At 33.3% G+C, this 72,089-nt stretch overlaps 2 long non-coding RNA genes across 2 annotated transcripts; one reads left to right on the forward strand and one right to left on the reverse strand.

Moving 5' to 3' along the window:
- Positions 1–13,233: 13,233 nt before the first annotated feature.
- LOC127726073 (uncharacterized) lies at positions 13,234–15,927 on the reverse strand. The gene is made up of 2 exons (XR_007993316.1): positions 15,397–15,927; positions 13,234–13,867 (listed from the first exon to the last, which is right to left on the reverse strand). It is a non-coding gene; the product is annotated as an uncharacterized LOC127726073 (long non-coding RNA).
- A 14,207-nt stretch (positions 15,928–30,134) lies between these two features.
- Positions 30,135–36,349, forward strand: LOC127726074 (uncharacterized). The gene is made up of 2 exons (XR_007993317.1): positions 30,135–30,401; positions 35,944–36,349. It is a non-coding gene; the product is annotated as an uncharacterized LOC127726074 (long non-coding RNA).
- The last annotated feature ends 35,740 nt before the right edge of the window (positions 36,350–72,089 follow it).

A 72,089-nucleotide genomic window follows, 5' to 3' on the forward strand; every position in this document is an offset into this window, starting at 1 on the left:
GTTACAGCAGTTATGCGTAGGAACTATTTTGTTTAACATATGTACTACTTTCTTGTATGTTCTTTGTGACAGGGCCTGAATTAGTGATTCTATACCTTCTGGTAGTCAAGTCAAGCGCAAAGTTAAAGAATTTACACACAAACTATTTTCGTGAAATCATTGTTAAAACCTTGCACGCTCTGTGTAAGTCTTACTAATTTTCTGGAGACAAATTCAAATAAATAAAAACTAAATGAAGAGGAAAATGAAAAAAAAAAAATCTTCTTTGGCGATTACATGTTTTTATGTCAACAATAGTCATACTCTTTTTGAAATAATTTTGTGACCTTAAAAGAGCCGTTTTCGATATGCAATTGTCTTTGTTCTGTAATATTCTGTCTGGTTTTAATCACTTTAACTGCTTCTTCGGCAGTGTTAACTTTTGATTCTTCCTCTTACAATGCAGTGTAGACAGATTTCTCAGATCCTCTCCCTGTGTTTCCATTAGACGATCGATTAAATAGACTTCCTTTCTGCATGGTAAACTTAGTGGATTGTTTGTCCACAGTTTCGTTACATCTGGTACCATAGTGACTTCTTCAACATCGGCGTACGACTGTTTTCTCCCTCACGGAATGGTTATGCCAGTTTAACTTTGACTTCGACTGAAAACAGACGTTAGCAGTTTTAATCGTTTAATATGAAATTATGCTGTTTCTTCTTCTGTTGCAGATAGTATATATACTGTGATATAAAATGTACATCTACTCAGATTGACGGCACTGCACGACACTGTTACTCGTCTATTTTACGTAGGCTTGCGCTGAAGAAAGTCCCGCTCTAAAATTTTTAGTTTTTTGCTAATTTTCTTCCCTATAATGCCGTTATAATCAAAACTGCACCTCTTGCACGTGAAAAGTGGTGTATATTTAAACTGACATTCTAATAAAGTAAAAACAGCGAATTTCATGCCGTTCAGTTGTGTGTTGTTGGGTTGCTGTTTTATTGATGTATACCTTGCATCTTCGTCTATTCATATTTTATGATTTATGTGGTGACAAAAAGTTGTTGCCTATTTACTACACATTGAAAATATTTTTCTCAATTTATAGCTGATGTTTATCATTAAGAAAAATCGATTTCACAGCACCCCCTTTTTCTAAAAGAAAAATCAAAACACAAACCAATGCAAAAAGCAAAAATAATACAAAAACACAAAAAAAATGTTTTCCATACATAATACGAAACAAAACAAGCTATTTATTTCAGAGGTTAGCATACGATGTAAAGGGTTTGAAACCCTTATATAGTACACAATTTGCAAAATTTCCTCAGAGAAGGTATTGGCAAAAATCTGGATCGTTTGTATACGTATTATATACGTTTGTAGGGTTTTTTGGCATTTTTCGTATTTTTTAATGTTGTGATCTGCTCAGATTAAAATTAAATTGTGCCAAAAAATTTTAATCAACGACTCAAACATAAAATGAGTCTTTATCATGCTTTTTTCCTGATAACAAATACAAATTTTGCAAAAACTTTGAAATATTTCCGTATTGTTATACCTTTTTCATGAATCAATTTTTACATATAAGTTTGTCTTACAAATATTTTTATCTAACCGCAGTTTAGTAATTACAGTCTATTCTGTTGGGAACTTAGCCCTCGTTTGGACTGAGTAAAACCCGTACGTCCAATGAGGCGACGGGATTAAATCTTAGATGATACTCTTCCCTTTTCTCTCCTAATAATGATGTAAAATTTAAGGGGGATGGTTGAGATTTAAAAATCAAACTAGAGTTTAACCCCATTACATTTCATTTTCTTAAACGTGTCTGTGTTCCACGTCAGGGGAAACGTTGTCGTTTTTGGTCGTATGTCATATCGTCATGACCTCCCCCTTTTTTATTCTGATAACTGTTTGTTAATAGCAGATCTTTACTGTTTCTGTTGAATTTATATATATATATCTGTCATGGAATCGAGACAATTGAGAGCGAGACATATTTGTGTGGTCACCTATCTATTTGTCGAAGACTGTTTGTATGCATCTTGTTGTTTTTTTTTTTTTTAATTTATGTCTGTCGTCGGGCTGCTGTTCCATTGACGTATAAATCCCATCTGAATCTCCTTCTATTTCACACTTAATTTTCCGTGTACACTGATGGCTGAAAAAAATATATCGGTTATTTCTGTAGTTGGGTTAATGTCTCATTGACGTTCATCTCACATCTCCTTTTATTCGTGCATCAATTAATTTTCCGTGTGTACAGATGGCTGAAAAAAAAATTTATTATCTTATAAATCTGATAGCACTACCAGTTTTGCTTTGTATCAAATATAGTGGATTGATTTGAATGTTTTCTACTTAAAGTCCAGTAGCAAATATTTCATGCATATTAATGCCATAATGTCAGAAAATCAAATCGTAAAGCTAGTGAACATGTGTCGAGTCTACTTAGACACTTACTTGTTTTGGTATTTTCTGAGCGAAGAAAGAAAAAATGCTCCTGAAATGCACATGCAGACTTGCTTCAATTATGTTTTCTGGAATAAATCCGCTAATTCATAGCCCCATTGTTTTCTATGTTAAATTATGCACTTTTAAGCCTTTATAGCTATTCTGTCTTAAGTTCAAATAATGTGGCAATCACGTTATCCTGACTTGTGCATATCTTTATTTGCATATTAGAGCGTACTGGTTCCCGGAAGTTGAGTAATATTAAAACAGGTACTTCTGATCTGAGTAACAGGGCAAATGTGCTCTCTATCATAATTTCGTATATGTATTTCATTATTAATGAAAAACAATCATCAAGGTTCTGCAGTAATTCCAAGACCTTGAGCTTTCATTTGATACCAAAATTACCCATTGTTTTGTACTTTTTGGCAAAGTTACAGCAGTTATGCGTAGGAACTATTTTGTTTAACATATGTACTACTTTCTTGTATGTTCTTTGTGACAGGGCCTGAATTAGTGATTCTATACCTTCTGGTAGTCAAGTCAAGCGCAAAGTTAAAGAATTTACACACAAACTATTTTCGTGAAATCATTGTTAAAACCTTGCACGCTCTGTGTAAGTCTTACTAATTTTCTGGAGACAAATTCAAATAAATAAAAACTAAATGAAGAGGAAAATGAAAAAAAAAAAATCTTCTTTGGCGATTACATGTTTTTATGTCAACAATAGTCATACTCTTTTTGAAATAATTTTGTGACCTTAAAAGAGCCGTTTTCGATATGCAATTGTCTTTGTTCTGTAATATTCTGTCTGGTTTTAATCACTTTAACTGCTTCTTCGGCAGTGTTAACTTTTGATTCTTCCTCTTACAATGCAGTGTAGACAGATTTCTCAGATCCTCTCCCTGTGTTTCCATTAGACGATCGATTAAATAGACTTCCTTTCTGCATGGTAAACTTAGTGGATTGTTTGTCCACAGTTTCGTTACATCTGGTACCATAGTGACTTCTTCAACATCGGCGTACGACTGTTTTCTCCCTCACGGAATGGTTATGCCAGTTTAACTTTGACTTCGACTGAAAACAGACGTTAGCAGTTTTAATCGTTTAATATGAAATTATGCTGTTTCTTCTTCTGTTGCAGATAGTATATATACTGTGATATAAAATGTACATCTACTCAGATTGACGGCACTGCACGACACTGTTACTCGTCTATTTTACGTAGGCTTGCGCTGAAGAAAGTCCCGCTCTAAAATTTTTAGTTTTTTGCTAATTTTCTTCCCTATAATGCCGTTATAATCAAAACTGCACCTCTTGCACGTGAAAAGTGGTGTATATTTAAACTGACATTCTAATAAAGTAAAAACAGCGAATTTCATGCCGTTCAGTTGTGTGTTGTTGGGTTGCTGTTTTATTGATGTATACCTTGCATCTTCGTCTATTCATATTTTATGATTTATGTGGTGACAAAAAGTTGTTGCCTATTTACTACACATTGAAAATATTTTTCTCAATTTATAGCTGATGTTTATCATTAAGAAAAATCGATTTCACAGCACCCCCTTTTTCTAAAAGAAAAATCAAAACACAAACCAATGCAAAAAGCAAAAATAATACAAAAACACAAAAAAAATGTTTTCCATACATAATACGAAACAAAACAAGCTATTTATTTCAGAGGTTAGCATACGATGTAAAGGGTTTGAAACCCTTATATAGTACACAATTTGCAAAATTTCCTCAGAGAAGGTATTGGCAAAAATCTGGATCGTTTGTATACGTATTATATACGTTTGTAGGGTTTTTTGGCATTTTTCGTATTTTTTAATGTTGTGATCTGCTCAGATTAAAATTAAATTGTGCCAAAAAATTTTAAACAACGACTCAAACATAAAATGAGTCTTTATCATGCTTTTTTCCTGATAACAAATACAAATTTTGCAAAAACTTTGAAATATTTCCGTATTGTTATACCTTTTTCATGAATCAATTTTTACATATAAGTTTGCCTTACCATTTTTTTTATCTAACCGCAGTTTAGTAATTACAGTCTATTCTGTTGGGAACTTAGCCCTCGTTGGGACTGAGTAAAACCCGTACGTCCAATGAGGCGACGGGATTAAATCTTAGATGATACTCTTCCCTTTTCTCTCCTAATAATGATGTAAAATTTAAGGGGGATGGTTGAGATTTAAAAATCAAACTAGAGTTTAACCCCATTACATTTCATTTTCTTAAACGTGTCTGTGTTCCACGTCAGGGGAAACGTTGTCGTTTTTGGTCGTATGTCATATCGTCATGACCCCCCCCCCCCCTTTTTTATTCTGATAACTGTTTGTTAATAGCAGATCTTTACTGTTTCTGTTGAATTTATATATATATATCTGTCATGGAATCGAGACAATTGAGAGCGAGACATATTTGTGTGGTCACCTATCTATTTGTCGAAGACTGTATGTATGCATCTTGTTGTTTTTTTTTTTTAATTTATGTCTGTCGTCGGGCTGCTGTTCCATTGACGTATAAATCCCATCTGAATCTCCTTCTATTTCACACTTAATTTTCCGTGTACACTGATGGCTGAAAAAAATATATCGGTTATTTCTGTAGTTGGGTTAATGTCTCATTGACGTTCATCTCACATCTCCTTTTATTCGTGCATCAATTAATTTTCCGTGTGCACAGATGGCTGAAAAAAAAATTTATTATCTTATAAATCTGATAGCACTACCAGTTTTGCTTTGTATCAAATATAGTGGATTGATTTGAATGTTTTCTACTTAAAGTCCAGTAGCAAATATTTCATGCATATTAATGCCATAATGTCAGAAAATCAAATCGTAAAGCTAGTGAACATGTGTCTAGTCTACTTAGACACTTACTTGTTTTGGTATTTTCTGAGCGAAGAAAGAAAAAATGCTCCTGAAATGCACATGCAGACTTGCTTCAATTATGTTTTCTGGAATAAATCCGCTAATTCATAGCCCCATTGTTTTCTATGTTAAATTATGCACTTTTAAGCCTTTATAGCTATTCTGTCTTAAGTTCAAATAATGTGGCAATCACGTTATCCTGACTTGTGCATATCTTTATTTGCATATTAGAGCGTACTGGTTCCCGGAAGTTGAGTAATATTAAAACAGGTACTTCTGATCTGAGTAACAGGGCAAATGTGCTCTCTATCATAATTTCGTATATGTATTTCATTATTAATGAAAAACAATCATCAAGGTTCTGCAGTAATTCCAAGACCTTGAGCTTTCATTTGATACCAAAATTACCCATTGTTTTGTACTTTTTGGCAAAGTTACAGCAGTTATGCGTAGGAACTATTTTGTTTAACATATGTACTACTTTCTTGTATGTTCTTTGTGACAGGGCCTGAATTAGTGATTCTATACCTTCTGGTAGTCAAGTCAAGCGCAAAGTTAAAGAATTTACACACAAACTATTTTCGTGAAATCATTGTTAAAACCTTGCACGCTCTGTGTAAGTCTTACTAATTTTCTGGAGACAAATTCAAATAAATAAAAACTAAATGAAGAGGAAAATGAAAAAAAAAAATCTTCTTTGGCGATTACATGTTTTTATGTCAACAATAGTCATACTCTTTTTGAAATAATTTTGTGACCTTAAAAGAGCCGTTTTCGATATGCAATTGTCTTTGTTCTGTAATATTCTGTCTGGTTTTAATCACTTTAACTGCTTCTTCGGCAGTGTTAACTTTTGATTCTTCCTCTTACAATGCAGTGTAGACAGATTTCTCAGATCCTCTCCCTGTGTTTCCATTAGACGATCGATTAAATAGACTTCCTTTCTGCATGGTAAACTTAGTGGATTGTTTGTCCACAGTTTCGTTACATCTGGTACCATAGTGACTTCTTCAACATCGGCGTACGACTGTTTTCTCCCTCACGGAATGGTTATGCCAGTTTAACTTTGACTTCGACTGAAAACAGACGTTAGCAGTTTTAATCGTTTAATATGAAATTATGCTGTTTCTTCTTCTGTTGCAGATAGTATATATACTGTGATATAAAATGTACATCTACTCAGATTGACGGCACTGCACGACACTGTTACTCGTCTATTTTACGTAGGCTTGCGCTGAAGAAAGTCCCGCTCTAAAATTTTTAGTTTTTTGCTAATTTTCTTCCCTATAATGCCGTTATAATCAAAACTGCACCTCTTGCACGTGAAAAGTGGTGTATATTTAAACTGACATTCTAATAAAGTAAAAACAGCGAATTTCATGCCGTTCAGTTGTGTGTTGTTGGGTTGCTGTTTTATTGATGTATACCTTGCATCTTCGTCTATTCATATTTTATGATTTATGTGGTGACAAAAAGTTGTTGCCTATTTACTACACATTGAAAATATTTTTCTCAATTTATAGCTGATGTTTATCATTAAGAAAAATCGATTTCACAGCACCCCCTTTTTCTAAAAGAAAAATCAAAACACAAACCAATGCAAAAAGCAAAAATAATACAAAAACACAAAAAAAATGTTTTCCATACATAGGTTATACGAAACAAAACAAGCTATTTATTTCAGAGGTTAGCATACGATGTAAAGGGTTTGAAACCCTTATATAGTACACAATTTGCAAAATTTCCTCAGAGAAGGTATTGGCAAAAATCTGGATCGTTTGTATACGTATTATATACGTTTGTAGGGTTTTTTGGCATTTTTCGTATTTTTTAATGTTGTGATCTGCTCAGATTAAAATTAAATTGTGCCAAAAAATTTTAAACAACGACTCAAACATAAAATGAGTCTTTATCATGCTTTTTTCCTGATAACAAATACAAATTTTGCAAAAACTTTGAAATATTTCCGTATTGTTATACCTTTTTCATGAATCAATTTTTACATATAAGTTTGCCTTACAAATTTTTTTATCTAACCGCAGTTTAGTAATTACAGTCTATTCTGTTGGGAACTTAGCCCTCGTTGGGACTGAGTAAAACCCGTACGTCCAATGAGGCGACGGGATTAAATCTTAGATGATACTCTTCCCTTTTCTCTCCTAATAATGATGTAAAATTTAAGGGGGATGGTTGAGATTTAAAAATCAAACTAGAGTTTAACCCCATTACATTTCATTTTCTTAAACGTGTCTGTGTTCCACGTCAGGGGAAACGTTGTCGTTTTTGGTCGTATGTCATATCGTCATGACCCCCCCCCCTTTTTTATTCTGATAACTGTTTGTTAATAGCAGATCTTTACTGTTTCTGTTGAATTTATATATATATATCTGTCATGGAATCGAGACAATTGAGAGCGAGACATATTTGTGTGGTCACCTATCTATTTGTCGAAGACTGTATGTATGCATCTTGTTGTTGTTTTTTTTTTAATTTATGTCTGTCGTCGGGCTGCTGTTCCATTGACGTATAAATCCCATCTGAATCTCCTTCTATTTCACACTTAATTTTCCGTGTACACTGATGGCTGAAAAAAATATATCGGTTATTTCTGTAGTTGGGTTAATGTCTCATTGACGTTCATCTCACATCTCCTTTTATTCGTGCATCAATTAATTTTCCGTGTGCACAGATGGCTGAAAAAAAAATTTATTATCTTATAAATCTGATAGCACTACCAGTTTTGCTTTGTATCAAATATAGTGGATTGATTTGAATGTTTTCTACTTAAAGTCCAGTAGCAAATATTTCATGCATATTAATGCCATAATGTCAGAAAATCAAATCGTAAAGCTAGTGAACATGTGTCTAGTCTACTTAGACACTTACTTGTTTTGGTATTTTCTGAGCGAAGAAAGAAAAAATGCTCCTGAAATGCACATGCAGACTTGCTTCAATTATGTTTTCTGGAATAAATCCGCTAATTCATAGCCCCATTGTTTTCTATGTTAAATTATGCACTTTTAAGCCTTTATAGCTATTCTGTCTTAAGTTCAAATAATGTGGCAATCACGTTATCCTGACTTGTGCATATCTTTATTTGCATATTAGAGCGTACTGGTTCCCGGAAGTTGAGTAATATTAAAACAGGTACTTCTGATCTGAGTAACAGGGCAAATGTGCTCTCTATCATAATTTCGTATATGTATTTCATTATTAATGAAAAACAATCATCAAGGTTCTGCAGTAATTCCAAGACCTTGAGCTTTCATTTGATACCAAAATTACCCATTGTTTTGTACTTTTTGGCAAAGTTACAGCAGTTATGCGTAGGAACTATTTTGTTTAACATATGTACTACTTTCTTGTATGTTCTTTGTGACAGGGCCTGAATTAGTGATTCTATACCTTCTGGTAGTCAAGTCAAGCGCAAAGTTAAAGAATTTACACACAAACTATTTTCGTGAAATCATTGTTAAAACCTTGCACGCTCTGTGTAAGTCTTACTAATTTTCTGGAGACAAATTCAAATAAATAAAAACTAAATGAAGAGGAAAATGAAAAAAAAAAAATCTTCTTTGGCGATTACATGTTTTTATGTCAACAATAGTCATACTCTTTTTGAAATAATTTTGTGACCTTAAAAGAGCCGTTTTCGATATGCAATTGTCTTTGTTCTGTAATATTCTGTCTGGTTTTAATCACTTTAACTGCTTCTTCGGCAGTGTTAACTTTTGATTCTTCCTCTTACAATGCAGTGTAGACAGATTTCTCAGATCCTCTCCCTGTGTTTCCATTAGACGATCGATTAAATAGACTTCCTTTCTGCATGGTAAACTTAGTGGATTGTTTGTCCACAGTTTCGTTACATCTGGTACCATAGTGACTTCTTCAACATCGGCGTACGACTGTTTTCTCCCTCACGGAATGGTTATGCCAGTTTAACTTTGACTTCGACTGAAAACAGACGTTAGCAGTTTTAATCGTTTAATATGAAATTATGCTGTTTCTTCTTCTGTTGCAGATAGTATATATACTGTGATATAAAATGTACATCTACTCAGATTGACGGCACTGCACGACACTGTTACTCGTCTATTTTACGTAGGCTTGCGCTGAAGAAAGTCCCGCTCTAAAATTTTTAGTTTTTTGCTAATTTTCTTCCCTATAATGCCGTTATAATCAAAACTGCACCTCTTGCACGTGAAAAGTGGTGTACATTTAAACTGACATTCTAATAAAGTAAAAACAGCGAATTTCATGCCGTTCAGTTGTGTGTTGTTGGGTTGCTGTTTTATTGATGTATACCTTGCATCTTCGTCTATTCATATTTTATGATTTATGTGGTGACAAAAAGTTGTTGCCTATTTACTACACATTGAAAATATTTTTCTCAATTTATAGCTGATGTTTATCATTAAGAAAAATCGATTTCACAGCACCCCCTTTTTCTAAAAGAAAAATCAAAACACAAACCAATGCAAAAAGCAAAAATAATACAAAAACACAAAAAAAATGTTTTCCATACATAGGTTATACGAAACAAAACAAGCTATTTATTTCAGAGGTTAGCATACGATGTAAAGGGTTTGAAACCCTTATATAGTACACAATTTGCAAAATTTCCTCAGAGAAGGTATTGGCAAAAATCTGGATCGTTTGTATACGTATTATATACGTTTGTAGGGTTTTTTGGCATTTTTCGTATTTTTTAATGTTGTGATCTGCTCAGATTAAAATTAAATTGTGCCAAAAAATTTTAAACAACGACTCAAACATAAAATGAGTCTTTATCATGCTTTTTTCCTGATAACAAATACAAATTTTGCAAAAACTTTGAAATATTTCCGTATTGTTATACCTTTTTCATGAATCAATTTTTACATATAAGTTTGCCTTACAAATTTTTTTATCTAACCGCAGTTTAGTAATTACAGTCTATTCTGTTGGGAACTTAGCCCTCGTTGGGACTGAGTAAAACCCGTACGTCCAATGAGGCGACGGGATTAAATCTTAGATGATACTCTTCCCTTTTCTCTCCTAATAATGATGTAAAATTTAAGGGGGATGGTTGAGATTTAAAAATCAAACTAGAGTTTAACCCCATTACATTTCATTTTCTTAAACGTGTCTGTGTTCCACGTCAGGGGAAACGTTGTCGTTTTTGGTCGTATGTCATATCGTCATGACCCCCCCCCCCCCTTTTTTATTCTGATAACTGTTTGTTAATAGCAGATCTTTACTGTTTCTGTTGAATTTATATATATATATCTGTCATGGAATCGAGACAATTGAGAGCGAGACATATTTGTGTGGTCACCTATCTATTTGTCGAAGACTGTATGTATGCATCTTGTTGTTGTTTTTTTTTTAATTTATGTCTGTTGTCGGGCTGCTGTTCCATTGACGTATAAATCCCATCTGAATCTCCTTCTATTTCACACTTAATTTTCCGTGTACACTGATGGCTGAAAAAAATATATCGGTTATTTCTGTAGTTGGGTTAATGTCTCATTGACGTTCATCTCACATCTCCTTTTATTCGTGCATCAATTAATTTTCCGTGTGCACAGATGGCTGAAAAAAAAATTTATTATCTTATAAATCTGATAGCACTACCAGTTTTGCTTTGTATCAAATATAGTGGATTGATTTGAATGTTTTCTACTTAAAGTCCAGTAGCAAATATTTCATGCATATTAATGCCATAATGTCAGAAAATCAAATCGTAAAGCTAGTGAACATGTGTCTAGTCTACTTAGACACTTACTTGTTTTGGTATTTTCTGAGCGAAGAAAGAAAAAATGCTCCTGAAATGCACATGCAGACTTGCTTCAATTATGTTTTCTGGAATAAATCCGCTAATTCATAGCCCCATTGTTTTCTATGTTAAATTATGCACTTTTAAGCCTTTATAGCTATTCTGTCTTAAGTTCAAATAATGTGGCAATCACGTTATCCTGACTTGTGCATATCTTTATTTGCATATTAGAGCGTACTGGTTCCCGGAAGTTGAGTAATATTAAAACAGGTACTTCTGATCTGAGTAACAGGGCAAATGTGCTCTCTATCATAATTTCGTATATGTATTTCATTATTAATGAAAAACAATCATCAAGGTTCTGCAGTAATTCCAAGACCTTGAGCTTTCATTTGATACCAAAATTACCCATTGTTTTGTACTTTTTGGCAAAGTTACAGCAGTTATGCGTAGGAACTATTTTGTTTAACATATGTACTACTTTCTTGTATGTTCTTTGTGACAGGGCCTGAATTAGTGATTCTATACCTTCTGGTAGTCAAGTCAAGCGCAAAGTTAAAGAATTTACACACAAACTATTTTCGTGAAATCATTGTTAAAACCTTGCACGCTCTGTGTAAGTCTTACTAATTTTCTGGAGACAAATTCAAATAAATAAAAACTAAATGAAGAGGAAAATGAAAAAAAAAAAATCTTCTTTGGCGATTACATGTTTTTATGTCAACAATAGTCATACTCTTTTTGAAATAATTTTGTGACCTTAAAAGAGCCGTTTTCGATATGCAATTGTCTTTGTTCTGTAATATTCTGTCTGGTTTTAATCACTTTAACTGCTTCTTCGGCAGTGTTAACTTTTGATTCTTCCTCTTACAATGCAGTGTAGACAGATTTCTCAGATCCTCTCCCTGTGTTTCCATTAGACGATCGATTAAATAGACTTCCTTTCTGCATGGTAAACTTAGTGGATTGTTTGTCCACAGTTTCGTTACATCTGGTACCATAGTGACTTCTTCAACATCGGCGTACGACTGTTTTCTCCCTCACGGAATGGTTATGCCAGTTTAACTTTGACTTCGACTGAAAACAGACGTTAGCAGTTTTAATCGTTTAATATGAAATTATGCTGTTTCTTCTTCTGTTGCAGATAGTATATATACTGTGATATAAAATGTACATCTACTCAGATTGACGGCACTGCACGACACTGTTACTCGTCTATTTTACGTAGGCTTGCGCTGAAGAAAGTCCCGCTCTAAAATTTTTAGTTTTTTGCTAATTTTCTTCCCTATAATGCCGTTATAATCAAAACTGCACCTCTTGCACGTGAAAAGTGGTGTATATTTAAACTGACATTCTAATAAAGTAAAAACAGCGAATTTCATGCCGTTCAGTTGTGTGTTGTTGGGTTGCTGTTTTATTGATGTATAAACACTGGACACTTTTAATTTGCAAAACACTCATTTGCAAATCCGCCGCCGCCTCTCCTTAGACCTACAGTGTCGTGTATATAACCAAAATGTGCAGAATAACATGGGATTCAATAATTTCATTGCTTTTTTGCTGTTATTATTATATATATTTTGTAATTTGATTTAGAAAAACATGGGATTTTCAATATCCCATGGGATAATGCAAATCCCATGGGATTGACCATTATCCCATGGGATTTCGGTTAAATCCCATAGGATTTTTTTGGGTCCCATGGGATAATTGTAGTCCCATGGGATATTTGTTGTCCCATGGGACAAATAAAATCCCATGGGACTATAATTATCCCATGGGATATTTAATATCCCATGGGACAAAATAAAATCCTATTGAATTCAAATTATAAATATACAATAATGTGTATGTTACAATGAATTCTGTTTGGTAGTAAAAAGTTTATAATATATATATGAGTGTATTTTGGTTTTTTTCATTTTGTCACAAACATGTTTTTAATTTGTTTATATGACAATAAAGATTATTATTATTTTGGAAAGTATAATACTATTTAAAGTCAAAAAATAAAATCCTTTAACTGAAATAAAATTATGACATGTCTTAATAAAAGAAAAAAATATTGATTTGAAATCTTTGTCTTGTTTGTTTTATTATGAAAAATAGAACTGAAAAAAATATTTCATATTCTGACTGAATAAATTGACAAAGCACAGTTAATAGTTTACTCTTTTCATGAGTTAAAGTTTTCTTTGTTATAGTTCCATTGCAATACATGCAAACAATTTGAATCTTATACCTTTGTGGTGTTCATAATATTACGTTTATATTTGCAAATTTATAAAATAAATACTTTTCCTGTTAAGTTTTAGTTTTCTTGTTTCAGCTTGCTATGTACAATTATTCAGTCCACTATATAAGAGTCAAGTAAATAAATTATTTCATCCACTAGAATATTCCTACAATTCTTAGACAAAACATTTTTGCAATCTGTTCTTCAAAAATCTTCCTCCGTACATCTTTATTGGATGGAGTGATTTAAATGAGTGGACAAAGCAAGTTCATTTGGACAACAAAATTCTAATATATTTTTTCATTCCTCCCTTCTTTCAATTGATAATTATGTTGTTGCATTTACATGATTAAGTTCTTGTGCATCTAGGATGATGATGATATGACTCCTTTTTGTTTATAGTCATTATGATGAAATTTCCTCTTTCTTATGTAGGAAAAAAACACATTCCATTTCAAATTAATAAAAAAGTCACACTATGTAGAAAATATCAACTTTAAGTTTTCTGTTCAGTATTGACTTGTTGAATGATGATCATGAAAACCAAGATGTCTGACCTACAAATACACAAAACTCAAAAATTATATATGAAGAGAAATACAGCAATAAAATGGCTATTTTATCATGTTTATGTACATTTTGATAAAACTTTCATTTGAATATTTAGAATTGTAAGAACTCTTATTTCAGTGCTTTGTGTCTATGGTTTTCATATTAGTTGTTTTTTGTGCCTTGTTGCAGTCTTTTGAGTTAAGCCAATTGCAACAAATGTTTACAGTTTGTTCAAATGTTGTGCTGTTATTAAAACCACTGTCCCAGGTTAGGGGTGGGTTGGGTGCTCAAAAAATGTTTATTTTATTACTGTAAATTCAGAAATTATTGCGTGCATTTATTATTGCGATTTTGTCATTTTAGATTAAAATGCGATTTAAATTTTTGCGATATTTAGAAATATCCTGTTCATTTCCTATAAAAAAAATCAAAATGCGAGATTAAATTATTGCGATAATAAACTTGTCGCATTTTCTCAAAAATAAAAACATCGTAATAATTTCTGAATTTACAGTAGTTGATATTTGCTTTGAATTAGCTGTCAGTAACTGTGAGTACTAATAGATCTGTATGTTGAGTCTTTTTTGTTAAAGGGAATGAATAAATTTCCAGCCACTTCCGGTCTGTGTTTTTGGTAGCTGTTTTTCTGCTTTGTTGCATTCGAATGAGTTAATAAAATTGAGAATGAAAATGGGAATGTATCAAATTAACCTGACCAAAGAGCAGAAAAAAGCCCTTTTCAACTGATTTTATAGTTTTTATATTTTCATATTGAACTGACACTTACACCACTGTCCTTAATTAGAGGAGGATTTGGTGCCAGCAAATATGTTAAACCATGCCACATTTTGTAAGTGGCTGTCCCAAGTCAGGGGCCTGTTATTCAGTGGTTGTCAATTGTTGCTATATATCATATTTGTTTTTTGTTTTGTGCAAAAATCAGGCACTTAGCTTTCGCCTTTGTGGTGTTTCCCCCAAGCATGTTTAGCATGGATAGACACCATGACCTTTTTGAATTGTTTTACATTTGTTATTTCATGGCCTTTTATAGATTACTATGCAGTATAGGGTTTGCTCATTGTCGAAGGCTGTACAGTGAACTAATTTTGTTAAATTTAATGTCATTTGATTTCTATTGGAGAAAAGTCTCAATGGCAATCATACCACTTCATATCTTTATATCAACCATGCCATATTTTGCCTGTCCAAAGTTCAGTGGTTGATGTTGGTTCACGTCCGTCATATTTGTTTTTTCATAACTTGTTTTTTTTTATAAATTAGTCTGGTTTATTTGAAGTTTGAATTGATGTTTTGTTCCAAATTTTGTTTGTGGTGTCTTTTATAGATGTCTATATTATGTATAGGGTATGGGTTTTCTCATTATTTACAGGTCTGTTGGCCTCTAATAAGTAATTGCATTGCTTACATCCACTTAATTGAACTCTGGTGGATAATTTTCTCATTTATCATACCACATCTTATTTTCATAATAATCATTATTCAAGGGCAATAACTTTTATAGAAGTGGACTTACCATTTAGGCTTTGTTGACGTCTGTAAATCTATTTTTGTTGATAATTTCTTTTGTTTATAGTTTCCTTTTATCTTTAATATTCTTGCCCTACACATAAAAGGGTAAACATTATCATTTAATGACAATAACTACTATTACATAATTAATACTAGTAGGCAACTGACAATTTTGGATCATTTGTATATCTTGTCTTGCTCATCATTTTTGGTGTTTAATATTATCAATATTCTATGAAAATGAGGTCACATTAATATTAACCTTGGCAGACAGACATCTTCTTATTTTTATATGACGACTTGCAGTCATTCCATACACTAACAAGTAGACATATGCTTATAATATCTGATAAAATGAAAAAAACAAGAAAACTTAGCATTGACCAAAGAACCATAAATTCGGTCATGGTTATATGAATCTGCCAGACAGACATGCATAGGGGCGTAGCTGCTGTTAGGCACTTTAGGCACGTGCCTACACATATTTTAAAAAAAAAAAAAAAAAATTTTGTATTAAAAAAGATGACAACGCTATCTGTAGATGCACATGAAGTCGTCAAAATTCTTTAATTATCAAATGTAATTTGTACACTAGTCTATCATCCTGAGTGAATGGAGTATTAGGTAGAATTGTATGTATGGTCAGAAAGGGGATGTTAACTGATGGCTGGTGTAGAGAGAATGCCACGCTCTTTGCATGTTAAGAACACTTGCAACAACTCTTTGAGGGGTCCGTAGGTGGTCTGCTGAAAGGCAAAATTTCCGTCCCTATCCAATAAACCCTCATTTACCTAGCTCCGCTACGTGTCCCAAGGTAAACTCAATTTGCGAAAGTAAAATCTACGTTGTACGAAGGCCACACTTAAAATACAATTCAGTTATCTCCTAATTTTCTAATGGCACTTTCAAATTTTCAAACCTTCATCCTGGACGACCCCTATTACAGGACCTAATGGCTACCTGTATTTATTGTAAAAATTTTTTTGTCCTGAACATGCATAACTATTTGCCACTGGACATCAAGTTAGCAATCAATCAATCAACTAGCTTTCAGTTACTTCGAGTACTCTCAGATCTACGTGTAATGACCATAGTTATTCCTAAGCAGGTAGGGATTTTACAGTAGAGGATATCAGAAAATATGAATTTCTTGAATTTTGTCACGATAGTATGAACAGAACCGAACTTCTACATTGGGCATCAACTGTGTGTGAGAGTCAAAAGATGGATGGTCCATCGGTAGCCTAAAGGATAGTATTATTATATATAGTAGTCTCAGTGTTTACGTGCCTATTCTTTTAATTAAGGATCGTCTAGTCTCAGTGTTTACGTGCCTATTCTTTTAATTAAGGATCGTCTATTATGTACTACCAATTAACGTATATATCAACTATCCTCAATCAGAAAGGAATAGATGTGAAATAAAATGCTCCGCTGGGCGCAGTGCAGCTTGATACGACCGCAGAGGTTGAACCCTGAACAGTTGGGGAAAGTATGGACACAACATTCAAGCTTGATACACACTGAATTTGGATTGTGATTAAATATTTGACACAGCATAGGTTTCTGACACAGAATGAATGTGGTCTAAGAACTTATAAATTATTAATTGACCTATTCAAACCATATCATTATTATTTGCTTTTACATATAAATCAGAAATAACCAATTTAAAATGGAAAATTTTAAAAGAAAAAAAAAAGGAAAAAAAATCCTTCCCTCCAAATTTTTTGAACCCCCTTATGATTCATCACCCCCAAACTCAATCTAAGCCTTCCCTTTATGGTATGGTACCTTGCAGTACAATTTCAGAGAGATCCATACACTTGAACACAAGTTATTGTCTGGAAACTAGAAAAATGCTTGTTTTTTTGCCCCTTTTTGGCCCCAAATTCTTAAACGTTTAGGGCAATTACCCCCAAACTCAAACCCAGCTTTCCATTTGTGATATGGAACATTGTAGTACAATTTCATAAAGATCCATACACTTACACACAAGTTATTGTCCTGAAACTAGAAAAATGCTTGTTTTTTGCCCCTTTTTGGCCCCTAATTCCTAAAATTTTGAGGCAATTACCCCCAAAATCAATCCCAGCCTTCCCTTTGTGGTATGGTACCTTGTAGTACAATTTCAGAGAGATCCATACACTTGAACACAAGTTATTGTCTGGAAACTAGAAAAATGCTTATTTTTGGCCCTTTTTGGCCCCTTATTCCTAAACGTTTTGGGCAATTACCCCCAAACTCAATTCCAGCTTTCTCTTTGTGATATGGAACCTTGTAGTACAATTTCAGAAAGATCCATACACTTACACACAAGTTATTGTCATGAAACTAGAAAAATGCTTGTTTATTGCCCCTTTTTTGGACCCTAATTCCTAAAATTTTGAGGCAATTACCCCAAAAAACAATCCCAGCATTCCATTTGTGATATGGAACCTTGTACATGTAGTACAATTTTATAAAGATCCATACACTTACACACAAGTTATTGTCCTGAAACTAGAAAAATGCTTGTTTTTGCCCCTTTTTGGCCCCTAATTCCTAAAATTTTGAGGCAATTACCCCCAAAATTAATCCAAGCCTTCCCTTTGTGGTATGGTACCTTGCAGTACAATTTCAGAGAGATCCATACACTTGAACACAAGTTATTGTCTGGAAACTAGAAAAATGCTTGTTTTTTTGCCCCTTTTTGGCCCCAAATTCTTAAACGTTTAGGGCAATTACCCCCAAACTCAAACCCAGCTTTCCATTTGTGATATGGAACATTGTAGTACAATTTCATAAAGATCCATACACTTACACACAAGTTATTGTCCTGAAACTAGAAAAATGCTTGTTTTTTGCCCCTTTTTGGCCCCTAATTCCTAAAATTTTGAGGCAATTACCCCCAAAATCAATCCCAGCCTTCCCTTTGTGGTATGGTACCTTGTAGTACAATTTCAGAGAGATCCATACACTTGAACACAAGTTATTGTCTGGAAACTAGAAAAATGCTTATTTTTGGCCCTTTTTGGCCCCTTATTCCTAAACGTTTTGGGCAATTACCCCCAAACTCAATTCCAGCTTTCTCTTTGTGATATGGAACCTTGTAGTACAATTTCAGAAAGATCCATACACTTACACACAAGTTATTGTCATGAAACTAGAAAAATGCTTGTTTATTGCCCCTTTTTTGGCCCCTAATTCCTAAAATTTTGAGGCAATTACCCCAAAAAACAATCCCAGCATTCCATTTGTGATATGGAACCTTGTACATGTAGTACAATTTTATAAAGATCCATACACTTACACACAAGTTATTGTCCTGAAACTAGAAAAATGCTTGTTTTTGCCCCTTTTTGGCCCCTAATTCCTAAAATTTTGAGGCAATTACCCCCAAAATTAATCCAAGCCTTCCCTTTGTGGTATGGTACCTTGCAGTACAATTTCAGAGAGATCCATACACTTGAACACAAGTTATTGTCTGGAAACTAGAAAAATGCGTATTTTGTGCCCCTTTTTGGCCCCTTATTCCTAAACATTTTGGGCAATTACCTCCAAACTCAATTGAAGCTTTTCAGTTGTGACATGGAACCTTGTAGTACAATTTCAGAAAGATCTATACACTTACACACAAGTTATTGTCATGAAACTAGAAAAATGCTTGTTTTTTCCCCCTTTTTTGGCCCCTAATTCCCAAAATTTTTAGGCAATTACCCCTAAAATCAATCCCAGCATTCCCTTTGTGGTATGGAACCCTGTGGTACAATATCAGAGAGATCCATAAACTAACACACAAGTTATGTCTGGAAGTTACAAAAATGCTTATTTTTGGCCCCTAATTCCCTAACTGTTGGTACCATAACCCCCAAAATCAATCCTAACCTTCCTTTTGAGGTATTGATCCTTATGGTAAAATTTCATAAAGATCAATTCACTTAAACTAAAGTTAGAGTGCGAAAACCAATGTGTCTTCAAACGACGACGACGAAGACAACACCAACGTCATACCAATATACGACCACAAAATTTTTTTGCAGTCGTATAAAAACTAAATAGGATGTACTGCTTAATTAAAGGGCTATGCTGATCTAAGCTGGGCAATGCATATTGTAAATAATTTTTTTTTTTTAGATTTCCGATCCTACTGCTCTAATTCACCAATTTTTTATAATTCTTCGAACTTTTCTTCATGTATATTCATGATATTATCATGATAAAATAACCAGTAAATTTAATATTTTTTGTACACAAAATTCTGCAAATAAAATGCTGAAAACCGTTTTCCATCGAGGGCTTTGCCCCCCTGAACCCCCTACCAGGGCTCTGCCCTGGACCTGCTGGGGCCTTAAGTGGCCCCCAGCCGCAATTTGTGCCTACAGTTGATTGGAAACCTAGCTACCCCCCTGTTGCACACCTTACAGTTGTTACATCCGCCAAATATAATTTACCTGTTGCTTAAAGCATATGATAAACTGACAAAACAATGCAAACTTTTCATTGACCAATGAACCATGAAAATGAGGTCATGGTCATATTAAACATGCCAGACAATCATGTGCATCTTACAATCATTCCATTCACCAAATATAGGGGTCTTATTGCTAAAAGTATCCGAAAAATAGACCAAACCACAAAAATGCACCTTACAATCATTCCATACACCAAATATAGTTGACCTATTGCTAATTTGAAAATAGAAAAACTGACCAAAAAACAAAAAAATAACATTGAGCAATGAACCATGAAAATGAGGTCAAGGTCGATTAAAACATGCCAGACTAACATACATCCTTAAAAATTTTCATACACCAAATATACTTGACATGCTGCATACAGTATTAAAAAAACTGGACATTTTTACCTCGGAATAGTGATGTCATGGACTAGGAAAATTAGTCTGGGGACATAAATTACTGACATCGGACTAAATATACTAGTAAATTCTGTATCCATGGACTTTTAATACTAGTTATATTTGTCTGACCAGACAATTTTCATTATTTTTACCAGGACTAATTTATCTCTTACACTAGTTCTCAGAGAGGCATGTCACCTTACCTTGACACATTATTCTGACTCTGAACAAACCAGTATTTGCTCTTACTCCTTAATAATACTGCGTGCTTAGGGGAGAAGCAGCAAATACCAACTTTAAAGTCTTTGGTTTTACCCATTTGGATTCAAAATAAACAACCTTCTGCACTTGAGGTGAACACGCTACCACGAGACCAGGCAGTATAATATAAGGAGTTTATCCAAGATTTAAAATGGACAGTAGATTTTTTTTTCAACATTCTGAACATTTCTACCCTTGTCAGATATTGTCTATCTATTTTGGCCCTTTTGTAGCTTATGACGCAGTTTGGCTTTTTAGCCCATTGTTGAAATCTGTACGGTGACCTATAGTTGTTAACTTCTACGTCTTTAGTTTCTGTTGAAGAGCCGTCACATTGGCAATGATACCATATCTGTATATATTTTTGTCATGTAGGTGTAAGGAGACAACCTTTTGATTTTCTGATGGGATAAAAAGGGGAGACAGATTTTTTATCACCTGGCATGATTAGTTTTTCAGGGTTCGTAAGGGTAGAAAACCTGGCAAATTGTAACAAACCCCTGTGGTACGTCTATTTTTGCCAAAAGATTAGTCCAAATAATTATGACGTCTTGCAAGGCTATTTTAACTTCTTTCTGTGCACGTAATAGTCAAAGTTGTGACTGAGTTCGGAAATATGCAGATAAATAGATAGATAAAAAATAAAATAGCCTTGCAAGACGTCATAATTATTTGGCCTACCAAAAGATGTAACCTAAGTCTTACTTGTTTGGGGAAGACGGGATTAACCGAACCACTATTCAATCTAAATCAGTGAACTGAATTATTGTCTTTTGCAGTAGTCCGAGTCGACATCTGTAACTAATCATGCAAATTGATAGTCAACAGTATACTAGCTTACAACAAAGAATCACTGGTGACAGGGGAGTGTAACCGATAAATTGATCCTGAATCAGATAAGATTTTCCCAGTAACGGAGAACCCCTTTCTTTGAGTAAATATAAATGATCATAAATAGTGATTGGGGGTCTCACAAATAAATATAAATCTGAATTACAGGAACATCGATTAGCAAAGTAAACTTACATATTAATCTCGAAGTTATTTACGGTAAAGACAGACTGTGCTCCTGAATTAAGGTATTATACATTTGTGTATTTTACTCGGTGTGGGGGGGGGGGGGTTCACTTCCTATATAAACAAGGTATTTTACTGCTACAAGATATTTGATTTGCTAATCACGCACCCGTTGCTGAGCAGAGAACCATACTTTCAAGCCAGGGACAGTCTATACTAACAGTTAGTATAGAAAGTCCCCGCTGTAAAAAGGCAGGCAAATCCTAACAGTACTGTAACTTAATGATAAATGTATGTCAAGTTACAGCACCTCACCCAGCACAGTTAGCACACTGGTGTGTGTCAATATCTTATAATATAAAACTGCGTAGGTTCATATCGTTTGATTCAACGTTTTTTTCGGATATTTTTTATGACCGTTGTCAACATGGTCAAATCCGACCTGCCACTTTGCAACCTGACCTGCAAAAATATAATTCGACTAAAAACAATGCCAGTCATAATTGCTTTTTTGAGACTTGGCGACTAAAAAGTTTTAAAATGTGACCTTTTGACCCTACTTGGAATTCTCCATTCATCGGCATCTGTCGGTGTGGCTAAAAAGGGGGCATTGTCAAGTTTTGTTTGGGGACAAAAAAATGTTTCTATCTTTATTAAAAAAAAAATCAAGACCAATCATAAACTTTTTTTTTCAAAACTCAGTGTCGTATTTTATTGTTTTCCCAGCAATTGTTAATAAAAGCTTAAAATGTTTGTTTGACTTCCCTCCTGATTTTTTTTTTCTCAAGAAATTATAGAATCAGTAAATGGATATATATATATATGTCTGTGGTCACCGTCATGCATTTAGATAAGAAATTCCAGCATGCATCATCAAATAATTCATGTGTATTTGTGACATCAACATAACTGAAACATCAAGTTATATTATTTCCCAGTAATTATGTAAATCATTTTGATTTACAATTATATATGTCTGGGACTTATAAAATTGAGAATGGAAATGGGGAATGTGTCAAAGAGGCAACAACCCGACCATAGAACAGACAACAGCAGAAGGTCACCAACAGGTCTTCAATGCAGCGAGAAATTCCCGCACCCGGAGGCGACGGTCCTTCAGCTGGCCCCTAAACAAATATATATACTAGTTCAGTGATAATGAACGCCATACTAAACTCCAAATTGTACACAAGAAACTAAAATTAAAAATGATACAAGACTAACAAAGGCTATATGCATGCATATATCTCACAGGCACTTGTCTCAGAAAAAAAAATCCTCTATACTTTAATAAAGGTATATAGGAAATAAAATTCTGAGACATTTGCCTGTGATATATCTGTCAGTCCCAGAATAATAAATATAATTGTATCTTAATCTTTGGAAAAATCCGATTATTAAATTGTTAAATTCTTTTACTTCATAATTATGTCAAAGTATACTTTTTAAAGTTTTAAATTTTAAAGTTAAAATGAATATTCCGTTTTGATCTGAGGAAAACTTTTTAAACTGTAATGACATGGTCAGTCAACTGATTTGTTGTATGGCTGATTACAGGTAATTAAAGCATGCAGTAATTTTCCATTAAGACAGTGCGTGTACCCTGGGGTGTGTATAACGTATTAGAAATACCATAGTTTTCTAGAGAACATCCTGTCTTTGTGTAATACAGATTAATTGATGACATTACACAAAATTTCTTTCGTTAAATGTAGTTAAGTACCTGTGTCCATTCCCTATTGCAACACTACAAATTTTTCGAAGATATAAATGTTAAAATAAAAAAAAAAAACATTTATATAAAATAAAGAAGAAAAAAAGTAGCAAATAAACTTATGTAACATTGAGTAAACATAATTTCACTTTACATGTACGAACCCTTGAGAAAACGTGTATATAGATGTGTTTAAAAAGGCCAATTCCCAGTGGATTTATTTCACACTAGGACCACAGGCACTTGTCTCAGAATTTTGTTTCCTATATACCTTAATATAACATTAAAAGTATATAGGAATTTTTTTTTCTGAGACAAGTGCCTGTTACTAGGACCTAAGATAACTAGAACTAAGTTCATTGGAAAGTCTTTTTGTCTGATACATGTATACCTATAGATAATGTACATAATTAAGAACAGCTTCAAATATATGCCTATAAATTAACGGTACGTCTAAAAACCGCTCAGGACCTCCTGAGTGCAGACAGGACATAAAAAGTCACTCAGGACATGTATATATGTTTTAGTGAGCGTTGAGGGTAAACATTCGATAGATAATTTAATTTTTTATCTTATAATTTTGGTTTTGATAAAATCAAACCAACATTAAAGAAGTAATTTGGGATACGTCATGCATGACCGATGATCATATTCAATACCAATAATCATTTTGATTAGGTCGTTTGATCTTTAATAATTAGGACTGATTGATGATGGTTTTAAACACATACAAGTAAACTTTGCAAAAAAAAAAAAAAAAACGCGTTTCCCTTGAAAAATTATAATAATACATGAATATTGTTTTTACAAAAAAAAAGTTAAATACATTTGTCGTTTTGTATGTAATAATTGAAGCCATTTAGAAATATAAGAAATCTTCACATAGTCGGGAAATTTTCAATTCAAGTTATTTCATTTGAAAACGTTAAAAAATATAGATCTTATTCGATGTAAAATGTGGGGTCCTTGGAGATCAAAACCCCGTTTAAATAGGGTTTGTCTACTTTCGTCTATTGCCGAACATTCTATAATCAAGGATTTGTACAAATCCTTGCTATAATATAATGAATCGCGTCGCCAATATCACCACCATTACATAAAGTACAAATACAATCTTCTCCTAGATATTTGGCATCTAACTATTTCAATAGGAAATTTTGAGTCGAAACTGAAGTACCAAATCGACAAAAAGAATCACTATTTTTTGTAGTAGTAGGCGTCGAAAATTGGGTCTCTAAAAACACCGCAAAGGACCTCTTTTGTGCACAAAGGAGCACAAAGGACCACAAAGGAGTTTGATATGAGCACAAAGGACCTGAAATTCATTTCAAAACATAAAAATATTATAATTCATGAAGAAAAATGTAAAAAAAAAAATCAATTTCAATAAAAATTGCGATTTTTAATAATGTACGATTTTTAGTTATCACCGGTATCGGTTTGGAACCGACTTTATATCCGGGTTAAGTGAAAGTTCGTGTATGTGAATTTTTAAATAGTTTAGATATTGTACATAAATGATAAAAATGTCAATTATTATTCTTGATATTTTATTGTTGTAATTTTTAAAGGGTAAAGCATTACCAAAACTTCGAAAATTATATAGGATAGCAATGTGTTGTTGTTGTTTTTTGTTGTCTCATATATCATCACTTTGTTTTCTTACGTAATAAAATTAAGACTTTTTGCAATAGCAAGTAGATATTTTGCATATGGTTAACTATTAAAATAATTATACGAAAAGAAATAAATACCGTATAAAGAATCATCTACGCTAAGTAGCTTGTTAATTAGATTTATCATATATTGAGATAATTGATAAAAAAAAATAAGGAGTTCAGTTTCCTTAAAGCAATGCTGATGAAAATAAAATATTTAATTTAAAATTTATAAATTGGTTTGAAATTAAACATAATTTTAAACAAACTTGAAAAAAAATATACCAAGACTTGACACGTAGTCGTATTGAGAGTGATTTATGTTGAATTTGTATAGCTTTGAATGTTTCAGTGAAGAACTCTCTTATTTTATATTATTTTATTTCTGATAAAATTTTGAGTAAAATGGTTTATATTTCATCTAATTGTTTTTTCAACAATGTTATTGTTTTTAAAGACGGTCTTTGAACGCTGATAATTAACTGTAAAGAATATATAACGCTTTGTTCATCCCAAGCGCAATCAAGTCCTCATTATACAAAACTTATTAATTGTGAAATTGAAATCTTTACAAACAGTGTTAGCTTAATTTTTTCTCTCCGGTTTAATGACCAGTCTTTATTTATATGTTCATGTTTTCTCAATACTTTACAATATATAATTATAGGTATACCAGAGACATATTGTATTATATGTCTCTGGGTATACTAACATCTTATCGAAAATGGCCGTAATCATATGCATATCCGTACCGGTTACGGAACACGGTTTCGTAAATCTTCAAATTTATACCGATTTAACTCGAGTATTTTAATAAAAATTAATATTTTTTCGTGAGAAATGCCTTTCCCCCCATTTAATAAACAATTTCAGGTCCTTTGTGCACTTATCATACTCCTTTGTGGTCCTTTGTGCTCCTTTGTGCACAAAGGAGGTCCTTTGCGGTGTTTTTAGAGACCGTCGAAAATTAACTGTTTATAATCTTTTTTGTCGGCTAAATTAATTGAAACTCCTGAAATAATTTAACATTATCTATAGACAGCTTACAAATGCAAATCTTTTAAGAAGTATGTGAGTGTATAGTAATAATTTGTTCATTAACCCCCCTTTTTCCTTCTATAAAATTACATTGTAATCGATTTTATTTCCAAATTTGTGGTTGCTATGATTGACACTTAGAACGTACAACAAAAAGTAACAAGTAAAAAGTCACGATTTAGTTTTGGGATATTTTTTTCTTTGAATAAACTTAATTTTAAAAACGTTTCAGTATTTTTCTGAAACATTTTTAAAAGGAAACGGACTTGTAAACAAAATTTATTTTTGAATATTAATATTGAACAATGACTGTTAAGAAACCAATCTGCCAAAGTGGTTTGGTAATTAACTGGCTTCATGCTGTCAAAAATGTCTCCTTTTTATAAGTTATTGATAAAAAAAAAAAAAACTATTTGAAGGCGAATTAATCATTTCCTCAACTAAATACCATCTATAAATAAAGTCAATTCGTCAAGAACTTTCTCTCATATATTTAAACAATTGTAAAATAATTAATTTAAACTTTTGTACTGCGACTTTCTGTCCGCTTACTTACCAATACTTAATAATTATTCCTTGTTAAGTTTTTTCATATCTATTTACGAATACTTATAATGTGATAATTTTTCCGGATGCTTTTTATCCTATTTTCATATAAAACAACCATGTTACCCGTAGAACGGAGTTAAGTGCAAATTTAGGAATTTAGTGCTTAAAATTTTCAACAACAAAATTTTACACTTTCATTTACCTGGATTTTTTTCTACGCTTCGAAGCCGCCACCCTGTATAAAACATAGCCAACACCTCGCATGGCGTATTCACGATGTGGAGGGATTGACAATATACAATCAAACTTAGCAATATACGGCAAGTAAGTAATTGGGTGTTGAATGCCAGTAGATCTGAATTTATAAATTTGTAAATTGAATTTAACCTGTTTAGAACATGTATTGTTGAATTGTTTAATAAAATTACACACATAATCTGGGCTGATATGCATAAAACCCAAGGTATCAATGAAACTGGGTCTGCATGAAAAAATGACTTATCACATAGTACCAGAACCTATGTTTACTGTTAGCTGATAAGAAAATATAGCTGTAGGCCTAGTTGAAAATCTTTACAAATTATTTATTCTTTTAATTTCTATTTGACTGTCTGGATGCTTCTTATGTGTTTTAAATGTTTGCGTTTTGTATGCTATAGTAAAGTTTTATAGACTGTTGTACGTCATTTGGTCGTTTTTAAGTTTTTGCCATGGCGTTGTCAGTATGTCTTCGACTTATAAGTTTTATATAATCTGCATCTCTTGTGCTGTATTTTAAAATGTATCTACACAATTGCTGCATCTTTACACATTCATCAATACACCAAAAAATATGAATAAAACTTTCGTATAAATAAAAATAAGGAGATGTGGTATGATTGGAAATGAAAAAACTATCCGCCAGGCCAGTTCAATTCAAAAACCTGATATAAGCAAATGTGACTTACTTACTTACTTTATAGTCAGAGAGATCATGAATCCGAATTCAAGGATACGAAGTGGGAAGGGGGTAGAGGTGGATTAAGGTGAGTGCATGGGGGCCCGTCCCTTTTTTAGAAAAAAAATTGGTTGATTATTTAGAGAATCACTGAAGCGGGTCCCCTCTTTATGCATGACAGTTAGTGTCTCCTTATGACATTTTCCGCAACTGGTGAGGACTTCATAAAAACATATTTAGTAAGTTTTTGTTTTGTGATAAAAAATGTATTTACAGTCACATAGACAGAAATAGGATAAAATAAACTACCGAAAGCTTAAGAGGGTATGGATGGGGGTTAACAGAATAGAGAATAACGGGCAAACAATAAAGATTAAAGAATAATGAAATGCTAAAATATGAGGAAAGAGAGTAATGAGCAAAAAGTGTAAGTTTGTAGAAATATAGCTAATAAAAAAATAAAGAACACAGAAAAAGTCTCTGCCCTATTACGTGTCGGTAACCTCCTCGACACGGTTCATTTTACGGCGGCTCATTTTTGTCTTAAGAATAAACATAATTGATAAGTTTCTTTCCCCTGCATTCCCCGATCGCTCTTGTAAATAGCACATTGGTCTCAAGACATTCGTACACTATTAATACGTTACAACACTTGCCGTCAGTACTCAAAATTGGAAAAACTATTAAATAAGAAGGTATAGAATATTAAAGCGCACACACTATTATCAACCACAGACATGATGTTTTTCTCAATTTGCATAAATCGTTATTCCGCAATACAACGAGGGTGATCATGGTGATGAAAACCTACCACTTTTAACACGGGCACCGGCATGCTGTGAATTTGAAAGTTTCCCAAATGAGTAACTATCCATTACTTTTCTAGTGTAAAGTTTTATTTAATACACATTTGATTTGAAATGGCATATCAGAGAGAGATATAAAAATATATCATAGGCTGATCCAGGTGGGGAGGTTGGGGGCCCGGCCCCCCCTTTCTTTGGAAAAATTTGGTTGATTTTATAGGGAATCACTAAAGCAAGACTAGAGCCGGCCCTCCCTTATGAAAAGTTCTGGATCCGCCAAATGAGAAAAACTCAAGAAATTGTTTTCAATTAAGATAAATACATGCAGTTAATAATGGTTTTCAGTTGTTTTTTAAAGCAGTGGCGGATTGAGTGTGTGTGGGGGGGGGAAGGAGTTCGGGACCCCCTTTTCTTGAAAAAATTTGGTTGATTATACAGGGAATCACTGAAGCATGACAGGAGCCGGCCCCCTCTTAGGCAGTCACTTATGAAAATTTCCGGATCCGCCACTGTAAAATCGTCATCAGTTGTGTTATATTAAAATTTGTATACCTGTATTCTATAGTGCAAATCAAAGGAAAATAATGTAAATTATCTGGTAGTAGCAATACAATATAAATATTGAGCAAAATTTCTACAAACTTTACCATACTCTATTCAACAATAAACATTATACATCAAGATAACAAAATAAAATTTAAAATCAGGGCGAATGGACCCAGGGCAAACAGATATTAACTTATTCAGGCTAACAAGTAATTAAGGTTGAATGTGAATCAGGGCGAACGGACCTAGATCCAAACTCCAGTAGGGTAACTCCTATAGGTCAAAAGTTCATGTTTATAAATTTCGTCAGGTCACCAGTACCTCACTAATCAAAATGAAACAACATGTTACAGACAATTTACATCTTTAATTTCAACATAATTTTGGTTTTGGTTATGAATATCTTTCTTCTACATTTTTGGATAATTACTCATTATCTGGCAAATTCCAAGTTGAACCTTCTTCCGTAGGCCTATCCCCACCAGAGACCAAATAATGCACAAGCATGACAAGTTAGGTATAGGTAACGATATGAATGGAACAATGAGAAAAAGCCATACCATCTAGCTAGCTATAAAAGGCTTTGAATAATATAAAATAAATCAAACAAGGAACTTAATGGTTTTGGGCAACTGTTTTGAATTTTAAAAAAAAGCTTTAACAATGTTAATTTTTTGTGTGCATTTATTTTTGCTAATTTTGAATAATGGACAAAAATGTAAGATTGATTATTGTGATTTAAGAAAAATCTGCATACATAAAATTGAAAATGGAAATGGGGAATATGTCAAAGAGACAACAACCCAACCAAAGAGCAGACAACAGCCGAAGGCCACTAATGGGTCTTCAATGCGGCGAGAAAATAATGCACCCGGAGGTGGTCTTCAGCTCATAAATATGTATCAGATATAAGAATGCAATACAGCTCTCAGTCGAATTAATAAAAACCTCACAATAAGTCATGTAAGTTCTGAAAATCAGAATAAAAAGTATTGTAAGATTCTCAAAGTTACACATGGAGTTATGAAACTTAAATTAATCATGCTAATTAAACATGTTAAAGATTGGCATACAACTTGGAGTAGCCTTATGGCATTGTATAGTGTAATGAATTCAGGGGATAATGGCACTACCTCTGATTTTAAAGTCCTCAGATTCTGACAGAATCAATCTTTAATATTAATATGCATACTCTTGTACAAAGGAATATAAGTATGCAATAGACATATGGTCTTCAAAAATAAGAGGTATCCATGCTATACATTTATGACAAGATCTTAATCAAGTATTAATTTTGGTTTGTTTAAATATTTTGGAGGTTAGTATGACATCCTTTTTTGTGAGTGTGATGATGTTTTCGTTTAAAGTTTGAAAAAATTGTTTGTACCAACAAAAATAAATACACGAAGTTAATCCAGAATTATGTGTTCATCATTTTTTTTATGTTTAGGTTGCCAGCAAGATGAAAGAACAATGCAGTTCAAAAGTCAAAATGTGGATAAGCTGAGATACAAGGTCCTACTTTTGCAGATTTTCATATTTTGCATGAATGAATTTGAAGTTTATATCATGGAGGGCAGAGAAAGAAAAGAAAAACTTCAATTTTCCTGCTTCTGAAGAATAAATGTAAAACTTCTTGTTAGGTAAGTTTTATGCTCTGTTTTGATAGTGTTTGTGCATTCATCTGTCTTTCTCTAAATTGTATTCACTTAAAGTTTTTGGTTACAGTTCACCATGAACTTCAGTTAGTAACTTGTGGTTTTACATGTATATACTCAAAATTTAGTACTTTAAAATGTTCATGTATTTTTGTCGAGCCTGCGACTTTTGTCGCAAAAGTTGCTGAAAGCTCAACATAGGGATAGTGATCCAGCGGCGGCTATGGCGGTGGTGTTAGCTAACTTCCTAAAAGCTTTATATTTTAGAAGGTGGAAGACCTGGATGCTTCATACTTTGAATATAGATGCCTCATGATACGAATTCTGTCTGTCACATGTCCATTGTCCTTGACCTCATTTTTAGCTCACCGAGGCCCGAAGGGCCCCATGTGAGCTTATGCCATCACTTGGCGTCCGTCGTCTGTCGTCGTCGTCTGTCGTCGTAAACTATTTAAAAAATCTTCTCCTCTGAAACTGCTGGGCCAAATACCTTCAAACTTTAACTAAATGTTCCTTAGGGTATCTAGTTTATGAATTGTATCCGAAGTTTTGATCCATCGACAAACATGGCCGCCATGGCTAAAAATAGAACATAGGGGTCAAATGCAGTTTTTGGCTTATATCTCAAAAACTAAAGCTTTTAGAGTAAATCTGACATGGGGTATAATTGTTCAGTTGGTCAAGATCTATCAGCTCTGAAATTTTCAGACAAATCAAACAACCCATTGTTGGGTTGCTGCCACCGAATTGGTAGTTTTAACAAAATTTTGCAGTTTTTTGTTATTATTTTGAATATTATTATAGATATATATAAACTGTAAGCAGCAATAATGTTCAGCAAAGTAAGATCTACAAAAAAATTTAATGACCATAATTGTCAATTGACCGCTTAAGGAGTTATTGCCCTTTAAAGACAATTTTACACAATGTGTTCATCAAGTTTGCTAACATTTAAAAATCTTCTCCTCTGAAACTACTAGGCCAATTACCCTCAACTTTTAACTTAATGTTCCTTAGGGTATCTTGTTTATAAATTGTATCCGAAGTTTGTATCCATCGACAAACATGGCCGCCATTGCTAAAAATAGAACATAAGGGTCAAATGCAGTTTTTGGCTTATATCTCAAAAACTAAATCTTTTAGAGCAAATGTGACAGGGATAAAATTGTTCAGTTGGTCAAGATCTATCAGCTCTGAAATTTGCAGATGAATCGAACAACCCATTGTTGGGTTGCTGCCACCGAATTGGTAGTTTTAACAAAATTTTGCAGTTTTTTGTTATTATTTTGAATATAATAATAGATATATATAAACTGTAAGCAGCAATAATGTTCAACAAAGTAAGATCTACAAAAAAGTTATTATGACAAAAATTGTCAATTGACCCCTTAAGGAGTTATTGCCCTTTAAAGACAATTTTACACAATGTGTTCATCAATAGATATTAGAAGATGTGGTATGAGTGCCAATGAGACAACTCTCCATCCAAGTCAAAATCAAGTTTGCTAACATTTAAAGATCTTCTCCTCTAAAATGCAGGTGAGCGGTTCAGGCTCTTGAGAGCCTCTTGTCATGGTTCAGTGACTACTTGAAAAAAAAGTTCAGATTTTTATGTAATGTTAATTTCGCTCTTATTATGAGTAATAGGATAACTATATTTGGTATGTGCGTACTTTGCAAGGTCCTCATGCTCGTCAGAGAGTTTTCACTTGACCTAGACCTCATTTCATGGATCAGTGAACAAGAACTTAGTCTTAGATGCATGATTTTTTTTATTAGTAATTAGTGGCTTTGAACTAGCTGTCAGTAACTGCGAGTACTCTCAGATCTGTACTTAGTGTCTTTTTGTTGTTTGGATGTACAAGTACCCGGCCACGTCCACTTGTACTTGTAGTATTTGTATTTTTATCTATCTGATGAGTTTAAAGCCTCTTTCAACTGATTTTTGTCGAGCCTGCGACTTTTGTCGCAGAAAGCTCGACATAGGGATAGCGATCCGGCGGCGGCGGCTACGGCGGCGGCGGCGTTAGCTAACTTCTTAAAAGCTTTATATTTTAGAAGATGGAAGACCTGGATGCTTCATACTTTGTATATGGATGCCTCATGTTACGAAGTTTCCGTCAGTCACATGTCCAATGTCCTTGACCTCATTTTCATGGTTCAGTGACTACTTGAAAAAAAAGTTCAGATTTTTTGTAATGTTAAATTCTCTCTTATTATAAGTAATAGGATAACTATATTTGGTATGTGCGTACCTTGCAAGGTCCTCATGCCCGTCAGACAGTTTTCACTTGACCTCGACCTCATTTCATGGATCAGTGAACAAGGTTAAGTTTTCGTGGTCAAGTCCATATCTCAGATACTATAAGCAATAGGTCTAGTATATTGGGTGTATGGAAGGACTGTAAGGTGTACATGTCCAACTGGCAGGTGTCATCTGACCTTGACCTCATTTTCATGGTTCAGTGGTTATAGTTAAGTTTTTGTGTTTTGGTCTGTTTTTCTTATACTGTATGCAATAGGTCTACTATATTTGGTTTATGGAATGATTGTAAGGTGTACATGTCTAGCTGGCAGGTGTCATCTGACCTTGACCTCATTTTCATGGTTCAGTGGTCAAAGTTAAGTTTTTGAGTTTTGGTCTTTTTTTCTAATACTGCATGCAATAGGTCAGCTATATTTGGTGTATGGAATGATTGTAAGGTGTACATGTCTAGCTGGCAGGTGTCATCTTACCTTGACCTCATTTTCATGGTTCAGTGGTCAAAGTTAAGTTTTTGAGTTTTGGTCTTTTTTTCTAATACTATATGCAATAGTTCAACTATATTTGGTGTATGGAAATATTTTATGATCTATATGTCAGTCACGCAGGTTTTATTTGACCTTGACCTCATTTTCAAGGTTCATTGCTCAGTGTTAAGTTTTTGTGTTTTCGTCTGTTTTTCTTAAACTATAAGCAATAGGTCAACTATATTTGTTGTATGGAAGAATTGTTAGCTGTACATGCCTGCCTAGCATGGTTCATCTGACCTTGACCTCATTTTCATGGTTCATTGGTCAATGTTTAGTTTACTTGGTTAATGTTAAGTTTATGTGACAGTTGTAATAAAGCTTTATATTTAGGACTATCAACATAATATCAATGATTAGTAAAGAAGGCGAGACATTTCAGCGTGTGCACTCTTGTTATTATAGTTCATTCTTATGTTGTACTGTTACACCACTGTCCCAGGTTAGGGGGAGGGTTGGGATCCCGCTAACATGTTTAACGCCCTCACATTCTGTATGTATGTGCCTGTCCCAAGTCAGGAGCCTGTAATTCAGTGGTCGTCGTTTGTTTATGTGTAAAATATTTGTTTTTCGTTCATTTTTTGTACATAAATAAGGCCGTTAGTTTTCTCGTTTGAATTGTTTTACATTGTGTCATTTCGGGGCCTTTTATAGCTGACTGTGCGGTATGGGCTTTGCTCATTGTTGAAGGCCGTACGGTGACCTATAGTTGTTAATTTCTGTGTCATTTGGTCTCATGTGGAGAGTTGTCTCATTGGCAATCATACCACATCTTCTTTTTTATATTTAAGGTTAAGTTTTGGTGGTCAAGTCCATATCTCAGATACTATAAGCAATAGGTCTAGTATATTCGGTGTAAGGAAGGACTGTAAGGTGTACATGACCAACTGGCAGGTGTCATCTGACCTTGACCTCATTTTCATGGTTCAGTGGTTATAGTTAAGTTTTTGTGCTTTGGTCTGTTTTTCTTATACTGTATGCAATAGGTCTACTATATTTGGTGTATGGAATGTTTGTAAGATGTACATGTCTAGCTGGCAGGTGTCATCTGACCTTGACCTCATTTTCATGGTTCAGTAGTCAAAGTTAAATTTTTGAGTTTTGGTCTTTTTTTCTAATACTAAATGCAATAGGTCAACTATATTTGGTGTATGGAAACATTTTTTGATGTACATGTCAGTCTCCCAGGTTTTTATTTGACCTTGACCTCATTTTCACAGTTCATTGCTTAGTGTTAAGGTTTTGTGTTTTGGTCTGTTTTTCTTAATCTATAAGCAATAGGTCAACTATATGTGTTGTATGGAAGGATTGTAAGCTGTACATGTCTGCCTGGCATGGTTCATCTGACCTTCACCTCATTTCCATGGTTCATTGGTCAATGTTTAGTTTTCTTGGTTAAGGCTGCTTCTTAGAAACTATAAGCATGATAAGCAATACTAGGTCAACTGTATTTAGTATATTGAATGATTGTAAGGTGTACATGTATTTCTTGTCCGGTTTATATGACCTTGAATTCATTTTCTTGGATCATGTTGAGTTTATGTGATAGTTGTAGTAAAGCTTTATATATAGGACTATCAACATGATATCAATGATTAGTAAAGAAGGCGCAACATTTCAGCGTGTGCACTCTTGTTTATACATTATACACCACATTTACTGTTTTTAACCTGATTTTATGGATCACTGAACATAGAAATGTCATAATGTGAAATTATAGTACATTCTTAGGTTAAAGTTTTAGGTTAAGGTACATAGCTTACCAGAAGTTGAATTTCATACACATGTTCATTGTGTGGTGAACTTTTAAATTCAGTGCTAACCTAAGATTTTGAGCCTGATTACATGATTGACTAGACATTGACACATGCTAGTGTTTGCCAGGCATGGTGTCCTGTACTAAGAATTTTAATAGTACTCGCTGAGTATGGAGTTTTTGTGAAAGTTTAATATTAGTGAGATTTTTGCATGACATCCTGTCAACTGCTTGTTGATCATGTTTATACATGTCTTAAAATTAATATCTGACACATTGGTGTTTTGTGAACTTGGAAATAAGTTATTTGATAGAATAATAATGTTTTGAGATTATCAAAATAAAAAATATCCCATTTTTACTATTAATAATTAAGTATTAACAAAAAGAAGATTTAGGATATATGTATAACCATATATAAAAATGAGACAGCAACCGAACAACACAAAAATAAGAAAAAAAAACAATATAATTTTTTGTTTCAATGTTATAATTTCCAACATGTCAAAAGAGTTCAAGGTATTTTCTCTCATTGAAATAAAAAACAAGTGGAACTCTTTCAGAACTTCAGAAGTTTAAAGAAGTGCTGTTTCTGTTGTTGGCGTTTTGCATAATATATTGCAAATTCTTGTGAAAAATGGAATGTTATTGTAATTGCCTAAAGTTTTAACATTGATCTATATATATATATATATAACTGGGGAAAATACCCAAATGTTATAAAGAAGAATACATAAATTGATTGTTATATAATATTAGAATAGGAAGATGTGGTATATTGCTAATTTGACAACTCTCCACCAGAGACCAAAGGATATAGGAGATTAGCAACTGATGACACTGGACAACCTTCAACAATCAGTAAAATCCATACCGCAATGCGCCATAGCTATTTTTATTGAAAATCATATGTTATTGCTACATGTATGCAAACAATTTTTTATAATCCATAACTTCAAATTTTTATTGGTTCTTTTTCAGAAGGATTGAAATTCATCACTAAGAATAAAAGGAGAAAACACAGAAACAAGACCAGAATAAATTCAAAGACAATATGGACAAAAGTCAGATCAGTTATTATTTTCATCACTCAGTCAATGAATCGAAGTTCTATTAAATATCTAAAGATATTAAAACAATATTAATGACAATGTTCTGTGCTGAATGGCCAAAAAGTGGACTATACATTACGATCACACAATGCTGGATGATAAGAAACTATTAATTTTTTGGGTGGAGGGATATCCTGAAAAAAAATTAGATTTATGTGAAAAGCCACTAGTATGTCAAGCCTAATAATAGAGTTTTCATTGATTCCAAATGGGAAAAAATTGTGTTTCAAAAAAGTATTCTAGAATTCATAAATAAACATATATTGATACTAACATTATCTACTTTGTTGTTTAAAAGTTTAGTTTTGAACAGTTATAGAACAATATAATTGCATTAACATTTCAAAGGAAAAAAAGATATTCAACTAAAAAGATTCATCTTAAAACAATTTACTACCAAACAGAATTCATTGTAACATACACATTACTGTATATTTATAATTTGAATCCCATAGGATTTATTTTGTCCCACGGGATATTAAAAATCCCATGGGATAATTATAGTCCCATGGGATTTTTTTTGTCCCATGGGACAACAAATATCCCATGGGACTACAATTATCCCATGGGACCCAAAAAAATCCTATGGGATTTAACCAAAATCCCATGGGATAATGGTCAATCCCATGGGATTTGCCTTATCCCATGGGATATTGAAAATCCCATGTTTTTCTAAATCAAATTACAAAATATATATAATAATAACAGCAGAAAAGCAATGAATTTATTGAATCCCATGTAATTCCGCACATTTTGGTTATATACACGACACTGTAGCTCTAAGGAGAGGCGGCGGCGGATTTGCAAATGAGTGTTTTGCAAATTAAAAGTGTCCAGTGTTTATACCTTGCATCTTCGTCTATTCATATTTTATGATTTATGTGGTGACAAAAAGTTGTTGCCTATTTACTACACATTGAAAATATTTTTCTCAATTTATAGCTGATGTTTATCATTAAGAAAAATCGATTTCACAGCACCCCCTTTTTCTAAAAGAAAAATCAAAACACAAACCAATGCAAAAAGCAAAAATAATACAAAAACACAAAAAAAATGTTTTCCATACATAGGTTATACGAAACAAAACAAGCTATTTATTTCAGAGGTTAGCATACGATGTAAAGGGTTTGAAACCCTTATATAGTACACAATTTGCAAAATTTCCTCAGAGAAGGTATTGGCAAAAATCTGGATCGTTTGTATACGTATTATATACGTTTGTAGGGTTTTTTGGCATTTTTCGTATTTTTTAATGTTGTGATCTGCTCAGATTAAAATTAAATTGTGCCAAAAAATTTTAAACAACGACTCAAACATAAAATGAGTCTTTATCATGCTTTTTTCCTGATAACAAATACAAATTTTGCAAAAACTTTGAAATATTTCCGTATTGTTATACCTTTTTCATGAATCAATTTTTACATATAAGTTTGCCTTACAAATATTTTTATCTAACCGCAGTTTAGTAATTACAGTCTATTCTGTTGGGAACTTAGCCCTCGTTTGGACTGAGTAAAACCCGTACGTCCAATGAGGCGACGGGATTAAATCTTAGATGATACTCTTCCCTTTTCTCTCCTAATAATGATGTAAAATTTAAGGGGGATGGTTGAGATTTAAAAATCAAACTAGAGTTTAACCCCATTACATTTCATTTTCTTAAACGTGTCTGTGTTCCACGTCAGGGGAAACGTTGTCGTTTTTGGTCGTATGTCATATCGTCATGACCCCCCCCCCCCCCCTTTTTTATTCTGATAACTGTTTGTTAATAGCAGATCTTTACTGTTTCTGTTGAATTTATATATATATATCTGTCATGGAATCGAGACAATTGAGAGCGAGACATATTTGTGTGGTCACCTATCTATTTGTCGAAGACTGTATGTATGCATCTTGTTGTTGTTTTTTTTTTAATTTATGTCTGTCGTCGGGCTGCTGTTCCATTGACGTATAAATCCCATCTGAATCTCCTTCTATTTCACACTTAATTTTCCGTGTACACTGATGGCTGAAAAAAATATATCGGTTATTTCTGTAGTTGGGTTAATGTCTCATTGACGTTCATCTCACATCTCCTTTTATTCGTGCATCAATTAATTTTCCGTGTGCACAGATGGCTGAAAAAAAAAATTTATTATCTTATAAATCTGATAGCACTACCAGTTTTGCTTTGTATCAAATATAGTGGATTGATTTGAATGTTTTCTACTTAAAGTCCAGTAGCAAATATTTCATGCATATTAATGCCATAATGTCAGAAAATCAAATCGTAAAGCTAGTGAACATGTGTCTAGTCTACTTAGACACTTACTTGTTTTGGTATTTTCTGAGCGAAGAAAGAAAAAATGCTCCTGAAATGCACATGCAGACTTGCTTCAATTATGTTTTCTGGAATAAATCCGCTAATTCATAGCCCCATTGTTTTCTATGTTAAATTATGCACTTTTAAGCCTTTATAGCTATTCTGTCTTAAGTTCAAATAATGTGGCAATCACGTTATCCTGACTTGTGCATATCTTTATTTGCATATTAGAGCGTACTGGTTCCCGGAAGTTGAGTAATATTAAAACAGGTACTTCTGATCTGAGTAACAGGGCAAATGTGCTCTCTATCATAATTTCGTATATGTATTTCATTATTAATGAAAAACAATCATCAAGGTTCTGCAGTAATTCCAAGACCTTGAGCTTTCATTTGATACCAAAATTACCCATTGTTTTGTACTTTTTGGCAAAGTTACAGCAGTTATGCGTAGGAACTATTTTGTTTAACATATGTACTACTTTCTTGTATGTTCTTTGTGACAGGGCCTGAATTAGTGATTCTATACCTTCTGGTAGTCAAGTCAAGCGCAAAGTTAAAGAATTTACACACAAACTATTTTCGTGAAATCATTGTTAAAACCTTGCACGCTCTGTGTAAGTCTTACTAATTTTCTGGAGACAAATTCAAATAAATAAAAACTAAATGAAGAGGAAAATGAAAAAAAAAAATCTTCTTTGGCGATTACATGTTTTTATGTCAACAATAGTCATACTCTTTTTGAAATAATTTTGTGACCTTAAAAGAGCCGTTTTCGATATGCAATTGTCTTTGTTCTGTAATATTCTGTCTGGTTTTAATCACTTTAACTGCTTCTTCGGCAGTGTTAACTTTTGATTCTTCCTCTTACAATGCAGTGTAGACAGATTTCTCAGATCCTCTCCCTGTGTTTCCATTAGACGATCGATTAAATAGACTTCCTTTCTGCATGGTAAACTTAGTGGATTGTTTGTCCACAGTTTCGTTACATCTGGTACCATAGTGACTTCTTCAACATCGGCGTACGACTGTTTTCTCCCTCACGGAATGGTTATGCCAGTTTAACTTTGACTTCGACTGAAAACAGACGTTAGCAGTTTTAATCGTTTAATATGAAATTATGCTGTTTCTTCTTCTGTTGCAGATAGTATATATACTGTGATATAAAATGTACATCTACTCAGATTGACGGCACTGCACGACACTGTTACTCGTCTATTTTACGTAGGCTTGCGCTGAAGAAAGTCCCGCTCTAAAATTTTTAGTTTTTTGCTAATTTTCTTCCCTATAATGCCGTTATAATCAAAACTGCACCTCTTGCACGTGAAAAGTGGTGTATATTTAAACTGACATTCTAATAAAGTAAAAACAGCGAATTTCATGCCGTTCAGTTGTGTGTTGTTGGGTTGCTGTTTTATTGATGTATACCTTGCATCTTCGTCTATTCATATTTTATGATTTATGTGGTGACAAAAAGTTGTTGCCTATTTACTACACATTGAAAATATTTTTCTCAATTTATAGCTGATGTTTATCATTAAGAAAAATCGATTTCACAGCACCCCCTTTTTCTAAAAGAAAAATCAAAACACAAACCAATGCAAAAAGCAAAAATAATACAAAAACACAAAAAAAATGTTTTCCATACATAGGTTATACGAAACAAAACAAGCTATTTATTTCAGAGGTTAGCATACGATGTAAAGGGTTTGAAACCCTTATATAGTACACAATTTGCAAAATTTCCTCAGAGAAGGTATTGGCAAAAATCTGGATCGTTTGTATACGTATTATATACGTTTGTAGGGTTTTTTGGCATTTTTCGTATTTTTTAATGTTGTGATCTGCTCAGATTAAAATTAAATTGTGCCAAAAAATTTTAAACAACGACTCAAACATAAAATGAGTCTTTATCATGCTTTTTTCCTGATAACAAATACAAATTTTGCAAAAACTTTGAAATATTTCCGTATTGTTATACCTTTTTCATGAATCAATTTTTACATATAAGTTTGCCTTACAAATTTTTTTATCTAACCGCAGTTTAGTAATTACAGTCTATTCTGTTGGGAACTTAGCCCTCGTTGGGACTGAGTAAAACCCGTACGTCCAATGAGGCGACGGGATTAAATCTTAGATGATACTCTTCCCTTTTCTCTCCTAATAATGATGTAAAATTTAAGGGGGATGGTTGAGATTTAAAAATCAAACTAGAGTTTAACCCCATTACATTTCATTTTCTTAAACGTGTCTGTGTTCCACGTCAGGGGAAACGTTGTCGTTTTTGGTCGTATGTCATATCGTCATGACCCCCCCCCCCCCCTTTTTTATTCTGATAACTGTTTGTTAATAGCAGATCTTTACTGTTTCTGTTGAATTTATATATATATATCTGTCATGGAATCGAGACAATTGAGAGCGAGACATATTTGTGTGGTCACCTATCTATTTGTCGAAGACTGTATGTATGCATCTTGTTGTTGTTTTTTTTTTAATTTATGTCTGTCGTCGGGCTGCTGTTCCATTGACGTATAAATCCCATCTGAATCTCCTTCTATTTCACACTTAATTTTCCGTGTACACTGATGGCTGAAAAAAATATATCGGTTATTTCTGTAGTTGGGTTAATGTCTCATTGACGTTCATCTCACATCTCCTTTTATTCGTGCATCAATTAATTTTCCGTGTGCACAGATGGCTGAAAAAAAAATTTATTATCTTATAAATCTGATAGCACTACCAGTTTTGCTTTGTATCAAATATAGTGGATTGATTTGAATGTTTTCTACTTAAAGTCCAGTAGCAAATATTTCATGCATATTAATGCCATAATGTCAGAAAATCAAATCGTAAAGCTAGTGAACATGTGTCTAGTCTACTTAGACACTTACTTGTTTTGGTATTTTCTGAGCGAAGAAAGAAAAAATGCTCCTGAAATGCACATGCAGACTTGCTTCAATTATGTTTTCTGGAATAAATCCGCTAATTCATAGCCCCATTGTTTTCTATGTTAAATTATGCACTTTTAAGCCTTTATAGCTATTCTGTCTTAAGTTCAAATAATGTGGCAATCACGTTATCCTGACTTGTGCATATCTTTATTTGCATATTAGAGCGTACTGGTTCCCGGAAGTTGAGTAATATTAAAACAGGTACTTCTGATCTGAGTAACAGGGCAAATGTGCTCTCTATCATAATTTCGTATATGTATTTCATTATTAATGAAAAACAATCATCAAGGTTCTGCAGTAATTCCAAGACCTTGAGCTTTCATTTGATACCAAAATTACCCATTGTTTTGTACTTTTTGGCAAAGTTACAGCAGTTATGCGTAGGAACTATTTTGTTTAACATATGTACTACTTTCTTGTATGTTCTTTGTGACAGGGCCTGAATTAGTGATTCTATACCTTCTGGTAGTCAAGTCAAGCGCAAAGTTAAAGAATTTACACACAAACTATTTTCGTGAAATCATTGTTAAAACCTTGCACGCTCTGTGTAAGTCTTACTAATTTTCTGGAGACAAATTCAAATAAATAAAAACTAAATGAAGAGGAAAATGAAAAAAAAAAAATCTTCTTTGGCGATTACATGTTTTTATGTCAACAATAGTCATACTCTTTTTGAAATAATTTTGTGACCTTAAAAGAGCCGTTTTCGATATGCAATTGTCTTTGTTCTGTAATATTCTGTCTGGTTTTAATCACTTTAACTGCTTCTTCGGCAGTGTTAACTTTTGATTCTTCCTCTTACAATGCAGTGTAGACAGATTTCTCAGATCCTCTCCCTGTGTTTCCATTAGACGATCGATTAAATAGCCTTCCTTTCTGCATGGTAAACTTAGTGGATTGTTTGTCCACAGTTTCGTTACATCTGGTACCATAGTGACTTCTTCAACATCGGCGTACGACTGTTTTCTCCCTCACGGAATGGTTATGCCAGTTTAACTTTGACTTCGACTGAAAACAGACGTTAGCAGTTTTAATCGTTTAATATGAAATTATGCTGTTTCTTCTTCTGTTGCAGATAGTATATATACTGTGATATAAAATGTACATCTACTCAGATTGACGGCACTGCACGACACTGTTACTCGTCTATTTTACGTAGGCTTGCGCTGAAGAAAGTCCCGCTCTAAAATTTTTAGTTTTTTGCTAATTTTCTTCCCTATAATGCCGTTATAATCAAAACTGCACCTCTTGCACGTGAAAAGTGGTGTATATTTAAACTGACATTCTAATAAAGTAAAAACAGCGAATTTCATGCCGTTCAGTTGTGTGTTGTTGGGTTGCTGTTTTATTGATGTATACCTTGCATCTTCGTCTATTCATATTTTATGATTTATGTGGTGACAAAAAGTTGTTGCCTATTTACTACACATTGAAAATATTTTTCTCAATTTATAGCTGATGTTTATCATTAAGAAAAATCGATTTCACAGCACCCCCTTTTTCTAAAAGAAAAATCAAAACACAAACCAATGCAAAAAGCAAAAATAATACAAAAACACAAAAAAAATGTTTTCCATACATAGGTTATACGAAACAAAACAAGCTATTTATTTCAGAGGTTAGCATACGATGTAAAGGGTTTGAAACCCTTATATAGTACACAATTTGCAAAATTTCCTCAGAGAAGGTATTGGCAAAAATCTGGATCGTTTGTATACGTATTATATACGTTTGTAGGGTTTTTTGGCATTTTTCGTATTTTTTAATGTTGTGATCTGCTCAGATTAAAATTAAATTGTGCCAAAAAATTTTAAACAACGACTCAAACATAAAATGAGTCTTTATCATGCTTTTTTCCTGATAACAAATACAAATTTTGCAAAAACTTTGAAATATTTCCGTATTGTTATACCTTTTTCATGAATCAATTTTTACATATAAGTTTGCCTTACAAATTTTTTTATCTAACCGCAGTTTAGTAATTACAGTCTATTCTGTTGGGAACTTAGCCCTCGTTGGGACTGAGTAAAACCCGTACGTCCAATGAGGCGACGGGATTAAATCTTAGATGATACTCTTCCCTTTTCTCTCCTAATAATGATGTAAAATTTAAGGGGGATGGTTGAGATTTAAAAATCAAACTAGAGTTTAACCCCATTACATTTCATTTTCTTAAACGTGTCTGTGTTCCACGTCAGGGGAAACGTTGTCGTTTTTGGTCGTATGTCATATCGTCATGACCCCCCCCCCTTTTTTATTCTGATAACTGTTTGTTAATAGCAGATCTTTACTGTTTCTGTTGAATTTATATATATATATCTGTCATGGAATCGAGACAATTGAGAGCGAGACATATTTGTGTGGTCACCTATCTATTTGTCGAAGACTGTATGTATGCATCTTGTTGTTGTTTTTTTTTTAATTTATGTCTGTCGTCGGGCTGCTGTTCCATTGACGTATAAATCCCATCTGAATCTCCTTCTATTTCACACTTAATTTTCCGTGTACACTGATGGCTGAAAAAAATATATCGGTTATTTCTGTAGTTGGGTTAATGTCTCATTGACGTTCATCTCACATCTCCTTTTATTCGTGCATCAATTAATTTTCCGTGTGCACAGATGGCTGAAAAAAAAATTTATTATCTTATAAATCTGATAGCACTACCAGTTTTGCTTTGTATCAAATATAGTGGATTGATTTGAATGTTTTCTACTTAAAGTCCAGTAGCAAATATTTCATGCATATTAATGCCATAATGTCAGAAAATCAAATCGTAAAGCTAGTGAACATGTGTCTAGTCTACTTAGACACTTACTTGTTTTGGTATTTTCTGAGCGAAGAAAGAAAAAATGCTCCTGAAATGCACATGCAGACTTGCTTCAATTATGTTTTCTGGAATAAATCCGCTAATTCATAGCCCCATTGTTTTCTATGTTAAATTATGCACTTTTAAGCCTTTATAGCTATTCTGTCTTAAGTTCAAATAATGTGGCAATCACGTTATCCTGACTTGTGCATATCTTTATTTGCATATTAGAGCGTACTGGTTCCCGGAAGTTGAGTAATATTAAAACAGGTACTTCTGATCTGAGTAACAGGGCAAATGTGCTCTCTATCATAATTTCGTATATGTATTTCATTATTAATGAAAAACAATCATCAAGGTTCTGCAGTAATTCCAAGACCTTGAGCTTTCATTTGATACCAAAATTACCCATTGTTTTGTACTTTTTGGCAAAGTTACAGCAGTTATGCGTAGGAACTATTTTGTTTAACATATGTACTACTTTCTTGTATGTTCTTTGTGACAGGGCCTGAATTAGTGATTCTATACCTTCTGGTAGTCAAGTCAAGCGCAAAGTTAAAGAATTTACACACAAACTATTTTCGTGAAATCATTGTTAAAACCTTGCACGCTCTGTGTAAGTCTTACTAATTTTCTGGAGACAAATTCAAATAAATAAAAACTAAATGAAGAGGAAAATGAAAAAAAAAAAATCTTCTTTGGCGATTACATGTTTTTATGTCAACAATAGTCATACTCTTTTTGAAATAATTTTGTGACATTAAAAGAGCCGTTTTCGATATGCAATTGTCTTTGTTCTGTAATATTCTGTCTGGTTTTAATCACTTTAACTGCTTCTTCGGCAGTGTTAACTTTTGATTCTTCCTCTTACAATGCAGTGTAGACAGATTTCTCAGATCCTCTCCCTGTGTTTCCATTAGACGATCGATTAAATAGACTTCCTTTCTGCATGGTAAACTTAGTGGATTGTTTGTCCACAGTTTCGTTACATCTGGTACCATAGTGACTTCTTCAACATCGGCGTACGACTGTTTTCTCCCTCACGGAATGGTTATGCCAGTTTAACTTTGACTTCGACTGAAAACAGACGTTAGCAGTTTTAATCGTTTAATATGAAATTATGCTGTTTCTTCTTCTGTTGCAGATAGTATATATACTGTGATATAAAATGTACATCTACTCAGATTGACGGCACTGCACGACACTGTTACTCGTCTATTTTACGTAGGCTTGCGCTGAAGAAAGTCCCGCTCTAAAATTTTTAGTTTTTTGCTAATTTTCTTCCCTATAATGCCGTTATAATCAAAACTGCACCTCTTGCACGTGAAAAGTGGTGTATATTTAAACTGACATTCTAATAAAGTAAAAACAGCGAATTTCATGCCGTTCAGTTGTGTGTTGTTGGGTTGCTGTTTTATTGATGTATACCTTGCATCTTCGTCTATTCATATTTTATGATTTATGTGGTGACAAAAAGTTGTTGCCTATTTACTACACATTGAAAATATTTTTCTCAATTTATAGCTGATGTTTATCATTAAGAAAAATCGATTTCACAGCACCCCCTTTTTCTAAAAGAAAAATCAAAACACAAACCAATGCAAAAAGCAAAAATAATACAAAAACACAAAAAAAATGTTTTCCATACATAGGTTATACGAAACAAAACAAGCTATTTATTTCAGAGGTTAGCATACGATGTAAAGGGTTTGAAACCCTTATATAGTACACAATTTGCAAAATTTCCTCAGAGAAGGTATTGGCAAAAATCTGGATCGTTTGTATACGTATTATATACGTTTGTAGGGTTTTTTGGCATTTTTCGTATTTTTTAATGTTGTGATCTGCTCAGATTAAAATTAAATTGTGCCAAAAAATTTTAAACAACGACTCAAACATAAAATGAGTCTTTATCATGCTTTTTTCCTGATAACAAATACAAATTTTGCAAAAACTTTGAAATATTTCCGTATTGTTATACCTTTTTCATGAATCAATTTTTACATATAAGTTTGCCTTACAAATATTTTTTATCTAACCGCAGTTTAGTAATCACAGTCTATTCTGTTGGGAACTTAGCCCTCGTTTGGACTGAGTAAAACCCGTACGTCCAATGAGGCGACGGGATTAAATCTTAGATGATTCTCTTCCCTTTTCTCTCCTAATAATGATGTAAAATTTAAGGGGGATGGTTGAGATTTAAAAATCAAACTAGAGTTTAACCCCATTACATTTCATTTTCTTAAACGTGTCTGTGTTCCACGTCAGGGGAAACGTTGTCGTTTTTGGTCGTATGTCATATCGTCATGACCCCCCCCCCCCCCTTTTTTATTCTGATAACTGTTTGTTAATAGCAGATCTTTACTGTTTCTGTTGAATTTATATATATATATCTGTCATGGAATCGAGACAATTGAGAGCGAGACATATTTGTGTGGTCACCTATCTATTTGTCGAAGACTGTATGTATGCATCTTGTTGTTGTTTTTTTTTTAATTTATGTCTGTCGTCGGGCTGCTGTTCCATTGACGTATAAATCCCATCTGAATCTCCTTCTATTTCACACTTAATTTTCCGTGTACACTGATGGCTGAAAAAAATATATCGGTTATTTCTGTAGTTGGGTTAATGTCTCATTGACGTTCATCTCACATCTCCTTTTATTCGTGCATCAATTAATTTTCCGTGTGCACAGATGGCTGAAAAAAAAAATTTATTATCTTATAAATCTGATAGCACTACCAGTTTTGCTTTGTATCAAATATAGTGGATTGATTTGAATGTTTTCTACTTAAAGTCCAGTAGCAAATATTTCATGCATATTAATGCCATAATGTCAGAAAATCAAATCGTAAAGCTAGTGAACATGTGTCTAGTCTACTTAGACACTTACTTGTTTTGGTATTTTCTGAGCGAAGAAAGAAAAAATGCTCCTGAAATGCACATGCAGACTTGCTTCAATTATGTTTTCTGGAATAAATCCGCTAATTCATAGCCCCATTGTTTTCTATGTTAAATTATGCACTTTTAAGCCTTTATAGCTATTCTGTCTTAAGTTCAAATAATGTGGCAATCACGTTATCCTGACTTGTGCATATCTTTATTTGCATATTAGAGCGTACTGGTTCCCGGAAGTTGAGTAATATTAAAACAGGTACTTCTGATCTGAGTAACAGGGCAAATGTGCTCTCTATCATAATTTCGTATATGTATTTCATTATTAATGAAAAACAATCATCAAGGTTCTGCAGTAATTCCAAGACCTTGAGCTTTCATTTGATACCAAAATTACCCATTGTTTTGTACTTTTTGGCAAAGTTACAGCAGTTATGCGTAGGAACTATTTTGTTTAACATATGTACTACTTTCTTGTATGTTCTTTGTGACAGGGCCTGAATTAGTGATTCTATACCTTCTGGTAGTCAAGTCAAGCGCAAAGTTAAAGAATTTACACACAAACTATTTTCGTGAAATCATTGTTAAAACCTTGCACGCTCTGTGTAAGTCTTACTAATTTTCTGGAGACAAATTCAAATAAATAAAAACTAAATGAAGAGGAAAATGAAAAAAAAAAAATCTTCTTTGGCGATTACATGTTTTTATGTCAACAATAGTCATACTCTTTTTGAAATAATTTTGTGACCTTAAAAGAGCCGTTTTCGATATGCAATTGTCTTTGTTCTGTAATATTCTGTCTGGTTTTAATCACTTTAACTGCTTCTTCGGCAGTGTTAACTTTTGATTCTTCCTCTTACAATGCAGTGTAGACAGATTTCTCAGATCCTCTCCCTGTGTTTCCATTAGGGGACGACCATTTGATATTCTGGGGGGGGCCAGGAGGATTTTGAAAATAAATAACTCGGCCTTGATAATCACAAAAATAAATGGTTTGTTCTGTGGTAGTTTGAAAATAAATTACCTGACTTGCAATGTATTGAAAATAAATAACTCAGCAGGTCTAATCGAAAGTATGAGATAGCACCAGATTCTTCATAAATTCATCTTTTTTCCCCAAAAAAAATCGGGAAACACTTCCCATATCTTTTAAATTAATGATAAAAGTATAAATATTATTTAAATATACTTGCTGTGACCTATAATGGTTTACTTTTATAAATTTTGACTTGGATGGAGAGTTGTCTCATTGGCATTCATACCACATCTTCTTATATCTATTGAAATGTCAGAAAATTGGTTTCATTTAACTTGAGGTTAATTGTCTCAGGAACACTTACCTCACTTTTATTAAATCAGGGCCGTAACTACATTGAAATTTCAAAACCAAACGCTTGTCTCCATATCAAATTGTGTTCACCGTGAGTGCCTTGCAAGAAGCAAGTTCTGTTCTCCCTCAGACGTAACCCCTGACTTTTCGGGATCAATTTTTCTTATTTATTTGTCTTTTGTTCATTGATTGCCCTTCTGATTGATTCTGTTAGTGTTGCATTCATTTTGTAATTTAGTAATTTTATTATTAACTTGATCATGAGTTTAAAAAAACACAGCAGCCACAGACTTAACTATGTGAATTACATTTTTGCTTTATCATGCATATTTGTCTTTTGATGTTGTTCCTAGAAACTTAAGTCTTACACTGAATCTATAACGTGATTTTGCTTTGAGACAAAAATATTGTCATAAAATTATTAAAACAGAACTTGCATTTTCAGTTTAAGAAAGGGTCTGGGGAACACCCAGAAGGCATGATTTTGCATCATTTGTTCTACAGCTTCTTGGGCCTTCAGCGGTTCAAAAACCCTTCGAAAAAAATTTTGCCTCGCTCCGCTCGGCAAAACATGTTTGCCAATACTTTTAAAACAGCCTTAGTTACAAACAAACTTTAATACTGTGTATGTATGCAATACATGTATATGCATTGGGGAATATAGGAGATTCATTTCTGCAGAGGATAATAATTAATTCTGATTAAATGGTACATAATGACTTGACTTTACATGAATTATTTATAATAAACAAATAATTTAAAAATTGTATGTTTTCGAATATATAAATATAGTTGTGAAAATAAATAATCAGTCCCTTGCTTTAATGAAAATGAAAAATCTTGCTTCAATAGTGCAGAAAATAGATAATCTGTCCTCTTAGTTTACAAAAATAAATAACCGATTCAAAACAAATCCTCCTGGCCCCCCCCAGAATATCAAATGGTCGTCCCCTTAGACGATCGATTAAATAGACTTCCTTTCTGCATGGTAAACTTAGTGGATTGTTTGTCCACAGTTTCGTTACATCTGGTACCATAGTGACTTCTTCAACATCGGCGTACGACTGTTTTCTCCCTCACGGAATGGTTATGCCAGTTTAACTTTGACTTCGACTGAAAACAGACGTTAGCAGTTTTAATCGTTTAATATGAAATTATGCTGTTTCTTCTTCTGTTGCAGATAGTATATATACTGTGATATAAAATGTACATCTACTCAGATTGACGGCACTGCACGACACTGTTACTCGTCTATTTTACGTAGGCTTGCGCTGAAGAAAGTCCCGCTCTAAAATTTTTAGTTTTTTGCTAATTTTCTTCCCTATAATGCCGTTATAATCAAAACTGCACCTCTTGCACGTGAAAAGTGGTGTATATTTAAACTGACATTCTAATAAAGTAAAAACAGCGAATTTCATGCCGTTCAGTTGTGTGTTGTTGGGTTGCTGTTTTATTGATGTATACCTTGCATCTTCGTCTATTCATATTTTATGATTTATGTGGTGACAAAAAGTTGTTGCCTATTTACTACACATTGAAAATATTTTTCTCAATTTATAGCTGATGTTTATCATTAAGAAAAATCGATTTCACAGCACCCCCTTTTTCTAAAAGAAAAATCAAAACACAAACCAATGCAAAAAGCAAAAATAATACAAAAACACAAAAAAAATGTTTTCCATACATAGGTTATACGAAACAAAACAAGCTATTTATTTCAGAGGTTAGCATACGATGTAAAGGGTTTGAAACCCTTATATAGTACACAATTTGCAAAATTTCCTCAGAGAAGGTATTGGCAAAAATCTGGATCGTTTGTATACGTATTATATACGTTTGTAGGGTTTTTTGGCATTTTTCGTATTTTTTAATGTTGTGATCTGCTCAGATTAAAATTAAATTGTGCCAAAAAATTTTAAACAACGACTCAAACATAAAATGAGTCTTTATCATGCTTTTTTCCTGATAACAAATACAAATTTTGCAAAAACTTTGAAATATTTCCGTATTGTTATACCTTTTTCATGAATCAATTTTTACATATAAGTTTGCCTTACAAATTTTTTTATCTAACCGCAGTTTAGTAATTACAGTCTATTCTGTTGGGAACTTAGCCCTCGTTTGGACTGAGTAAAAGCCGTACGTCCAATGAGGCGACGGAATTAAATCTTAGATGATACTCTTCCCTTTTCTCTCCTAATAATGATGTAAAATTTAAGGGGGATGGTTGAGATTTAAAAATCAAACTAGAGTTTAACCCCATTACATTTCATTTTCTTAAACGTGTCTGTGTTCCACGTCAGGGGAAACGTTGTCGTTTTTGGTCGTATGTCATATCGTCATGACCCCCCCCCCCCCTTTTTTATTCTGATAACTGTTTGTTAATAGCAGATCTTTACTGTTTCTGTTGAATTTATATATATATATCTGTCATGGAATCGAGACAATTGAGAGCGAGACATATTTGTGTGGTCACCTATCTATTTGTCGAAGACTGTATGTATGCATCTTGTTGTTGTTTTTTTTTTAATTTATGTCTGTCGTCGGGCTGCTGTTCCATTGACGTATAAATCCCATCTGAATCTCCTTCTATTTCACACTTAATTTTCCGTGTACACTGATGGCTGAAAAAAATATATCGGTTATTTCTGTAGTTGGGTTAATGTCTCATTGACGTTCATCTCACATCTCCTTTTATTCGTGCATCAATTAATTTTCCGTGTGCACAGATGGCTGAAAAAAAAATTTATTATCTTATAAATCTGATAGCACTACCAGTTTTGCTTTGTATCAAATATAGTGGATTGATTTGAATGTTTTCTACTTAAAGTCCAGTAGCAAATATTTCATGCATATTAATGCCATAATGTCAGAAAATCAAATCGTAAAGCTAGTGAACATGTGTCTAGTCTACTTAGACACTTACTTGTTTTGGTATTTTCTGAGCGAAGAAAGAAAAAATGCTCCTGAAATGCACATGCAGACTTGCTTCAATTATGTTTTCTGGAATAAATCCGCTAATTCATAGCCCCATTGTTTTCTATGTTAAATTATGCACTTTTAAGCCTTTATAGCTATTCTGTCTTAAGTTCAAATAATGTGGCAATCACGTTATCCTGACTTGTGCATATCTTTATTTGCATATTAGAGCGTACTGGTTCCCGGAAGTTGAGTAATATTAAAACAGGTACTTCTGATCTGAGTAACAGGGCAAATGTGCTCTCTATCATAATTTCGTATATGTATTTCATTATTAATGAAAAACAATCATCAAGGTTCTGCAGTAATTCCAAGACCTTGAGCTTTCATTTGATACCAAAATTACCCATTGTTTTGTACTTTTTGGCAAAGTTACAGCAGTTATGCGTAGGAACTATTTTGTTTAACATATGTACTACTTTCTTGTATGTTCTTTGTGACAGGGCCTGAATTAGTGATTCTATACCTTCTGGTAGTCAAGTCAAGCGCAAAGTTAAAGAATTTACACACAAACTATTTTCGTGAAATCATTGTTAAAACCTTGCACGCTCTGTGTAAGTCTTACTAATTTTCTGGAGACAAATTCAAATAAATAAAAACTAAATGAAGAGGAAAATGAAAAAAAAAATCTTCTTTGGCGATTACATGTTTTTATGTCAACAATAGTCATACTCTTTTTGAAATAATTTTGTGACCTTAAAAGAGCCGTTTTCGATATGCAATTGTCTTTGTTCTGTAATATTCTGTCTGGTTTTAATCACTTTAACTGCTTCTTCGGCAGTGTTAACTTTTGATTCTTCCTCTTACAATGCAGTGTAGACAGATTTCTCAGATCCTCTCCCTGTGTTTCCATTAGACGATCGATTAAATAGACTTCCTTTCTGCATGGTAAACTTAGTGGATTGTTTGTCCACAGTTTCGTTACATCTGGTACCATAGTGACTTCTTCAACATCGGCGTACGACTGTTTTCTCCCTCACGGAATGGTTATGCCAGTTTAACTTTGACTTCGACTGAAAACAGACGTTAGCAGTTTTAATCGTTTAATATGAAATTATGCTGTTTCTTCTTCTGTTGCAGATAGTATATATACTGTGATATAAAATGTACATCTACTCAGATTGACGGCACTGCACGACACTGTTACTCGTCTATTTTACGTAGGCTTGCGCTGAAGAAAGTCCCGCTCTAAAATTTTTAGTTTTTTGCTAATTTTCTTCCCTATAATGCCGTTATAATCAAAACTGCACCTCTTGCACGTGAAAAGTGGTGTATATTTAAACTGACATTCTAATAAAGTAAAAACAGCGAATTTCATGCCGTTCAGTTGTGTGTTGTTGGGTTGCTGTTTTATTGATGTATACCTTGCATCTTCGTCTATTCATATTTTATGATTTATGTGGTGACAAAAAGTTGTTGCCTATTTACTACACATTGAACATATTTTTCTCAATTTATAGCTGATGTTTATCATTAAGAAAAATCGATTTCACAGCACCCCCTTTTTCTAAAAGAAAAATCAAAACACAAACCAATGCAAAAAGCAAAAATAATACAAAAACACAAAAAAAATGTTTTCCATACATAATACGAAACAAAACAAGCTATTTATTTCAGAGGTTAGCATACGATGTAAAGGGTTTGAAACCCTTATATAGTACACAATTTGCAAAATTTCCTCAGAGAAGGTATTGGCAAAAATCTGGATCGTTTGTATACGTATTATATACGTTTGTAGGGTTTTTTGGCATTTTTCGTATTTTTTAATGTTGTGATCTGCTCAGATTAAAATTAAATTGTGCCAAAAAATTTTAAACAACGACTCAAACATAAAATGAGTCTTTATCATGCTTTTTTCCTGATAACAAATACAAATTTTGCAAAAACTTTGAAATATTTCCGTATTGTTATACCTTTTTCATGAATCAATTTTTACATATAAGTTTGCCTTACAAATTTTTTTATCTAACCGCAGTTTAGTAATTACAGTCTATTCTGTTGGGAACTTAGCCCTCGTTGGGACTGAGTAAAACCCGTACGTCCAATGAGGCGACGGGATTAAATCTTAGATGATACTCTTCCCTTTTCTCTCCTAATAATGATGTAAAATTTAAGGGGGATGGTTGAGATTTAAAAATCAAACTAGAGTTTAACCCCATTACATTTCATTTTCTTAAACGTGTCTGTGTTCCACGTCAGGGGAAACGTTGTCGTTTTTGGTCGTATGTCATATCGTCATGACCCCCCCCCCCCTTTTTTATTCTGATAACTGTTTGTTAATAGCAGATCTTTACTGTTTCTGTTGAATTTATATATATATATCTGTCATGGAATCGAGACAATTGAGAGCGAGACATATTTGTGTGGTCACCTATCTATTTGTCGAAGACTGTATGTATGCATCTTGTTGTTGTTTTTTTTTTAATTTATGTCTGTCGTCGGGCTGCTGTTCCATTGACGTATAAATCCCATCTGAATCTCCTTCTATTTCACACTTAATTTTCCGTGTACACTGATGGCTGAAAAAAATATATCGGTTATTTCTGTAGTTGGGTTAATGTCTCATTGACGTTCATCTCACATCTCCTTTTATTCGTGCATCAATTAATTTTCCGTGTGCACAGATGGCTGAAAAAAAAATTTATTATCTTATAAATCTGATAGCACTACCAGTTTTGCTTTGTATCAAATATAGTGGATTGATTTGAATGTTTTCTACTTAAAGTCCAGTAGCAAATATTTCATGCATATTAATGCCATAATGTCAGAAAATCAAATCGTAAAGCTAGTGAACATGTGTCTAGTCTACTTAGACACTTACTTGTTTTGGTATTTTCTGAGCGAAGAAAGAAAAAATGCTCCTGAAATGCACATGCAGACTTGCTTCAATTATGTTTTCTGGAATAAATCCGCTAATTCATAGCCCCATTGTTTTCTATGTTAAATTATGCACTTTTAAGCCTTTATAGCTATTCTGTCTTAAGTTCAAATAATGTGGCAATCACGTTATCCTGACTTGTGCATATCTTTATTTGCATATTAGAGCGTACTGGTTCCCGGAAGTTGAGTAATATTAAAACAGGTACTTCTGATCTGAGTAACAGGGCAAATGTGCTCTCTATCATAATTTCGTATATGTATTTCATTATTAATGAAAAACAATCATCAAGGTTCTGCAGTAATTCCAAGACCTTGAGCTTTCATTTGATACCAAAATTACCCATTGTTTTGTACTTTTTGGCAAAGTTACAGCAGTTATGCGTAGGAACTATTTTGTTTAACATATGTACTACTTTCTTGTATGTTCTTTGTGACAGGGCCTGAATTAGTGATTCTATACCTTCTGGTAGTCAAGTCAAGCGCAAAGTTAAAGAATTTACACACAAACTATTTTCGTGAAATCATTGTTAAAACCTTGCACGCTCTGTGTAAGTCTTACTAATTTTCTGGAGACAAATTCAAATAAATAAAAACTAAATGAAGAGGAAAATGAAAAAAAAAAAATCTTCTTTGGCGATTACATGTTTTTATGTCAACAATAGTCATACTCTTTTTGAAATAATTTTGTGACCTTAAAAGAGCCGTTTTCGATATGCAATTGTCTTTGTTCTGTAATATTCTGTCTGGTTTTAATCACTTTAACTGCTTCTTCGGCAGTGTTAACTTTTGATTCTTCCTCTTACAATGCAGATTTCTCAGATCCTCTCCCTGTGTTTCCATTAGACGATCGATTAAATAGACTTCCTTTCTGCATGGTAAACTTAGTGGATTGTTTGTCCACAGTTTCGTTACATCTGGTACCATAGTGACTTCTTCAACATCGGCGTACGACTGTTTTCTCCCTCACGGAATGGTTATGCCAGTTTAACTTTGACTTCGACTGAAAACAGACGTTAGCAGTTTTAATCGTTTAATATGAAATTATGCTGTTTCTTCTTCTGTTGCAGATAGTATATATACTGTGATATAAAATGTACATCTACTCAGATTGACGGCACTGCACGACACTGTTACTCGTCTATTTTACGTAGGCTTGCGCTGAAGAAAGTCCCGCTCTAAAATTTTTAGTTTTTTGCTAATTTTCTTCCCTATAATGCCGTTATAATCAAAACTGCACCTCTTGCACGTGAAAAGTGGTGTATATTTAAACTGACATTCTAATAAAGTAAAAACAGCGAATTTCATGCCGTTCAGTTGTGTGTTGTTGGGTTGCTGTTTTATTGATGTATACCTTGCATCTTCGTCTATTCATATTTTATGATTTATGTGGTGACAAAAAGTTGTTGCCTATTTACTACACATTGAACATATTTTTCTCAATTTATAGCTGATGTTTATCATTAAGAAAAATCGATTTCACAGCACCCCCTTTTTCTAAAAGAAAAATCAAAACACAAACCAATGCAAAAAGCAAAAATAATACAAAAACACAAAAAAAATGTTTTCCATACATAATACGAAACAAAACAAGCTATTTATTTCAGAGGTTAGCATACGATGTAAAGGGTTTGAAACCCTTATATAGTACACAATTTGCAAAATTTCCTCAGAGAAGGTATTGGCAAAAATCTGGATCGTTTGTATACGTATTATATACGTTTGTAGGGTTTTTTGGCATTTTTCGTATTTTTTAATGTTGTGATCTGCTCAAATTAAAATTAAATTGTGCCAAAAAATTTTAAACAACGACTCAAACATAAAATGAGTCTTTATCATGCTTTTTTCCTGATAACAAATACAAATTTTGCAAAAACTTTGAAATATTTCCGTATTGTTATACCTTTTTCATGAATCAATTTTTACATATAAGTTTGCCTTACAAATTTTTTTATCTAACCGCAGTTTAGTAATTACAGTCTATTCTGTTGGGAACTTAGCCCTCGTTGGGACTGAGTAAAACCCGTACGTCCAATGAGGCGACGGGATTAAATCTTAGATGATACTCTTCCCTTTTCTCTCCTAATAATGATGTAAAATTTAAGGGGGATGGTTGAGATTTAAAAATCAAACTAGAGTTTAACCCCATTACATTTCATTTTCTTAAACGTGTCTGTGTTCCACGTCAGGGGAAACGTTGTCGTTTTTGGTCGTATGTCATATCGTCATGACCCCCCCCCCCCCCCCTTTTTTATTCTGATAACTGTTTGTTAATAGCAGATCTTTACTGTTTCTGTTGAACTTATATATATATATCTGTCATGGAATCGAGACAATTGAGAGCGAGACATATTTGTGTGGTCACCTATCTATTTGTCGAAGACTGTATGTATGCATCTTGTTGTTGTTTTTTTTTTAATTTATGTCTGTCGTCGGGCTGCTGTTCCATTGACGTATAAATCCCATCTGAATCTCCTTCTATTTCACACTTAATTTTCCGTGTACACTGATGGCTGAAAAAAATATATCGGTTATTTCTGTAGTTGGGTTAATGTCTCATTGACGTTCATCTCACATCTCCTTTTATTCGTGCATCAATTAATTTTCCGTGTGCACAGATGGCTGAAAAAATTTTTTATTATCTTATAAATCTGATAGCACTACCAGTTTTGCTTTGTATCAAATATAGTGGATTGATTTGAATGTTTTCTACTTAAAGTCCAGTAGCAAATATTTCATGCATATTAATGCCATAATGTCAGAAAATCAAATCGTAAAGCTAGTGAACATGTGTCTAGTCTACTTAGACACTTACTTGTTTTGGTATTTTCTGAGCGAAGAAAGAAAAAATGCTCCTGAAATGCACATGCAGACTTGCTTCAATTATGTTTTCTGGAATAAATCCGCTAATTCATAGCCCCATTGTTTTCTATGTTAAATTATGCACTTTTAAGCCTTTATAGCTATTCTGTCTTAAGTTCAAATAATGTGGCAATCACGTTATCCTGACTTGTGCATATCTTTATTTGCATATTAGAGCGTACTGGTTCCCGGAAGTTGAGTAATATTAAAACAGGTACTTCTGATCTGAGTAACAGGGCAAATGTGCTCTCTATCATAATTTCGTATATGTATTTCATTATTAATGAAAAACAATCATCAAGGTTCTGCAGTAATTCCAAGACCTTGAGCTTTCATTTGATACCAAAATTACCCATTGTTTTGTACTTTTTGGCAAAGTTACAGCAGTTATGCGTAGGAACTATTTTGTTTAACATATGTACTACTTTCTTGTATGTTCTTTGTGACAGGGCCTGAATTAGTGATTCTATACCTTCTGGTAGTCAAGTCAAGCGCAAAGTTAAAGAATTTACACACAAACTATTTTCGTGAAATCATTGTTAAAACCTTGCACGCTCTGTGTAAGTCTTACTAATTTTCTGGAGACAAATTCAAATAAATAAAAACTAAATGAAGAGGAAAATGAAAAAAAAAAATCTTCTTTGGCGATTACATGTTTTTATGTCAACAATAGTCATACTCTTTTTGAAATAATTTTGTGACCTTAAAAGAGCCGTTTTCGATATGCAATTGTCTTTGTTCTGTAATATTCTGTCTGGTTTTAATCACTTTAACTGCTTCTTCGGCAGTGTTAACTTTTGATTCTTCCTCTTACAATGCAGTGTAGACAGATTTCTCAGATCCTCTCCCTGTGTTTCCATTAGACGATCGATTAAATAGACTTCCTTTCTGCATGGTAAACTTAGTGGATTGTTTGTCCACAGTTTCGTTACATCTGGTACCATAGTGACTTCTTCAACATCGGCGTACGACTGTTTTCTCCCTCACGGAATGGTTATGCCAGTTTAACTTTGACTTCGACTGAAAACAGACGTTAGCAGTTTTAATCGTTTAATATGAAATTATGCTGTTTCTTCTTCTGTTGCAGATAGTATATATACTGTGATATAAAATGTACATCTACTCAGATTGACGGCACTGCACGACACTGTTACTCGTCTATTTTACGTAGGCTTGCGCTGAAGTAAGTCCCGCTCTAAAATTTTTAGTTTTTTGCTAATTTTCTTCCCTATAATGCCGTTATAATCAAAACTGCACCTCTTGCACGTGAAAAGTGGTGTATATTTAAACTGACATTCTAATAAAGTAAAAACAGCGAATTTCATGCCGTTCAGTTGTGTGTTGTTGGGTTGCTGTTTTATTGATGTATACCTTGCATCTTCGTCTATTCATATTTTATGATTTATGTGGTGACAAAAAGTTGTTGCCTATTTACTACACATTGAACATATTTTTCTCAATTTATAGCTGATGTTTATCATTAAGAAAAATCGATTTCACAGCACCCCCTTTTTCTAAAAGAAAAATCAAAACACAAACCAATGCAAAAAGCAAAAATAATACAAAAACACAAAAAAAATGTTTTCCATACATAATACGAAACAAAACAAGCTATTTATTTCAGAGGTTAGCATACGATGTAAAGGGTTTGAAACCCTTATATAGTACACAATTTGCAAAATTTCCTCAGAGAAGGTATTGGCAAAAATCTGGATCGTTTGTATACGTATTATATACGTTTGTAGGGTTTTTTGGAATTTTTCGTATTTTTTAATGTTGTGATCTGCTCAAATTAAAATTAAATTGTGCCAAAAAATTTTAAACAACGACTCAAACATAAAATGAGTCTTTATCATGCTTTTTTCCTGATAACAAATACAAATTTTGCAAAAACTTTGAAATATTTCCGTATTGTTATACCTTTTTCATGAATCAATTTTTACATATAAGTTTGCCTTACAAATTTTTTTATCTAACCGCAGTTTAGTAATTACAGTCTATTCTGTTGGGAACTTAGCCCTCGTTGGGACTGAGTAAAACCCGTACGTCCAATGAGGCGACGGGATTAAATCTTAGATGATACTCTTCCCTTTTCTCTCCTAATAATGATGTAAAATTTAAGGGGGATGGTTGAGATTTAAAAATCAAACTAGAGTTTAACCCCATTACATTTCATTTTCTTAAACGTGTCTGTGTTCCACGTCAGGGGAAACGTTGTCGTTTTTGGTCGTATGTCATATCGTCATGACCCCCCCCCCCCCCTTTTTTATTCTGATAACTGTTTGTTAATAGCAGATCTTTACTGTTTCTGTTGAATTTATATATATATATCTGTCATGGAATCGAGACAATTGAGAGCGAGACATATTTGTGTGGTCACCTATCTATTTGTCGAAGACTGTATGTATGCATCTTGTTGTTGTTTTTTTTTTAATTTATGTCTGTCGTCGGGCTGCTGTTCCATTGACGTATAAATCCCATCTGAATCTCCTTCTATTTCACACTTAATTTTCCGTGTACACTGATGGCTGAAAAAAATATATCGGTTATTTCTGTAGTTGGGTTAATGTCTCATTGACGTTCATCTCACATCTCCTTTTATTCGTGCATCAATTAATTTTCCGTGTGCACAGATGGCTGAAAAAAATTTTTATTATCTTATAAATCTGATAGCACTACCAGTTTTGCTTTGTATCAAATATAGTGGATTGATTTGAATGTTTTCTACTTAAAGTCCAGTAGCAAATATTTCATGCATATTAATGCCATAATGTCAGAAAATCAAATCGTAAAGCTAGTGAACATGTGTCTAGTCTACTTAGACACTTACTTGTTTTGGTATTTTCTGAGCGAAGAAAGAAAAAATGCTCCTGAAATGCACATGCAGACTTGCTTCAATTATGTTTTCTGGAATAAATCCGCTAATTCATAGCCCCATTGTTTTCTATGTTAAATTATGCACTTTTAAGCCTTTATAGCTATTCTGTCTTAAGTTCAAATAATGTGGCAATCACGTTATCCTGACTTGTGCATATCTTTATTTGCATATTAGAGCGTACTGGTTCCCGGAAGTTGAGTAATATTAAAACAGGTACTTCTGATCTGAGTAACAGGGCAAATGTGCTCTCTATCATAATTTCGTATATGTATTTCATTATTAATGAAAAACAATCATCAAGGTTCTGCAGTAATTCCAAGACCTTGAGCTTTCATTTGATACCAAAATTACCCATTGTTTTGTACTTTTTGGCAAAGTTACAGCAGTTATGCGTAGGAACTATTTTGTTTAACATATGTACTACTTTCTTGTATGTTCTTTGTGACAGGGCCTGAATTAGTGATTCTATACCTTCTGGTAGTCAAGTCAAGCGCAAAGTTAAAGAATTTACACACAAACTATTTTCGTGAAATCATTGTTAAAACCTTGCACGCTCTGTGTAAGTCTTACTAATTTTCTGGAGACAAATTCAAATAAATAAAAACTAAATGAAGAGGAAAATGAAAAAAAAAAAATCTTCTTTGGCGATTACATGTTTTTATGTCAACAATAGTCATACTCTTTTTGAAATAATTTTGTGACCTTAAAAGAGCCGTTTTCGATATGCAATTGTCTTTGTTCTGTAATATTCTGTCTGGTTTTAATCACTTTAACTGCTTCTTCGGCAGTGTTAACTTTTGATTCTTCCTCTTACAATGCAGTGTAGACAGATTTCTCAGATCCTCTCCCTGTGTTTCCATTAGACGATCGATTAAATAGACTTCCTTTCTGCATGGTAAACTTAGTGGATTGTTTGTCCACAGTTTCGTGACATCTGGTACCATAGTGACTTCTTCAACATCGGCGTACGACTGTTTTCTCCCTCACGGAATGGTTATGCCAGTTTAACTTTGACTTCGACTGAAAACAGACGTTAGCAGTTTTAATCGTTTAATATGAAATTATGCTGTTTCTTCTTCTGTTGCAGATAGTATATATACTGTGATATAAAATGTACATCTACTCAGATTGACGGCACTGCACGACACTGTTACTCGTCTATTTTACGTAGGCTTGCGCTGAAGAAAGTCCCGCTCTAAAATTTTTAGTTTTTTGCTAATTTTCTTCCTTATAATGCCGTTATAATCAAAACTGCACCTCTTGCACGTGAAAAGTGGTGTATATTTAAACTGACATTCTAATAAAGTAAAAACAGCGAATTTCATGCCGTTCAGTTGTGTGTTGTTGGGTTGCTGTTTTATTGATGTATACCTTGCATCTTCGTCTATTTATATTTTATGATTTATGTGGTGACAAAAAGTTGTTGCCTATTTACTACACATTGAAAATATTTTTCTCAATTTATAGCTGATGTTTATCATTAAGAAAAATCGATTTCACAGCACCCCCTTTTTCTAAAAGAAAAATCAAAACACAAACCAATGCAAAAAGCAAAAATAATACAAAAACACAAAAAAAATGTTTTCCATACATAATACGAAACAAAACAAGCTATTTATTTCAGAGGTTAGCATACGATGTAAAGGGTTTGAAACCCTTATATAGTACACAATTTGCAAAATTTCCTCAGAGAAGGTATTGGCAAAAATCTGGATCGTTTGTATACGTATTATATACGTTTGTAGGGTTTTTTGGCATTTTTCGTATTTTTTAATGTTGTGATCTGCTCAGATTAAAATTAAATTGTGCCAAAAAATTTTAAACAACGACTCAAACATAAAATGAGTCTTTATCATGCTTTTTTCCTGATAACAAATACAAATTTTGCAAAAACTTTGAAATATTTCCGTATTGTTATACCTTTTTCATGAATCAATTTTTACATATAAGTTTGCCTTACAAATTTTTTTATCTAACCGCAGTTTAGTAATTACAGTCTATTCTGTTGGGAACTTAGCCCTCGTTGGGACTGAGTAAAACCCGTACGTCCAATGAGGCGACGGGATTAAATCTTAGATGATACTCTTCCCTTTTCTCTCCTAATAATGATGTAAAATTTAAGGGGGATGGTTGAGATTTAAAAATCAAACTAGAGTTTAACCCCATTACATTTCATTTTCTTAAACGTGTCTGTGTTCCACGTCAGGGGAAACGTTGTCGTTTTTGGTCGTATGTCATATCGTCATGACCCCCCCCCCCCCCTTTTTTATTCTGATAACTGTTTGTTAATAGCAGATCTTTACTGTTTCTGTTGAATTTATATATATATATCTGTCATGGAATCGAGACAATTGAGAGCGAGACATATTTGTGTGGTCACCTATCTATTTGTCGAAGACTGTATGTATGCATCTTGTTGTTGTTTTTTTTAAATTTATGTCTGTCGTCGGGCAGCTGTTCCATTGACGTATAAATCCCATCTGAATCTCCTTCTATTTCACACTTAATTTTCCGTGTACACTGATGGCTGAAAAAAATATATCGGTTATTTCTGTAGTTGGGTTAATGTCTCATTGACGTTCATCTCACATCTCCTTTTATTCGTGCATCAATTAATTTTCCGTGTGCACAGATGGCTGAAAAAAAAAATTATTATCTTATAAATCTGATAGCACTACCAGTTTTGCTTTGTATCAAATATAGTGGATTGATTTGAATGTTTTCTACTTAAAGCCAAGTAGCAAATATTTCATGCATATTAATGCCATAATGTCAGAAAATCAAATCGTAAAGCTAGTGAACATGTGTCTAGTCTACTTAGACACTTACTTGTTTTGGTATTTTCTGAGCGAAGAAAGAAAAAATGCTCCTGAAATGCACATGCAGACTTGCTTCAATTATGTTTTCTGGAATAAATCCGCTAATTCATAGCCCCATTGTTTTCTATGTTAAATTATGCACTTTTAAGCCTTTATAGCTATTCTGTCTTAAGTTCAAATAATGTGGCAATCACGTTATCCTGACTTGTGCATATCTTTATTTGCATATTAGAGCGTACTGGTTCCCGGAAGTTGAGTAATATTAAAACAGGTACTTCTGATCTGAGTAACAGGGCAAATATGCTCTCTATCATAATTTCGTATATGTATTTCATTATTAATGAAAAACAATCATCAAGGTTCTGCAGTTATTCCAAGACCTTGAGCTTTCATTTGATACCAAAATTACCCATTGTTTTGTACTTTTTGGCAAAGTTACAGCAGTTATGCGTAGGAACTATTTTGTTTAACATATGTACTACTTTCTTGTATGTTCTTTGTGACAGGGCCTGAATTAGTGATTCTATACCTTCTGGTAGTCAAGTCAAGCGCAAAGTTAAAGAATTTACACACAAACTATATTCGTGAAATCATTGTTAAAACCTTGCACGCTCTGTGTAAGTCTTACTAATTTTCTGGAGACAAATTCAAATAAATAAAAACTAAATGAAGAGGAAAATGAAAAAAAAAATCTTCTTTGGCGATTACATGTTTTTATGTCAACAATAGTCATACTCTTTTTGAAATAATTTTGTGACCTTAAAAGAGCCGTTTTTGATATGCAATTGTCTTTGTTCTGTAATATTCTGTCTGGTTTTAATCACTTTAACTGCTTCTTCGGCAGTGTTAACTTTTGATTCTTCCTCTTACAATGCAGTGTAGACAGATTTCTCAGATCCTCTCCCTGTGTTTCCATTAGACGATCGATTAAATAGACTTCCTTTCTGCATGGTAAACTTAGTGGATTGTTTGTCCACAGTTTCGTTACATCTGGTACCATAGTGACTTCTTCAACATCGGCGTACGACTGTTTTCTCCCTCACGGAATGGTTATGCCAGTTTAACTTTGACTTCGACTGAAAACAGACGTTAGCAGTTTTAATCGTTTAATATGAAATTATGCTGTTTCTTCTTCTGTTGCAGATAGTATATATACTGTGATATAAAATGTACATCTACTCAGATTGACGGCACTGCACGACACTGTTACTCGTCTATTTTACGTAGGCTTGCGCTGAAGAAAGTCCCGCTCTAAAATTTTTAGTTTTTTGCTAATTTTCTTCCCTATAATGCCGTTATAATCAAAACTGCACCTCTTGCACGTGAAAAGTGGTGTATATTTAAACTGACATTCTAATAAAGTAAAAACAGCGAATTTCATGCCGTTCAGTTGTGTGTTGTTGGGTTGCTGTTTTATTGATGTATACCTTGCATCTTCGTCTATTCATATTTTATGATTTATGTGGTGACAAAAAGTTGTTGCCTATTTACTACACATTGAAAATATTTTTCTCAATTTATAGCTGATGTTTATCATTAAGAAAAATCGATTTCACAGCACCCCCTTTTTCTAAAAGAAAAATCAAAACACAAACCAATGCAAAAAGCAAAAATAATACAAAAACACAAAAAAAATGTTTTCCATACATAATACGAAACAAAACAAGCTATTTATTTCAGAGGTTAGCATACGATGTAAAGGGTTTGAAACCCTTATATAGTACACAATTTGCAAAATTTCCTCAGAGAAGGTATTGGCAAAAATCTGGATCGTTTGTATACGTATTATATACGTTTGTAGGGTTTTTTGGCATTTTTCGTATTTTTTAATGTTGTGATCTGCTCAGATTAAAATTAAATTGTGCCAAAAAATTTTAATCAACGACTCAAACATAAAATGAGTCTTTATCATGCTTTTTTCCTGATAACAAATACAAATTTTGCAAAAACTTTGAAATATTTCCGTATTGTTATACCTTTTTCATGAATCAATTTTTACATATAAGTTTGCCTTACAAATTTTTTTATCTAACCGCAGTTTAGTAATTACAGTCTATTCTGTTGGGAACTTAGCCCTCGTTGGGACTGAGTAAAACCCGTACGTCCAATGAGGCGACGGAATTAAATCTTAGATGATACTCTTCCCTTTTCTCTCCTAATAATGATGTAAAATTTAAGGGGGATGGTTGAGATTTAAAAATCAAACTAGAGTTTAACCCCATTACATTTCATTTTCTTAAACGTGTCTGTGTTCCACGTCAGGGGAAACGTTGTCGTTTTTGGTCGTATGTCATATCGTCATGACCCCCCCCCCCTTTTTTTATTCTGATAACTGTTTGTTAATAGCAGATCTTTACTGTTTCTGTTGAATTTATATATATATATCTGTCATGGAATCGAGACAATTGAGAGCGAGACATATTTGTGTGGTCACCTATCTATTTGTCGAAGACTGTATGTATGCATCTTGTTGTTGTTTTTTTTTTAATTTATGTCTGTCGTCGGGCTGCTGTTCCATTGACGTATAAATCCCATCTGAATCTCCTTCTATTTCACACTTAATTTTCCGTGTACACTGATGGCTGAAAAAAATATATCGGTTATTTCTGTAGTTGGGTTAATGTCTCATTGACGTTCATCTCACATCTCCTTTTATTCGTGCATCAATTAATTTTCCGTGTGCACAGATGGCTGAAAAAAAAATTTATTATCTTATAAATCTGATAGCACTACCAGTTTTGCTTTGTATCAAATATAGTGGATTGATTTGAATGTTTTCTACTTAAAGCCAAGTAGCAAATATTTCATGCATATTAATGCCATAATGTCAGAAAATCAAATCGTAAAGCTAGTGAACATGTGTCTAGTCTACTTAGACACTTACTTGTTTTGGTATTTTCTGAGCGAAGAAAGAAAAAATGCTCCTGAAATGCACATGCAGACTTGCTTCAATTATGTTTTCTGGAATAAATCCGCTAATTCATAGCCCCATTGTTTTCTATGTTAAATTATGCACTTTTAAGCCTTTATAGCTATTCTGTCTTAAGTTCAAATAATGTGGCAATCACGTTATCCTGACTTGTGCATATCTTTATTTGCATATTAGAGCGTACTGGTTCCCGGAAGTTGAGTAATATTAAAACAGGTACTTCTGATCTGAGTAACAGGGCAAATATGCTCTCTATCATAATTTCGTATATGTATTTCATTATTAATGAAAAACAATCATCAAGGTTCTGCAGTTATTCCAAGACCTTGAGCTTTCATTTGATACCAAAATTACCCATTGTTTTGTACTTTTTGGCAAAGTTACAGCAGTTATGCGTAGGAACTATTTTGTTTAACATATGTACTACTTTCTTGTATGTTCTTTGTGACAGGGCCTGAATTAGTGATTCTATACCTTCTGGTAGTCAAGTCAAGCGCAAAGTTAAAGAATTTACACACAAACTATATTCGTGAAATCATTGTTAAAACCTTGCACGCTCTGTGTAAGTCTTACTAATTTTCTGGAGACAAATTCAAATAAATAAAAACTAAATGAAGAGGAAAATGAAAAAAAAAATCTTCTTTGGCGATTACATGTTTTTATGTCAACAATAGTCATACTCTTTTTGAAATAATTTTGTGACCTTAAAAGAGCCGTTTTTGATATGCAATTGTCTTTGTTCTGTAATATTCTGTCTGGTTTTAATCACTTTAACTGCTTCTTCGGCAGTGTTAACTTTTGATTCTTCCTCTTACAATGCAGTGTAGACAGATTTCTCAGATCCTCTCCCTGTGTTTCCATTAGACGATCGATTAAATAGACTTCCTTTCTGCATGGTAAACTTAGTGGATTGTTTGTCCACAGTTTCGTTACATCTGGTACCATAGTGACTTCTTCAACATCGGCGTACGACTGTTTTCTCCCTCACGGAATGGTTATGCCAGTTTAACTTTGACTTCGACTGAAAACAGACGTTAGCAGTTTTAATCGTTTAATATGAAATTATGCTGTTTCTTCTTCTGTTGCAGATAGTATATATACTGTGATATAAAATGTACATCTACTCAGATTGACGGCACTGCACGACACTGTTACTCGTCTATTTTACGTAGGCTTGCGCTGAAGAAAGTCCCGCTCTAAAATTTTTAGTTTTTTGCTAATTTTCTTCCCTATAATGCCGTTATAATCAAAACTGCACCTCTTGCACGTGAAAAGTGGTGTATATTTAAACTGACATTCTAATAAAGTAAAAACAGCGAATTTCATGCCGTTCAGTTGTGTGTTGTTGGGTTGCTGTTTTATTGATGTATACCTTGCATCTTCGTCTATTCATATTTTATGATTTATGTGGTGACAAAAAGTTGTTGCCTATTTACTACACATTGAAAATATTTTTCTCAATTTATAGCTGATGTTTATCATTAAGAAAAATCGATTTCACAGCACCCCCTTTTTCTAAAAGAAAAATCAAAACACAAACCAATGCAAAAAGCAAAAATAATACAAAAACACAAAAAAAATGTTTTCCATACATAATACGAAACAAAACAAGCTATTTATTTCAGAGGTTAGCATACGATGTAAAGGGTTTGAAACCCTTATATAGTACACAATTTGCAAAATTTCCTCAGAGAAGGTATTGGCAAAAATCTGGATCGTTTGTATACGTATTATATACGTTTGTAGGGTTTTTTGGCATTTTTCGTATTTTTTAATGTTGTGATCTGCTCAGATTAAAATTAAATTGTGCCAAAAAATTTTAATCAACGACTCAAACATAAAATGAGTCTTTATCATGCTTTTTTCCTGATAACAAATACAAATTTTGCAAAAACTTTGAAATATTTCCGTATTGTTATACCTTTTTCATGAATCAATTTTTACATATAAGTTTGCCTTACAAATTTTTTTATCTAACCGCAGTTTAGTAATTACAGTCTATTCTGTTGGGAACTTAGCCCTCGTTGGGACTGAGTAAAACCCGTACGTCCAATGAGGCGACGGAATTAAATCTTAGATGATACTCTTCCCTTTTCTCTCCTAATAATGATGTAAAATTTAAGGGGGATGGTTGAGATTTAAAAATCAAACTAGAGTTTAACCCCATTACATTTCATTTTCTTAAACGTGTCTGTGTTCCACGTCAGGGGAAACGTTGTCGTTTTTGGTCGTATGTCATATCGTCATGACCCCCCCCCCTTTTTTTATTCTGATAACTGTTTGTTAATAGCAGATCTTTACTGTTTCTGTTGAATTTATATATATATATCTGTCATGGAATCGAGACAATTGAGAGCGAGACATATTTGTGTGGTCACCTATCTATTTGTCGAAGACTGTATGTATGCATCTTGTTGTTGTTTTTTTTTTAATTTATGTCTGTCGTCGGGCTGCTGTTCCATTGACGTATAAATCCCATCTGAATCTCCTTCTATTTCACACTTAATTTTCCGTGTACACTGATGGCTGAAAAAAATATATCGGTTATTTCTGTAGTTGGGTTAATGTCTCATTGACGTTCATCTCACATCTCCTTTTATTCGTGCATCAATTAATTTTCCGTGTGCACAGATGGCTGAAAAAAAAATTTATTATCTTATAAATCTGATAGCACTACCAGTTTTGCTTTGTATCAAATATAGTGGATTGATTTGAATGTTTTCTACTTAAAGCCAAGTAGCAAATATTTCATGCATATTAATGCCATAATGTCAGAAAATCAAATCGTAAAGCTAGTGAACATGTGTCTAGTCTACTTAGACACTTACTTGTTTTGGTATTTTCTGAGCGAAGAAAGAAAAAATGCTCCTGAAATGCACATGCAGACTTGCTTCAATTATGTTTTCTGGAATAAATCCGCTAATTCATAGCCCCATTGTTTTCTATGTTAAATTATGCACTTTTAAGCCTTTATAGCTATTCTGTCTTAAGTTCAAATAATGTGGCAATCACGTTATCCTGACTTGTGCATATCTTTATTTGCATATTAGAGCGTACTGGTTCCCGGAAGTTGAGTAATATTAAAACAGGTACTTCTGATCTGAGTAACAGGGCAAATATGCTCTCTATCATAATTTCGTATATGTATTTCATTATTAATGAAAAACAATCATCAAGGTTCTGCAGTAATTCCAAGACCTTGAGCTTTCATTTGATACCAAAATTACCCATTGTTTTGTACTTTTTGGCAAAGTTACAGCAGTTATGCGTAGGAACTATTTTGTTTAACATATGTACTACTTTCTTGTATGTTCTTTGTGACAGGGCCTGAATTAGTGATTCTATACCTTCTGGTAGTCAAGTCAAGCGCAAAGTTAAAGAATTTACACACAAACTATATTCGTAAAATCATTGTTAAAACCTTGCACGCTCTGTGTAAGTCTTACTAATTTTCTGGAGACAAATTCAAATAAATAAAAACTAAATGAAGAGGAAAATGAAAAAAAAAATCTTCTTTGGCGATTACATGTTTTTATGTCAACAATAGTCATACTCTTTTTTAAATAATTTTGTGACCTTAAAAGAGCCGTTTTCGATATGCAATTGTCTTTGTTCTGTAATATTCTGTCTGGTTTTAATCACTTTAACTGCTTCTTCGGCAGTGTTAACTTTTGATTCTTCCTCTTACAATGCAGTGTAGACAGATTTCTCAGATCCTCTCCCTGTGTTTCCATTAGACGATCGATTAAATAGACTTCCTTTCTGCATGGTAAACTTAGTGGATTGTTTGTCCACAGTTTCGTTACATCTGGTACCATAGTGACTTCTTCAACATCGGCGTACGACTGTTTTCTCCCTCACGGAATGGTTATGCCAGTTTAACTTTGACTTCGACTGAAAACAGACGTTAGCAGTTTTAATCGTTTAATATGAAATTATGCTGTTTCTTCTTCTGTTGCAGATAGTATATATACTGTGATATAAAATGTACATCTACTCAGATTGACGGCACTGCACGACACTGTTACTCGTCTATTTTACGTAGGCTTGCGCTGAAGAAAGTCCCGCTCTAAAATTTTTAGTTTTTTGCTAATTTTCTTCCCTATAATGCCGTTATAATCAAAACTGCACCTCTTGCACGTGAAAAGTGGTGAATATTTAAACTGACATTCTAATAAAGTAAAAACAGCGAATTTCATGCCGTTCAGTTGTGTGTTGTTGGGTTGCTGTTTTATTGATGTATACCTTGCATCTTCGTCTATTCATATTTTATGATTTATGTGGTGACAAAAAGTTGTTGCCTATTTACTACACATTGAAAATATTTTTCTCAATTTATAGCTGATGTTTATCATTAAGAAAAATCGATTTCACAGCACCCCCTTTTTCTAAAAGAAAAATCAAAACACAAACCAATGCAAAAAGCAAAAATAATACAAAAACACAAAAAAAATGTTTTCCATACATAATACGAAACAAAACAAGCTATTTATTTCAGAGGTTAGCATACGATGTAAAGGGTTTGAAACCCTTATATAGTACACAATTTGCAAAATTTCCTCAGAGAAGGTATTGGCAAAAATCTGGATCGTTTGTATACGTATTATATACGTTTGTAGGGTTTTTTGGCATTTTTCGTATTTTTTAATGTTGTGATCTGCTCAGATTAAAATTAAATTGTGCCAAAAAATTTTAATCAACGACTCAAACATAAAATGAGTCTTTATCATGCTTTTTTCCTGATAACAAATACAAATTTTGCAAAAACTTTGAAATATTTCCGTATTGTTATACCTTTTTCATGAATCAATTTTTACATATAAGTTTGCCTTACACATTTTTTTTATCTAACCGCAGTTTAGTAATTACAGTCTATTCTGTTGGGAACTTAGCCCTCGTTGGGACTGAGTAAAACCCGTACGTCCAATGAGGCGACGGGATTAAATCTTAGATGATACTCTTCCCTTTTCTCTCCTAATAATGATGTAAAATTTAAGGGGGATGGTTGAGATTTAAAAATCAAACTAGAGTTTAACCCCATTACATTTCATTTTCTTAAACGTGTCTGTGTTCCACATCAGGGGAAACGTTGTCGTTTTGGGTCGTATGTCATATCGTCATGACCCCCCCCCCCCCCTTCCCCCTTTTTTTATTCTGATAACTGTTTGTTAATAGCAGATCTTTACTGTTTCTGTTGAATTTATATATATATATCTGTCATGGAATCGAGACAATTGAGAGCGAGACATATTTGTGTGGTCACCTATCTATTTGTCGAAGACTGTATGTATGCATCTTGTTGTTGTTTTTTTTTTTAATTTATGTCTGTCGTCGGGCTGCTGTTCCATTGACGTATAAATCCCATCTGAATCTCCTTCTATTTCACACTTAATTTTCCGTGTACACTGATGGCTGAAAAAAATATATCGGTTATTTCTGTAGTTGGGTTAATGTCTCATTGACGTTCATCTCACATCTCCTTTTATTCGTGCATCAATTAATTTTCCGTGTGCACAGATGGCTGAAAAAAAAATATATTATCTTATAAATCTGATAGCACTACCAGTTTTGCTTTGTATCAAATATAGTGGATTGATTTGAATGTTTTCTACTTAAAGTCCAGTAGCAAATATTTCATGCATATTAATGCCATAATAACAGAAAATCAAATCGTAAAGCTAGTGAACATGTGTCTAGTCTACTTAGACACTTACTTGTTTTGGTATTTTCTGAGCGAAGAAAGAAAAAATGCTCCTGAAATGCACATGCAGACTTGCTTCAATTATGTTTTCTGGAATAAATCCGCTAATTCATAGCCCCATTGTTTTCTATGTTAAATTATGCACTTTTAAGCCTTTATAGCTATTCTGTCTTAAGTTCAAATAATGTGGCAATCACGTTATCCTGACTTGTGCATATCTTTATTTGCATATTAGAGCGTACTGGTTCCCGGAAGTTGAGTAATATTAAAACAGGTACTTCTGATCTGAGTAACAGGGCAAATATGCTCTCTATCATAATTTCGTATATGTATTTCATTATTAATGAAAAACAATCATCAAGGTTCTGCAGTAATTCCAAGACCTTGAGCTTTCATTTGATACCAAAATTACCCATTGTTTTGTACTTTTTGGCAAAGTTACAACAGTTATGCGTAGGAACTATTTTGTTTAACATATGTACTACTTTCTTGTATGTTCTTTGTGACAGGGCCTGAATTAGTGATTCTATACCTTCTGGTAGTCAAGTCAAGCGCAAAGTTAAAGAATTTACACACAAACTATTTTCGTGAAATCATTGTTAAAACCTTGCACGCTCTGTGTAAGTCTTACTAATTTTCTGGAGACAAATTCAAATAAATAAAAACTAAATGAAGAGGAAAATG

This window comes from Mytilus californianus, unplaced genomic scaffold, assembly GCF_021869535.1.
Source record: "Mytilus californianus isolate M0D057914Y unplaced genomic scaffold, xbMytCali1.0.p SCAF_16, whole genome shotgun sequence".
NCBI lineage: Eukaryota > Metazoa > Mollusca > Bivalvia > Mytilida > Mytilidae > Mytilus > Mytilus californianus.